The sequence below is a fragment of the Zonotrichia leucophrys genome, chromosome 1 (assembly GCF_028769735.1).
Source record: "Zonotrichia leucophrys gambelii isolate GWCS_2022_RI chromosome 1, RI_Zleu_2.0, whole genome shotgun sequence".
In the NCBI taxonomy this organism is placed as follows: domain Eukaryota; kingdom Metazoa; phylum Chordata; class Aves; order Passeriformes; family Passerellidae; genus Zonotrichia; species Zonotrichia leucophrys.
Window position 1 is genome coordinate 5,532,282 of NC_088169.1, and position 70,735 is coordinate 5,603,016.

A 70,735-nucleotide genomic window follows, 5' to 3' on the forward strand; every position below is an offset into this window, starting at 1 on the left:
AGGAAGGAGGAAGGTTGTGCACAGAGTTTATGGCTTTGAAATGTGAAAATATTTTTAAAATTTAAAAAAATCATGTTTTTCCTACAAATATGAAGGAGTCAATAATTGAATCACTGTCTGTATTATTAGGTAATTTCTTCTCTTTTTTTTTAATGGGCCTTGTTCTGTTATTACTTCAACTAAAGCAGAAGGGCAAAATTTAATCTTACTTTAGTGACAGCACTGTCCCCTGCTTTAAAAACTCATCTAAGAATTCCCAGCTGAACTAAGGAAATACACATTACTCTGGATACTCCCATGAATCTGATACTTAATTTGAGGATCTCTTGCTTTCAGCCAGAAAAAAAGCAAAACAGTCTCCAAGCTTTGCAAATCTCTATCACAATTGATAGGATTTTGATAATTATTATTTTATCCCTCAGAATGATTGCTGCATCACAAGAGTTTTCAGAGTGTGTAACAGGAACTAATGTGTCAGACAACAGAGGTAGCAAACTCTAAGCTAAACTGTGGCAATTTTTTAAAAAATCAGTTATGTTAAAATATATTTCCTACTTCTGTAGCTATTTTTGCACCATATCAAACAGATATGTTTCAAAACATTCATGAATAAAGAAGGGAAAACAGACTTTGATCCCAACCACTTCCTACAATTATTAGAAGCTGTGGATATTAAGTTCCCAACATGACCAGAACAACAATAGGACATATTTCCCAAACATGATCCTGCTGGAAATTACCATTTGTAGGCAAAGCACCAAGCAGTTCGGAAACACAAAAAATATTGCTCATTGTTTTCTGGTGTTGAGAAGAAAATGCAATAGAGGCTAAATGTGTATACAAAAATATCTATATTCCTCTGTGATTTGAAGCTTCAAATGTTTTGAAAATGTCCTGATTCTTTTTAAGCAGAAAGGATTCATGTCTGCAAGCAGTGCAAAATCACACCTTGTACTTTTCAAAGCTTACACAGTAGGAAACATTAAAAAAAAGCAAAATGAAACCTCATTTAGCTCTTAAGAATGCATGAGTTTCCACCCTTTTTGACCCAAATGATCTACTTTCACATCACTGTCTGAAAGGCATTTTATATATTCCTCAACAACAGATGTGATTTACTGAGTGCTCTTGCACTGTTTCTTTTACCTGCACTGGTTGTATGTATTCACCATGCTGCTCACATCCAATATCAAAGATGAATTTGCCACGACCTAAAGGCTGCATAAAAACACAAAAACATCAGGAGAACCGAACAGCTAATCCATTCTAAGCACAGAAATGTAAAATATCCTTTACTACAAATTCTATACAATAGTCAGTAACACTACAGTTGGAAAGCAATGTTGCAAAGAAACTTGGCATTGTGTTTATAGAATAATTCAGTTTCATGTGTTACACTAATGGTACATGAAATACTACAAAAGATCAGAAGCCTAACTTCTTATTTTAAGTGGAAATAGGTCATTTTAAGGCAATTCCATGCTAACTGTTCAGAATAGAAAGCATACTTACCTTTCCATTGAGAAACCTGCCCTTAAATCTGTGGTTTAGGTGGATAAGTTCAGCTGGTCCATTCTGGATTCCATTTACCCAACAACCAACATACTTAGATCCTGTCTCTTTATAGACATATGTGCCTTGCCCATGCCTAGGGAGAAAATAATAATTTTGTTTTATACCAGTGAATATTAAGAATTTAGGCTGTTGTTATAATTAAGGCATTAAAACTGTATTCATTAAGCAGCTGAAACTACTTGAGCTGGACTAAATTGCCAAGGTCACCCCTGGACCTCATCTGCTGCAGTCAAGCATGCTCTGAAAATGATGCTGGTATTTTAATGCCATTGGGTGACCTGAAACATCCTTGTGAGAAGGAAACAAACCTCTTGTTGTTCGCCCATTCTCCAGTATAGGTGTCTCCATTTGCATACAGATATTCTCCATAGCCCTGTCTCTGGTCATGCACCCAGTCTCCTTCAAGGACAAAAGGATAAAAGCAGTGTGAGAGCTGGTTTATTTCACTATGGCCAGTTTGTAACATTATTATATAAGTATTAGAGAAGGAAAAGAAAGCTATGGCACTCCTGGGATCCCTCACTATTCCTTGCACCACTCCTTACTCTAGAGTCCCCTGCTATTTTTTCATCAGTCTGTTCCTCTCCACATGTATTTATGCTGCTGCCTGACCTCTCTTTCCATTTTCCCATAATTACCTGCCTTCATTATCACTCTCTATTACCATTATGAACACATAACAACCCAATCCTATTTTTGAATTGGGAAATGTATTACAGTTGCATTAGATAATGTGACATTTCCACATGAATTTAAAGAGGAGAGACTTTAATTTGTCTCATTTATTGAAGTTGTCCTGTCAGTATTGGGGCACATCTATTCAGAAGAATGGTTTCTATCTTAATTATTCTTCTAATCAAACTTAAAATAAATTTTTAAAAAATGAAAAAACCAAACAACTCAGAGTATATGTTCCTGCAAGGCAAGACTGGGCTGCTCTTTTTGCTCTCAGCTTTGAGTCCTCACAATGTGAATGTCTTTTCTTCCCTAGCTTAGAAATTAGGAGGGAAATATTGTCCTTTGAAACTTAACTGATAAATTCTGATTGTTTCAGGTACCCTCCAGCAAGCAGGGGAACTCTAACTTGCATTACTTAGTCAAACTTGAGGCGTCCCAATCCCTAAATAAGGGCTCTATTAAGAACCTATTAAACCTATTCATCTCTATTAAACCTATTCTTTTAATGATAGACCTAATAAATGTCCTAACATAAATCCCCATAAATAAACCCCAAGCTTCTCAGAACTGTTACTAAAAAGGTAATAATAAGAAAATATTTTGTAGCAATATATCTTGGAAAATATCTTGTATCTACTTAAAATAAGATATTCTCAAATTCACTCTTTCTTTTTATTTGTGGGGGGAGGAGGAGTGAGGGGGGAATGTGTCCTTTTGGCTACAGAATTCCTTCCAATTGTGTTCATTGCTTTACCTGCATATTTCGATCCATCTGGATAAAAAAAGACACCTTTACCATGCTTTTTGTTCTCAAGGTAGTCCCCAGTGTAGAGAGCACCGTTTTTAAACCTGTATGTCCCCTGAAACACATTTGGCACAGATGAAACAGCCATCATTTCTCCCCCTTGTTTCAATACAGAACCCAGCTGCAGGAGCAGAGCCACAGCCAGGCTCGGTGCCTTACATGCCCACTCCTCAGACCGTGCTCGTACTGCCCCTCGTAGGTGTCACCATTGGGCAGCCGCGCCTTGCCGAGCCCGTGCCGCCGCCCTTCGCCATCGCGATCGCCCTCGTACTCCTGCCAAACGGGAGGGAAAGGGTTAAAGGGCTGGGGCCGCCACAATCCAACCCATCAGAGGGACACAGGTGTCTGAGGAAAGCTGCTCCAGCCCGGCTCCAGACCCCGGCACCCCCAGGCTTCTCGGCACAGAGCTGCAGAGCGCGGGCGCGCTGTTCCAGACCCGCGTTAGAAGCCGGGAGGTGGCACAGCCATGCGCGGGGCTGCCCTCGGCAACGCTGCCCGGCCCGGCGGGCACTGAGCGGGGCTGTTCCTTTCCCTTCCCTTTCATTTCCCTTTCCTTTCCCTTTCCCCTTCCCTTCCCCGCTCCCCCCGGGCCCCGCGGACCCCGATGTCTTTCTCGGCCTCCCCGGACTCGGCGTCCTCGGAGCCCAGGTCCGACATGGCCGCGGCGTCGCCGTCGCTGTGACAACGGAGCGAGCGCGGCCCCTCAGCGGGGCCTGCCCGGGCACCCCGACCCGAGCGCCGGGAAATACAAATAAACCCTCCGATCTGCTTCCTGGAAAGGCGGCATTCGCTGTGGAAAATGCATGTATTTTATGACTGGCTTTTCGCAAATATTAAAATGGATATTGTATGTGTTGTGTTAGAAAGTAATGCTGTATTAGTTCTCTTAAGTAGTGTGTTAAATATAGTTTTAGGCTATAAAAAATGTTAAAATAGGAACTATGCTATGTAGGATACTTTTCTTTAAAGAAAGGACTCGCAGCGAGATAGCAGCCACAGGACACCTGAATCTTTCACAGAAAAAGAATTTATTGCTCCATTATCAGAAGAAACAAACTGCTTCCCGCCTCGAAGGCACTGTCAGGACTCAGAGGAAGAAGTTGATGACCAGGCAGAATCCTGTGTTTGAATGGAATTTATGCATCATGTATGAAGAGTATGAATATGCAACAGGCTATTGCTTTTAAGGGTTAATCCTTTGTTAATGTGTGTCCTTTTTCGGGCTCATGCTGCCCAGAAAAAGGTACCCGGATGTCCATAACTCTTTGTCTTTATTGTCTCATATTGTCCTAATTCAATTTGTCCAAATTGTTATTACTCTAATCGTATTACTATTTTTATAACCATTTTGTTACTATTAAACCTTTAAAATTTAAAAAACAAGTGATTGGCATTTTTCACATTTGTGATTCGGCGTTGAAGGAACATAAGGATGGCTCCCCGCAACATGCATGTCAGCCATCAAAAAAGCTTATCTATTTATACATTTCAGCAAAGAGATTAATTTAATTAGCTTACAATTCACAGAGTTTTCTTCATTAATTAGCATTCTGTCTTCTATTTGTTATTGATTTCTCGCTTCTCATGCTAATTAGTCTGTGTTTTTCAGTTTTTTTATTATCCTTTTCCCAGATAGGGCATTTCTGCTTTATGTAATGTGGTTTATAAACTCTATTCAGTTGTCAACAATAAATTTCCCTGTCAGGCTCTGCTAACTTCCTCCTCCAGGTCTGCGAGCAAAAACTATGTCAAGCCCTAAACTCTGAATTGGATTTTCTAACACATGGACATCACCCAGAGTTTGCCCATCAACTTCATTTGTTTCACAAATTAAAGATCTCAATATTTCCCCCCACTGCTGCCCAGACTCCTTTTAAAACAGTGTCAGACTTTGTTCAGTTCCCAGCATCAGGATGAGGAGCAGCTGCCATGAAATAAAACACAAGAAATTCTACCTCAACATGGGGAAGAATTTATTTACATGGAGGGTGACATAGCTCTGGAACAGCTGCCCAGGGAGGATAGAGTTCCCTCTCTGGAGACATTCCAGACCCCCCTGGATGTGCTTTGTGTCACTGCTCTGGGTGACCCTGCCTCGGCAGGAATGGACTGGGTGATCTCCTGAGGTCACTCCAACCCTCTGCCCCTTCCCCTCAGCTTTTTCCAGCCAGTGCCTTCTGTGTGTTTAAACTGGTGACATCTGGGATGTGACCTGAGACCTCCTCAGCCTTCTGAGACCTCCCAGTAGTTCAGCTGGTCTGGCCTGAAAAAACATTTTAGATTTTAAACCCATTCCTCCATGTAGATTCTTTCATTTTTGGGCGGGTTTATTGATGTTCAGAAATACCAGTCTACTTTTTGTTTTCTATCGCACAGGAGTCAGGCAAATCACCTCACCATCACTTTGCAAAGTAATTTAATGATTCAGAAGAGGAGCCAGGCAAGGATATGCTCGGTGAAAAGCAGTGAGCTAGAGAGGCCCTGGGCAGAGCAGGTGATGATTCTGAGGTAGACAGGGTTGGCAAGTGGCTGGAAAATGGGTGGAGGTCACCTTATGCCCTAAATCAAAGCTCCACCACCCAAACCAGAAGAAAAACAGGGTCATCATTATACAAAGATACACCATAATCAGGTGAGTTTCTTCCTTCCATAGGCAGGAATCTAAATAGCCAATATTTAAATAATATATTAATAGTAATAAGGTATCACTTCTGTGGCAAGTCTCTTTTTACTTCATTTGGGTAAAGACGAAAAAGGAAGAAACTATTGCTAAATACCTCTGTGTTCACAGGAACCCTTCCAGCTTCTGAGCTAACATCAGTTACTCATTTGAGAGCACTTTGCCTTTGAAGCAGTTAAGAATGCTGAAATGAAATTTTGTTAGCTGGCAGAGCATTATACATTTATTGACTCCAAACTGTATGCTTATTTCTCTTTCCTGCACACTCCCAGCATTTGACTAGGGAAGCCTAATTTGCATAATGTACTGTTAATAAGCAATTGCAGAATATGCTCTGCTCACCTCCTGCAGAGCTGACACGAGTGCACACCTTGGTGATGCCTCTGTTTCTCCCTTGCACCTAAGATTGGCTTAAATTCTTTTGGCTATGCTAAGGTAATGTCTCTAATTATAAAAGTGCTGGCTTGGTGTGTCATGGCAAATTAATTCTAAGCAGACACTGAGGCTCAGAGTGACAAGGGAATTAATGTTTGGAATGCATAGGGAGGTGCTGCCTGCTAAACTCGAGGACAAAAATAACCAGACGTGTCTTTTGCCCTGGAAGGTGACGTGGCTCAGGGAACAGCTGTGACACAAACAGGAAGCAGTGACAAGACACCAGTGACAAGACATCAGAGCCACTCCCCTGGATGACCACTAATAATGATCATTAACTGCTCTTGCTTATTGTTTCAGAGCTCTGAAGAAGGAAAAGGGTTCTGAAGCAGCTCAGTTTTCTTGAGAAGCAGCTAAGAACTCTTTCTTTATAGAAGTTAAGCTGCTCAGCACCCAGAAGTGACAGATAGAATAAATACTTTTACAACAGGATCATTTTACTTAAATGAGGGAGGCATAATTTAAAGTTTTCTATACCTAGAAACTGTCTTGTGAGGACAGCTACAGCTTATATATAATTAATGTCAAGAAGGATTTATTTTGTAGTTTCTTGTCTTCTAGTTGAATTTGGATGCATTTCAATGTCAGATTAAAGTTGAGCTCCAGGTATGTCACTGTTGGAAGGAGGTCTGCTGTCATCCTTCCTGTTCTTTTCCCTTTTCTCTCAAAGGACCAGTATTCCTAAGGTCCTGCTGGTCTTGTATACAAATTTCATTTGTCCCAAGTCCCGAGAGGGTAATTTGTGCTGATCACCTGCTCTGCCCTTGCTGCTGGCTGAGCTGCCAGCACTGCCAGGCACCCTGGCAGGGACAGCAGAAGCTGCCACAGCTCTGAGTGACCCTGAGGAAGCTCCTGGCTTGAGTTTGACAGGAGCCCCACAGGGAGCCAGAGCTGCACTAGAACCCAAAGGCATTGATGCCAGAGGTGCTTAAAAACAGAGAAAGACAACAACAGAGGGAAGGAAAAGGCTGCTGGAATGAAGATGTCAGAAGGTGTTTCCTGTGGGTGAGGACAGCCCTGGATGTCCTTTTATCCTGCCTTGCAGGTCCTCACTTTGATTTTAAGCTCCTCTTTTGATTTTTCAGTTCTTCTGCAGAGAGAAATGGCCAAAAAACACTTTTAAGGCCAGTTATGTTCTTGTTTCTCCTTGGACTTTACTCTCTCTTAGGAGGGGGACACTTTTGCAGTTCAGGGATTTTGCAGGGAAAATGCTGCTGTGCCAGGCCTGTGAAACAACCTGAACACTTCCCTCCAGCACTGACCAAGCTCTGAAAACACACAATGAACATTCACAACCACAGGACTATTTGTTGACCTCTGTGTTTCAATCAGTGTCCTGCTTCAAAGGGGTGATAAAAATACAGCAGGGTGCACACACACATGTGCTAAAGGCAGGATGCTAAAGGCAGGATGCTGCTTCATTCCCACTCAGTGCACTTGGGAATTCCTGCCCTCAGAAATTCCCACTCAGTGCATTTAGGAATTCCTGCCTTCAGGAGCTCACTGATCTCTGTCCCTGTCCGACCATGCATCCTCCTTCCAGGGGCAGTGCCTCCTGAGCCAGCTCTTCTCCACCCTGCCAGCAGTGGGGCTCTGGGAGCTGCCTTTTCATCCTCTGCCACCAAAATTAACAGGATGAGTGGAGATAATTTGCCTGATTCACAGGTTGATTTCCTCACTTCTCACATCACTCAGCCATTCCTGACAGAGTTGGTGACTCTGGGAGGGCCCAGTCCTTGGCACTGAACTCAGTTCGAGTTTTGTTCTGGGCTCAGTTAGAGATGCAGGTGATCCTTCATTGCTTTTGGTAGAGCAGACCTGAGCAGGATTATGTCTTTTGACAAGACTTTAAAGAACAAAAATCTGCAAGGAAATATTTTTTCCCCTCTTAGAAGACAGTAATTTCCACCTTTCTTGTTGCAGACATCCTTTATGAAAAATCCCTTCTTTAGGGTATTTCCTCCTGAGAAGCTGAGGCCTCAGGAACAAAATGTAAACATTGATTATCTGCTGCTGTGGAATGCAACAGGTGAATCTTTGATTGGCCCATATTAGATATTTCTAATTAATGGCCAATCATAGCCCAGCTGGCTCAGACAGAGAGTCCGAGACAGAGCCTTTGTTATCATTCTTTCCTATTCTATTCTTAGCTAGCTGTCTGATGATATCCTTTCTTCTATTTTTTTAGTATAGTTTTAATATAATGTATATAATAAAATAATAAATCAGCCTTCTGAAACATGGAGTCAGGTCCTTGTCTCTTCCCTCATCCTCGGACCCCTGTGAACACTGTCACACTTTCTCCTTATAAAAGTGTTTATGGCTGGTAACAGATATTAGCAAAGTGTCAACAGGAGCTGTCAGGAAAAACTTAATGAAATGAGATCTATTCTTCCTGACATTTAAATATAAACCAGATTGTTTTCAACAGCCTTTTTGGAGGAAAAATGTGGGATTAGGGAATTGAAATAATATCCTAAGGGGAGTTCTTTTTTGAGAATATACATTTCAGGTATTTTTAATATTCTGCAATATCATCAGGCACACTTTCAATATTTTCTGAGATAATGGGAATAAACAGTGGACAAATTGGAATTTACTGTCACCAAGTTCCATATACTGGCTTTTGTTATCCAATTGAGAATTAAGCAAGATTCTGAAATGTCAAAATCTTTGCAAAATGGGAACTTCTCTCCACACAACCCTTTGTAAGCTCTTTACAGGCAAAATGAAATCTGCTTACTCTGTGTGTATGCCAAGTAAAGATAGCCTCTTTCTGTGCTCATAACTAAGTCAGAAGAACAAGCAAATGACCTTTCTAGCCACTCAGTTTACAAATGCCTACTCCAAGTACAATTAACATTGCATATCCTGAAGGCAGGACAATTCAAAAACCTAAGTTTGTGTGAAAGCCATTCTTGAAATACAGATAATACTTTTTTTGTCTCTTGGCTAAATATGACCTTTTATTTCCCTCCTGCAGATTATCCAAGGGAAAGTGTTCTGTTGTATTTACATCCTGCCTCCCATTTCTCTGACCTCACTGTTCAATTTGTAGCACAGCCTGCATTCCATTCTTCAGACATCTAGGAAAATTGTCAGGTTTTTCCTTTTACCTAAGGGGTCTCCCTTTTCTCTAAAGTGCAGTGGGGACATACAGAGGTCCCTGTGGTTCCATTTAGGAAATTGTGGCTGATGTCTTTTGTCATGACTTTGACAACAGTCAACATTATTAGTGATACCAAGAAAGCAGTTGGCACTCATGAGATAAAAAAAAAAAAAATCTTATGGTCAGTATAGGAATAAAGCAGTACCACTATTACAATATTACAATTTTCTCTATTTTTCTGTGGAAGTGTTTTTAGTTGTTGGTTTGGTTTTTCTTTTTCATTAAATAAAACCCCAAGCCTAAGCTTCTTTATTCAGGCAGACCTTGTAATGACATAAAGCTCAAGCAGCCCAATCCTTTTGTCTATACCCCCGAAGTCCTAATCTGATAATTCAGAATTAATTCAATAGACAATAATGAAATGATTGAGGTAGATGGGACTAATTTGCTGCCTCCTCATTCCTGTCAGCTCAAATACCTTCCAACATCCTCTTCTTATTCATGACTTGCAAGACAATTGCTTTAGTGCAAGCTCTGTTCTGGTTTGCTTTCTATTTTACCATGGTTCTGGTATTTGATTTCTGCTATAATATGCCTCAGTGCTCCCTTCTTATCTAACTACCAAGTCTGCAAGCAAGGAGAAAGGAAATCTGCAGAAGCCTACCTGCTTAATTCACTCTGTTCACTCCTCAGCAATTGTTTCTGTAGCCATATCTTGCACTTCCACCCAGTTCTCCAGGAAATCTAAGAGTAGAAATAAGGGCAAAGTAACAAGAAAAATGATCCAATTTCCTGCAGGAAGCAGAGTTAAATTCCTCAAGATAAGTTCCACAAAATAGGTTTGCGTTTTTTCATGGACCATGGTCTACATGGTGTTTGTCACAGATTCCATCTATAATAATATAGCTTGGTTGTGATTTTTTTTAAATTCTGCATTCTCAGAACACTTTTGTTCATTTTTCTGTGAGCAGGTGGCTAAAGGTGTGAGAGCTGCTCGGGGAACCTCCATCCCTGCTCCAGCAGCCAGTGATCCCAGGCCACATGCAGCAGCCCTGCCCCTTCAGCAGATCCCAAATAAACCCCACTGCTGCTACAGCCACTTTTTAAACAGATCCTTCCTTAGACAGCATGAGATGGTTTAACCATCCCATTCTCCAGCCCTCTGGAAAGTCTTGGGCAGAGTCAGAGCAGGCAGAGTCCAACAGACAACTCACAGGTTTCAAATAAATGCTGATATTTCTAATTTTCTCCTCCAGGCTGACCAGCATCTATCTTTATGTAGGCATCTTCACACAGTTTTACTGCCTCTCCCTGCCTGTGTTCCACATGTTACAGGGTGTTTTCCTCATAAATCATCTTTAGTACTCAGGTACTGCCCTGTTCTGCTGGGAAAAAGCCTCTGCTGGCCCAGTGGTTGTCTCTGCTGATGTCTTTTCCTAAAGCTACCAGCTGGTGATTCCCCCTGGATTTCTGGCAAGATACAAGCAATGAAAGTACCAGTGTGGAAATTCTGCGGTCATGTTAGTGTGGCACTGAGCCAGCACTAGAATTTCTCAGGCAGGACATAGTGTGCTAATTCAGCTTGACAGCTTCCAGCCCCTCCAGGTGCCCATCCACTCCCAAACACACAGACACAGCCTTCAAAGCCTCTCTTTTTTATGGCTCCTTTGGATATTTTTTTTTTTTTGTCTGCCAAAGCTCGATGGCAGGTTATATCTGGATTGCACCCAGTGCTGATGTCAATTGCTTATACAATATTCCAGCTGCTCTGTTGGGAAAACAGAGCATATAAAACTAATAAAGGCAACCAAAAAACCATGATAATATCAGCCCTCAGAATTCTGTTACTTGTCAGGAATAAAGTTTAAGTAAATACCAATTTTTAGATAGTCAAATACCATTTAAAAACCTATTATTATGTAAATAAGTTATGAACTTTTTTATTCCCCTAAGACAAAGCGATCACTCTGTGGGCAAACAGATTAGTCTTTTCCAACTGTGCAATTATGAATCATAAAAGATATTTTTATGCAATATACTGGAAAGAAAATAAGTAGTTTAATCAGCTAAGGGACGCAATAGTTGGCATCCAGACCTCTGCTCAGCCAGCATCACCTATTCAGTGAAGCAAAGATGACACTGACATCCACTGACTTCAAAGTCTTTTGCTTTGTCTGGACATGAAGAGTTAAGAGCACCCCTTGTGAAAATTTAACTGTCAAATGTCAACTGGGAAATTAGATTATCTCTTCTGAGAGAAGCACCATCCCAAGCAAATGAAAGCATCTGCCAACTCATACACCTTCACTTCTGTTTGCTTTTCTAGACAAGAACTCATCCTTTTCTATTTCCTCTGGCACAAACACTGCCAGGGCTTAAAAAGCCAAACCACTGGCACACTTTTTACCCAATACAACAATTTCCTGGCCCAAACCCTTCATTTGTGTATCCTTCTGGAAAACAACTTGCAAAGTGTGATTTGTTTGTTTTTCCAGCGAGGCTCTAGATTAAACAAGTTATTTAAAAGTTGTAGTAACAAAATTTCTTTTTTCTCCTGCAATTGCAGTAACTTTTATGGTATCTCCATTCCAGAGCGTTTGTAAATCCTTCTTTTCTGTTTTGGCCTTCAGCGGGGATCAGTTTGGGCAAGCTTTGGTGCATGTCCCTGCACTTGATGGCATATGGCCAGCCTTTTTATCGGTTTGACTCTGGGAAATTTTTGAAATGAAATGACATGAAATGAAATGAATTTCCTTTTGGGAAAGGAAGCGGAATCTTGCGATTTCAATGGGGACCAATAGGGGAATCTTTGGTGCATGTCCCTGCACTTGATGGCATGCCATGCCTTTGCATGGCTTTGACTTTGCGAAAATGTTTTTTTCTTTTTTTGACTATCCATAGCATGTCCCTCATATCATCCCCTCCAAGCTGAGTCTTCCTCCTTGACTTTTTCCCCTGCTTTTGCAGCATATGCGTGCTTAGTTTTGGCCTGTTTTGGTCCTTTGCACTGGGTTGCATTGAATCCCGGTCCATTTCCTTGTAGTCACAAAATTTCCAAAATTTTTTTTTTTTCTCCTCCAATTGCAGTTCCTTGGATGGTATCTCCTTTCCAGAGCGTTTGTAAGTCCTCCTTTTGTGTTTTGGCCTTCAGCGGGGATCATTTTGGGCAAGCTTTGGCGCATGTCCCTGCAATGGATGGCATATGGACTGCCTTTTTATGGGCTTCACTCTGGGAAATTTTTTTTTTTTTTTTTTTTTTAAGTATCCATGCCATGTCCCTCATATCTTCCCTTCCAAGTTGTGTCTTCCTCCTCGACATTTTCCCCTGCTTTTGCAACTTCTGTGAGCTTCCTTTGGGCATGTTTTGGTCCTTTGCACTGCAACTCACTTCCTGACAGACCATTTGTTGAAGACACTAAATCTGCCGATTTTCTGGGTTTTTTTCAACTGCATTTCATTTGATCCTATCTCCTTTGCAGTGTTTGCAAGACTTTCTTTTCGGGGTTGCAAGATTCCGTTTCCCTTCCCAAAAGGAAATTTCGGGAAGGGAAACGGAATCTTGCGATTTCAATGGGGACCAATAGGGGAATCTTTGGTGCATGTCCCCGCACTTGATGGCATGCCATGGCTTTGAGGTTGCGAAAACGTTTTTTTTCTTTTTTTGACTATCCATAGCATGTCCCTCATATCTTCCCCTCCAGGCTGAGTCTTCCTCCTTGACTTTTTCCCCTGCTTTTGCAGCATCTGCAAACTTAGTTTTGGCCCGTTTTGGTCCTTTGCACTGGCTTGCATTGAATCCCGGTCCATTTCCTTGTAGTCACAAAATTTCCAAAATTTTTTTTTTTTCTCCTCCAATTGCAGTTCCTTGGATGGTGTCCAGGTTTAGAGGAAATTTGGGGAAGAATCCCCCCAAAGGAGCTCCGGTGGGAAAAGCAGATCCAATCGGCCCCTCCCCCCAACTGGTCCGGGAGGAAAGAAAAATACCTCCTTGGAGAAAGGTGGAAAAAAACCCCTGTTTATTAAACAATAAGACCAAAACAGTATCAAAACAATGAGACCCCTTGCCACTCTAAAAGAGATGACAAACTGAGAAAACCCCGGGTTCAAGCAGCAGCTCACTCAGTCTCTGATCAGTCTCTCAGTGCTGGAATTGTCGCAGGCCAGGGCCGGCCCAGTGGGCCACAGCTGCAGCTGCCGGTGCTCTCCTGGGTGTTCAGTCCAGAGCAGTTCCAAGAGGTCCAAAGAAAAGGGAAAAAAAACAGTCCAGGGAACTTCTTTGCCCCAGCTAGCTAACACTAACTAAAAAGCAAAAGAAGAGCTCTCTGTCCCGCTGTCTGTCCGCAGACAACACAGTCCGGAGCAGGAATGTGGAGGAGTGAGTGCAGTGTCTGAAAACAAACTGCACGCTTCTTCTCTCTCCCCCTTCACTCTCTGTAACACTCTTAAAGGTACAAAACTTATTATTATTCAACATAAACAGAGGATTAAGAGAGGATTGGGGATAAAAGCATCATATAGTCAACCCAGGAGAGATGGTATCTCCATTCCAGAGCATTTGTAAGTCCTTCTTTTCTGTTTTGGCTTTCAGCCCGGATCAATTTGGGCAAGCTTTGGTGCATGTCCCTGCAATGGATGGCATATGGCCTGCCTTTTTATGACCTTCACTTTGGAAAGTATGGGTTCTTTTAGTTTTTTTTTAAGTATCCTTGCCATTTCCCTCATATCTTCCCCTCCAAGTTGTGTCTTCCTCCTCGACTTTTTCCCCTTCTTTTACAGCTTCTGTCAGCTTCGTTTTGGCACGTGTTGGTCTTTTGCACTGCAACATAATTCCTAACAGACCACCCCTGGAAGAGACCAAATCTGCCCATTTTGCCCGATTTTTTCGATTGCAGTTCATTTCATCCTATCTCCTTTCCAGAGTGTTTGTAAGGCTTTCTTTTCGGGGTCGCAAGATTCCGTTTCCCTTCCCAAAAGGAAATTTCGGGAAGGGAAACGGAATCTTGCGATTTCAATGGGGACCAATAGGGGAATCTTTGGTGCATGTCCCTGCACTTGATGGCATGCCATGCCTTTGCATGGCTTTGAGGTTGCGAAAATTTTTTTTTTCTTTTTTTGACTATCCATAGCATGTCCCTCATATCTTCCCCTCCAGGCTGAGTCTTCCTCCTTGACTTTTTCCCCTGCTTTTGCAGCATCTGCAAACTTAGTTTTGGCCCGTTTTGGTCCTTTGCACTGGCTTGCATTGAATCCCGGTCCATTTCCTTGTAGTCACAAAATTTCCAAAATTTTTTTTTTTCTCCTCCAATTGCAGTTCCTTGGATGGTATCTCCATTCCAGAGCGTTTGTAAGTCCTTCTTTTCTGTTTCGGCCTTTCAGTGGGGATCAATTTGGGCAAGCTTTGGTGCATGTCCCTGCAATGGATGGCATATGGCCTGCCTTTTTATGGGCTTCACTATGGGAAATTTTTTTTATTTTTTTTATTTAAGTATCCTTGCCATGTCCCTCATATCTTCCCCTCCAAGTTGTGTCTTCCTCCTCGACTTTTTCCCCTTCTTTTACAGCTTCTGTCAGCTTCGTTTTGGCATGTGTTGGTCTTTTGCACTGCAACTTAATTCCTAACAGACCATCTCTGGAAGAGACCAAATCTGCCCATTTTGCCTGATTTTTTCAATTGCAGTTCACTTGATCCTATCTCCTTTCCAGAGTGTTTGTAAGGCTTTCTTTTCGGGATCGCAAGATTCCGTTTCCCTTCCCAAAAGGAAATTTCGGGAAGGGAAACGGAATCTTGCGATTTCAATGGGGACCAATAGGGGAATCTTTGGTGCATGTCCCCGCACTTGATGGCATGCCATGGCTTTGCATGGCTTTGAGGTTGAGAAAATTTTTTTTTCTTTTTTTGACTATCCATAGCATGTCCCTCATATCTTCCCCTCCAGGCTGAGTCTTCCTCCTTGACTTTTTCCCCTGCTTTTGCAGCATCTGCAACTTCGTTTTGGTCCTTTGCACTGGGTTGCATTGAATCCCAGTCCATTTCCTTGTAGTCACAAAATTTCCAAAATTTTTTTTTTTCTCCTCCAATTGCAGTTCCTTGGATGGTATCTCCATTCCAGAGCGTTTGTAAGTCCTTCTTTTCTGTTTTGGCCTTCAGCCCGGATCAATTTAGGCAAGCTTTGGTGCATGTCCCTGCAATGGATGGCATATGGCCTGCCTTTTTATGGGCTTCACTTTGGGGAAGTTTGTTTGTTTGTTTTTTTATTTAAGTATCCTTGCCATTTCCCTCATATCTTCCCCTCCAAGTTGTGTCTTCCTCCTCGACTTTTTCCCCTTCTTTTACAGCTTCTGTCAGCTTCGTTTTGGCATGTACTGGTCTTTTGCACTGCAACATAATTCCTAACAGACCACCCCTGGAAGAGACCAAATCTGCCCATTTTGCTGGATTTTTTCGATTGCAGTTCACTTGATCCTATCTCCTTTCCAGAGTGTTTGTAAGCCTTTCTTTTCGGGGTCGCCAGATTCCGTTTCCCTTCCCGAAAGGAAATTTCATTTCCTTTTGGGAAGGGAAACGGAATCTTGTGATTTCAATGGGGACCAATAGGGGAATCTTTGTTGCATATCCCTGCACTTGATGGCATGCCATGCCTTTGCATGGTTTTGACATTGTGAAAAATTTTTTTTTTCTTCTTTTGACTATCCATAGCATGTCCCTCATATCTTCCCCTCCAAGCTGAATCTTCCTCCTTGACTTTTTCCCCTGCTTTTGCAGCATCTGCAAACTTAGTTTTGGCCCGTTTTGGTCCTTTGCACTGGGTTGCATTGAATCCCAGTCCATTTCCTTGTAGTCACAAAATTTCCAAAATTTTTTTTTTTCCCCTCCAATTGCAGTTCCTTGGATGGTATCTCCATTCCAGAGCGTTTGTAAGTCCTTCTTTTCTGTTTTGGCCTTCACCGGGGATCAATTTAGGTAAGCTTTGGTGCATGTCCCTGCAATGGATGGCATATGGCCTGCCTTTTTATGGGCTTCACGATGGGAAAGTTTTTTTATTTTTTTTTATTTAAGTATCCTTGCCATGTCCCTCATATCTTCCCCTCCAAGTTGTGTCTTCCTCCTCGACTTTTTCCCCTTCTTTTACAGCTTCTGTCAGCTTCGTTTTGGCATGTGTTGGTCTTTTGCACTGCAACTTAATTCCTAACAGACCATCTCTGGAAGAGACCAAATCTGCCCATTTTGCCTGATTTTTTCAATTGCATTTCATTTGATCCTATCTCCTTTCCAGAGTGTTTGTAAGGCTTTCTTTTCGGGGTCGCAAGATTCCGTTTCCCTTCCCAAAAGGAAATGAAATTTCCTTTCGGGAAGGGAAACGGAATCTTGCGATTTCAATGGGGACCAATAGGGGAATCTTTGGTGCATGTCCCTGCACTCGATGGCATGCCATGGCTTTGCATGGCTTTGAGGTTGCGAAAATGTTTTTTTCTTTTTTTGACTATCCATAGCATGTCCCTCATATCTTCCCCTCCAGGCTGAGTCTTCCTCCTTGACTTTTTCCCCTGCTTTTGCAGCATCTGCAAACTTGGTTTTGGTCCTTTGCACTGGGTTGCATTGAATCCCAGTCCATTTCCTTGTAGTCACAAAATTTCCAAAATTTTTTTTTTTCTCCTCCAATTGCAGTTCCTTGGATGGTATCTCCATTCCAGAGCGTTTGTAAGTCCTTCTTTTCTGTTTTGGCCTTCAGCCCGGATCAATTTAGGCAAGCTTTGGTGCATGTCCCTGCAATGGATGGCATATGGCCTGCCTTTTTATGGGCTTCACTTTGGGGAAGTTTGTTTGTTTGTTTTTTTATTTAAGTATCCTTGCCATTTCCCTCATATCTTCCCCTCCAAGTTGTGTCTTCCTCCTCGACTTTTTCCCCTTCTTTTACAGCTTCTGTCAGCTTCGTTTTGGCACGTGTTGGTCTTTTGCACTGCAACATAATTCCTAACAGACCATCCTGGAAGAGACCAAATCTGCCATTTTGCTGGATTTTTTCGATTGCATTCATTGATCCTATCTCGTTTCCAGAGTTTTTGTAAGGCTTTCTTTCGGGGTCGCAAGATTCCGTTTCCCTTCCTGAAAGGAAAATTTCATTCTTCGGGAAGGGAAACGGAATCTTGTGATTTCAATGGGGACCAATAGGGGAACCCTTTGGTGCATGTCCCTGCACTTGATGGCATGCCATGGCTTTGCATGGCCTTTGAGGTTGCGAAAATTTTTTTTTCTTTTTTGACTATCCATAGCATGTCCCTCATATCTTCCCCTCCAGGCTGAGTCTTCCTCTTGACTTTTTCCCCTGCTTTTGCAGCATCTGCAAACTTAGTTTTGGCCCATTTTGGTTCTTTGCACTGGGTTGCATTGAATCCCGGTCCATTTCCTTGTAGTCACAAAATTTCCAAAATTTTTTTTTTTCTCCTCCAATTGCAGTTCCTTGGATGGTATCTCCATTCCAGAGCGTTTGTAAGTCCTTCTTTTCTGTTTTGGCCTTCAGCGGGGATCAATTTGGGCAAGCTTTGGTGCATGTCCCTGCAATGGATGGCATATGGCCTGCCTTTTTATGGGCTTGACTTTGGGATTTTTTTTTTTTTTTTTTTAATATCCTTGCCATGTCCCTCATATCTTCCCCTCCAAGTTGTGTCTTCCTCCTCGACTTTTTCCCCTTCTTTTACAGCTTCTGTCAGCTTCGTTTTGGCATGTGTTGGTCTTTTGCACTGCAACTTAATTCCTAACAGACCATCTCTGGAAGAGACCAAATCTGCCCATTTTGCCAGATTTTTTCGATTGCATTCATTGATCCTATCTCCTTTCCAGAGTGTTTGTAAGGCTTTCTTTTCAGGGTCGCAAGATTCCGTTTCCCTTCCCAAAGGAAATGAAATTTCCATAGATGTATCATACTCCTCAATATCTTCGATTTTCACATGCTTGCAATCTGCGAGCAATTTTGGCTGCTTGGTTTGCACTTGATGGATGCCATCCCCTTTATTTCCTTGTGGAGGTTGTCAAATTTTTTTCTTCTTTGTTTGATCTTGCCAAGTCTGTCCTCTAGTGTTCACCACTCCAGGCTTGTCTTCCTCCTTGATTTTTCCCCTGCTTTTGCAGCATCTGCAAACTTAGTTTTGGCCCGTTTTGGTCTTTTGCACTGGCTTGCATTGAATCCCGGTCCATTTCCTTGTAGTCACAAAATTTCCAAAATTTTTTTTTTTCTCCTCCAATTGCAGTTCCTTGGATGGTATCTCCATTCCAGAGCGTTTGTAAGTCTTTCTTTTCAGAGTCGCAAGATTCCGTTTCCCTTCCCGAAAGGAAATGAAATTTCCATAGCATGTCACTCATATCTTCCCCTCCAAGCTGAGTGTTTCTCTTTGACTTTTTCCCATGCTTTTGCAGCATCTGCGAGCTTAGTTTTGGCCTGTTTTGGTCCTTTGCACTTCGCTGGATAGAATCCCCGGTTATTTCCTTGTATGTGAGTGTGTGTACTGTTTTTTTTAAGCATTTTGATTTGCTTTTATCTTTGCCCAACGTCTGGCCCCTCTGTGAGGTTGTTGTGCAACCAGCATCACCAGCTCCTGCTTCCGCCTCTCTCTGTATTTCGTTTATTTCATGGCTTCTGGCAGTTGTGATGCAGGCTGGCATAACAAAGACAGCAGCTATGCCAAGTGTGGCAGCCAGCAGGTTTCACTGATGCCAGGGGAATGGATTACAGGAAACATTTATTTGAATGGGAGATGCAGTTTCTACTTTAAGTATGAAAAATATCACGGTTTTCTAAGGCTGTTTGGTTCATGCTTTTTGCAAGCTGCTTGTTACAGAATAAGGTACTCAAGCAAGGTTAAATTCTTTAAGGAGTTAAAAAAGGGCCAAGGCAACAGCAATTTTTTTAAAATGAGGTTTTCACATGATGATTAATAGTTTTTGTGATAATTTGGCATGGCTAACGATGTATACAGATGCACTGTGACAGGTCTGACCTTTTCTGCTGTAGGAAGACAAATCTTTTTTCTTGTGTCTTATTTTCCTTTTTTTTAATTTGTTTTTGTGTCTGTGCGCCAGTCTGAATAGGCAGTGCCTGGGTTCCTTCTGGTGCTGGTGCAGAAATGCAGCCACACCATTCCTGAAAATCATCTCCTCAGAAGGTAAGATTGTGATAATTAAGAGCAGTGCATTAACTTTCCAAGTAGGACATTTGTAGCACTTGGAGAAACAGGTTTTTTTTTAAAATCTCTGATTCACATGTTAAAAATCTCAGCAAGAAAGATGGAATCAATACTTGCCAGCAACAAGCTTTAAAGCAGCAGATTTTACAGCACCCATGGGTGTTTGCAATGGTTCAGGTAACACTCTGAGACCCTGATTCTGCAAATGTGAAAATAAGGGTGAAAAGTTCCTTTACTGCCTGGGAGGAGGTGAAGGAAAGGTACCCTGGGATCATGGAGCAAAGCTGAGCACATGTCTAAGTGTTTGATGTTTGGAGCCTAAGGAACATCACACAGGGAGTCAGAGTTTCTTTTCTTGGTACTCCCAGCACAGGCAGTGCAAGATGAGAGGGAAAAGGAAACAACATCAGACACTTCAGTGAGGGCCTTAAGGGGTCATCTGTCAGGGACATGGTGCTCTGCAAGGGACAGACTTACACAGATAAATTTAAACCTGCATGAGGTAACTTTAGCAGCTATTCAGTCTTGGATGAAGGAAATAGCACAGGGTTTTTTGCTGTGGTGAGGTGGTCATGATGAAGAAATACACCTGCAGCAGAAAGTGTGTGTTTATATACATAAATTGACCTTTGATATAGGGTTTCTGAAACACTGCAGGATGAGGAAACTAGGACATAACTAAAGTAAATGTATTCTTTCTTCTTTAATGTAGTCCTGCTGAATGTTTCCCTCAGCTTTCAGATGATCTGTGACTGCTTGGCACCAGGAATACCTTCCCGTGTGTCTGACAGTGCTGCAGGGAAGCACCTGTGTCAGAACTCAGGACACCCCTCTGGCTGTCCAGAGCAGCCAAGACCCCTGCCAGGGGGCTCAGAGACCCTGGCACAGAGCCCAAGGTGCCTGTGGGTTTGATTATGACCCATGGAGCAAGTTACCGACCTTATATGAAGATCTGCAAGCCACGACAAATTAAGTAGAATGATAGTGAATTTATCACGGAGTGGAAAAGTAGATTTTGGGGTTTTTTAGAATGGGGATTCAGGAGGCAAGATGGAGGGATCTGGGCATGTCCAGCCTTTCTCCTTCTTCTTCTTGGCCTTCATCTTCTGCTGTGATGTTGGCACTTTTAGATTGGTTTAGAGTAGAAGCTCACTGTCTAACATTGGTGATAGGTATTGGAAAGTAATTATAAACATTGTATATATAGTTTTTAGTATAAAGACATAACACTGCCCCAGGGCAGGCAGAGTGCCTGGAACTGTCCTGGTGGATGGACCTTGGCAGGACAGGAGAAAGAATTAAAGAATTTTACAGATAAGAAACAATAAACAACCTTGAGACTGAGAAATGAAGAGCCCTGACTCCTTCTTCAAGCGCCAGGCTGGGAAAAGAGACTTTTGAACATTTCTCGGGGTCACTCTGACAAGCTAGAGGCCCCGAGACATCTGTGCACACTGCCCAGGCTGGGGCTGCAGAGGGGTCCAGCCACCTCTCTGGAGCACCTGGAGTAGAAGAGGCTGCTGGGGTGACAGATGAGGACAGCAGGTACAAGGGAGCATCTTTCCCCTCTCTGGCAGGACAAGGGAGAGCTGGGGCCCTGCCAGAGGCCGGGGACAGCAGCTCACAATCACAGAATGGTCAGGCTGGAAGGGAACACAGTGAGTCACAGGTCCAACCTGCCTGGTGGACATGGCACAGGAATGTGTCCAGATGGTTCTGGAGTATCTCCAGTAAGGAGACAGATATTCAGATATCCAGATATTCATCCACACCCTCTCTGGACAATCTGTCCCAGTGCTCAGTCACTGTTCAGGTGGAACTTCCTGGGCATCAGTTCCTGCCCATTCCTCTTGTTCTGTTGCTCAGCATCAACAGAGCCTAGATCCATCCTCTTTATACACTTCTTTCAATATGTATACACATTAATGAGGTCCCCTTAGAGTTATCTCCTTAGAGGCTGAACATCCCCTGCTTCCACAGCCTTTCCTCATTGCAGAGATGCTCCAGTCCCTTCATCTTCTTGGCTGAACACCCCCAGCTCCCACAGCCTTTCCTTATCACAGAGAAGCTCCAGTCCCTTCATCTTCGAGGCTGAACATCCCCAGCTCTCAGAGCCTTTCCTCAACACAGAGATGCTCCAGTCCCTTCATCTTCGCCTCCGCTAGAGCCGCTACAGGAGCTCCACATCTCTCTTGTCTTTCAGAGCCCAGACCTGGACACAGCACCCCAGAGGCGCCTCACCTGGTGTAATCATAGGGGCAGGATCACCTCCCTGACCTGCGGGCACGGCTCTCCCCACAGCCGAGGCTTCGCTCCGCAGGCTCCTCCTCCATGGCGGGAGGGGCCGAGGCCGCCGGGTCCCGGCGCGCAGCTCCGGCGGCGGGCGGCGATCCGCAGCCGCGCCCGGCCCGGCAGGCTGGCAGCCGGAGGAGGAGGAAGACGGGAGGAGGAGGCAGCGGCGGTGCCGGGAGCAGCGGCCCGGGGTAGGTAGTGCGGGCGGCCGCGCACCTGCCGAGCCCGCGGCGGGGGCGGAGCGGGGGCGGCTCCAGGGCCGCGGGGCCGCTCGGGAACGGCGGCCGGGCCGGGCCGGGCTGAGGAGCGGCGGCCGCGGGCTCGGGAGTTCTGTCACTCCGCCGCCTTTTGTCTGCTTTTCTCCCGTTTGTTTTTCCCCGGAGCCCCCATCCTGCTGGACGGGAAGGCGCTGCTCGGTTGGGGGGTGGCACCGCGGGGCTGCGGTGGGACAGGGACAGAGCCCGGCCGTGCCCTGCCCGTGGGTCCCGGGGGAAGGCGGTGCCTGTCCCTTCCCCGACTCCGCTGCCCTTGACCTTTGGGATGGTTGGAGCCGCCCTGATCGCTCTGCGGGTCCCTAAGCACAGTGAACCTTTCCCTCCCTCTATTAAATAGAAGGAATTTATTCCTTCTCCGCTATTTAAGGTGCCGGGGTGATGGATTTGGCAGCTTCTGGCTCAGGTGCAGAACTGCCGGGTATTAAGCGCAATTTGCATCCGCGTGTGTGCGAGGGCGTTGTGAGCCCTTAAGGGCACCCCGGGGAGGTGGTAACCCGGTGTCTGCACAGACATTGACAGAATTCATCTCAGCCCCGGCAGGACCTTCCCCTGCCTGCCCAGCACAGCTGAGCCCGCCTGTGCCGTGTTTGCAGGGGGAAAAAGCCGCTCCTGCTTTCCTGAAATAGGGAGGAAGGAATGCTTCAGCCGCTGCAGAGAAGGAGCAATAGCAAGTTTGAAAGGTAAATGTGGTTTTAAAGTAAATACGGGAATGGCTTTGTGCACTGAAGTACAGCAAGGAGGAAGTGGAGGGTTGGTTTCGCTGTTGGCAGAAATAGTTGCTGAAAATGAAAGAATGTAAAACAAGTTTGAGTAATCTAAAGGGACGTTGTCCTTGGGCTTCATCAGTAAAACTGAAATATAAAAAATTGTATTGATGAACTACTGGTTGTATGCTGTAGCTTATTAGTGTAATTTCTGAAGTATAGCTTGGTTTTTAAAATCTGCTTTAATCCCCAATAAAAGGTGAAATTTGCAACCTGCTATCACATATTTTTATTGCCACAAATTTCTTTGCTTATGTGTGATGCCTTGAGAGGCTACCTAGAACAGAGGCTAGACAGTGTTAAAGGAATAAAGTAGGGATTTATAAAAAAGGCCTTCAAAGGATACACCTTGGGCAGTACAAGAGCCTGGCTAAGACTACACCCAAGATGGCCACGAGTTTTCACACTTTTGTAAGTTTTGGTCCATTTCCATATTGGGGTTAATTGTTACAATTACAGCTTCAGGTTATGCAGTCCCATCCTCCCAGATCGATCTCTTCAATTTGCTATATACTTTTTGATATACAATTTTCTATATACTTTTCGATTTACAATTTACTTTGTACTTTTTGGACCTGAAGCTGCAATGGTTCTTGGGTTGGAGGAGAATATTTTTCTCTCAAATCACTTGCTAACACTTTATATAAAATTCTGTACTAGTGCAGTTGAAAGTTAAACCTTAAGGCATCATCTGGAGGATATATTTTATGTTTATTAAAATGCACATGAATGTCAGAGGAACTTAGAAATATGCAGAGACAGAAACAAGTTATTGAGATGTGAATGAGAACTCAGGTGTTGATGCCTGCAGTACATAAAATGAAATCAACCCCTGTCAAATAGAGTTAGGCTGCAGTTCTCACTGTGCTGCTGATAGTCCAGTCATCTTTGCTGGGAATTACGGGGATGCTTGTGATGGGATTTATCCTGAGGATACACTGCTGGGAGCTGTGTGAGTGCAGTCTGTGCAGCAGGTGCACAGCTGTGCAGCCTGCTGTGACCACTGAGCCCTGAAACCTTCTGTAAGAGGTGTGAAGTCTTTTCCTGCTTGCACTAGAGCTGTTAAATAGTAACCTGCCAAACAATTGCTTTGCTATAATGATGATTGCCCTGTCCTGTTATAATTTCAGAGAACTGTTTAAGGAAGTGTTTGACCTCAGGTGTTTGTTCTTTGCTGGCTTCTTGGGTTTTTTTCCTACTCGGTATTTCTGTCAGCTCACTTGGTGTGGTTGGGGAAATAATTTTGGTGTTTGGAGAGGACTGTGAGAGAGGAGAAATGGGGTTTGGGATCACCCTGAAATGAATCTGTTACTGCTGGAGGAAAACTTCACTCCTGCTGTGAGCTACTTTTGCCAACCTCTTTTCTCCTTACCTTTTTTCTCCCACTCAGAGCTATCTGTGTCTCATTTCAACCAAACACAGATTACTGATGAGAAATAGCTGTTTTGAAATTGGAATTTTGAAATCTGACCTGACTAGCCAGCTGTGGCTGTAAGGGGCAATCCCACTTTTTAATCCTTGTATTTATGCCCCTGCTGCCTTGGATTTATTCTGTGTGGCAGTTTTATGGCTACAGAATGAGTTAATATTCTCTATTGGATCAGCTGCATTTCAGGGCAGGATTTCTGGTGGATCAGGCACCTGAGCCATGGTTGTAGGATGACAAATCTGACACAAGGAGGGAGGCAGGGATCTTTATCTGGAGTTGGGAGAGGGGAGGAGGAGGTAGGGTTGCACTTTCTCTAACCTCAGCAACCTCAGAGAGCAGATAGGAAACTCGTGTAGGGCGGGAATGATTATGGGGTTTGATTAATTGCACAATCTGATTCAGGGCCAGGGAGGGGGTGGAACATGCCAAACGAGATTAGCAAGTCAATTCACTTTTAGGGTAGGAAGGTGGCAAGCTGAACCCGGACACTGTAGAAAAAAATAGAGGTATGACAAGAATGTGTTAGCATCAAGGAGCAGAGCCTTGATCTTTTGGTGGGATAGTCAGTTATGTAAAGAGGGGGTTGTGTTCATCTGTTCCTGGGGAGGAAGCCTGGGTGGGTGCTGAAGCTTTCAAGTTGCCAACTTGGACCTGGCAGATCCTGTTTGCTGTCACTTACCTGGCTGAGGACGAGCAGCTTTGTAGTAAGATGGGGCAGTGAAGATGAGAGTCTCACACCTTCACCTGCCCTGTGGCAGCCTCTGAAATTCCCAGGTGAACACCAGCTGTGGGTTTGGCAGTTGTGCTTTCATTCTTTCACTCACCTCCTGTTGTTTACCAGGAGAGCTCATGCTGAATCCTACCAGCTTTCCATCAGGAGCATGGCAGTGGCTTGGGCTGGCATTAAAGAGGGCTGTCAGGAGGGTTGTGGGGTCCTGGGGGCTGCCAGGGGGGTTGTGGGGTCCTAGAGGGCTATCAAAGGGGTTGTGGGGTCCTGGAGTGTCCCTGGATCCTGCAGGGTTTGCTGTGTGAGTTGTGGTCACGCCTTTTGCCTACAGCTCCTTTGGCCACTTGACTCTGCACCTGAGCTGCAGCCAGTTCTGTTGCAGCACCTGGAATAAAATCTGTGAGTTTTATTGTCCAGGGGCTTCAGCCCCTGTTGGAACAAACAGGAGGGACTTTTGTGAGAGTTTAAACCAAACCACCACAGTCTCGCTGTTCTCTGTATTCTGAGGACACAAGTGGTCCTGCCTTTTGCTGGTGTAGGGAGCTCAGGTGGTGAAAAAACTTGTTTTTTCCTTTTCCAAGGCTTTCTGATGATGTGGTGCTGATACTGGGTCAGGGAAATGGAAGAGGGAGTGCTGCTCAAGCCTTGCTGGCAGCATTGTTCAGCAGCACCCACTCTCAAGCTGGAGGAGTCTCTCATTCCAGGCTGGAAACACTACAGCCGTTCTTGAGTAAATTGCAAGCTCATAAATGTTCCTGATGTGCTCAAACAGATCTTTGTGAGCTGAGGAGTTGCCTGTTCATAGTCATTCTGGGACAGAAGCTGAGTGTTCTGATATAAGCTGGCTTTGGTTCAAGTTCTGAGTGCATCTTTCCTTTGTGTCTCCACTGCTTTGTACCATGCCAAGCTCTCAAAATAAATTTTAAATTAGAAAAATCAGAGAAGGCTGAAATTTATATAGGCTTAAAATTCTCCACTGCATTTTTAATGTGAAGTTTAGTGGTGTGAATTACTTATCTCTGAAATGGATAATTGCTGATTCAAATGTTATGATTAGAAAATATCCCAATAACTCAACCAGACTGTTTACTTATCAGCTTCTCTTGTTTGAAGATCAGCAGTAAACAAAGGCAGAGTGAAGAATTTGCCACGTCGTGACTGAAGGAAAAAAAAAACCTGCAAGGAGATCAGCTCAGCAGCAGATATTCCACATTTGTGGAACCCACAGGCTTTGGGGGATCTTTGTCACAATTCCAGAAGAACAAATAGCACTGCCACACATCCATAATTGTGTCCCCTGGAATCTGGCAGCAGCTGTGGTGTAGATGGCTCAGCTTCCTCCTGGGATCCGTTTCATCACTTCATTCTCACGAGATCAGTGGTGAGTCTGCAGTGCTGGTGTGATCCTTGCTGTGCACACTGTGAGCTTGTGTCTGTTGCCTTGCTCAGGATTTTTGCTTTCTCATTGTTTAATACATCCAGGAAGAACACACAGTCATTTGTATGATAATTAAATATTGCTGGCTTAAAAAAAGTGAGGTATTTTGCTGGGAAACCCAGACAAACCCTTACTAGTCAAGCATGCTAGAGAATAAAGCCTTTTGTCCTTTTCTGTGCAAGGTATGTGTTTGAGAGAATAAATTGCATTTTCAGGATCCTGGGTGGGAGGAGTGCTGAAGATTAGCTTTCTTTTCTTAGCCAGAAGTGTCTTTTCTCCCCAATAATTTGAAGTGTGATACAGACTTATACAATTACAGTTTTAGTTCTTGCTACTGCAATAGTAAAAAAAATAAAAAAAACCAGCAAATCCCCCCAGCAAAACCAAACAAAAATCCTCCTTGCATTAGGAAAACTAATCCTGGAAGTTTTATGGCATCAGTTCATGTGGTTCCTGAGATAGAATACTGAGTCAATTGTGTGTGAATAACAAAAAAATAGCAAATGAAAGAAAAAGCATTTTCCATCTGAGCCATTTTATGACATTTTCACTAGCTGAGCAGCAGGAACAAAATGATTGCAGTTTTATCCCTTGTGAGGATGTTTTCAGTCATGAGGGTGAATAACTCTGCTTGTGGGATGACTCTTTTTTTTTCCTGTGAATATGCCAGAATTATAAAACAAGACCCTGGTTATGTAGAAGTTCATAAGGCAAAAAATTATTGAAAAGAGTTAATTAAAGATCAGAGACTATAGTAGGCAGTGTGATAATCAGATATTTGTATGGATATATGTACTTACCTTTACAGATGTTAATTTTAACATCAAGGCTAGAAGGAGCCTGGAGACACATTTTGAGTATTTTTAAAAGCACAAATCCTCTCCTTAAACAACTGAAACTATAGATAGGGAATAGAATAGATCAGATTATTATCTTTATTTAATTCTTGCAGTGACAGTGAAATTAAGATGCACTTTTAATTCAGCTGAACTGTAGAGAAGACCCAAGGATCCAGTGAGGCACAAAGGAGAATTCCTTCCCAATCCCAGAGCTGCTCAATTCTGTTCTTGTGCTCCAGTGTCAGACCCATTGTCCATCTCTGGAAATTATTCCTCTGATTTCTATTAGAGAAAGGTAAAATTAAATCCTAAAAGCAGTAAGAACAGAAGGAATTTCCAAACTGACAATTAAGAGAGCCATCACTTATTTCCTAGCAATGCCACCAAACCCAAGGAGACAGGGAGGTGTGGAGTCTGACTCTCAGTGGGTTGAGCTGATGTTTAATAACTTTGAGCTGATATTTAACAGCCCCCAAAGGAGGGGTGCACACCACACAGGTCAGCTCTGTGGGCTCAGGGCACTGTCCCCAAGTGCCACCAGGCTCCTCCCAAGGCCACAACAGAGCAGATGGGAAGCAGCATAACTGAGAGGGTTGTTCTTCAGGCTGCTGGAGGGCTCAAAATAGTTGTTTTCCACTATTCCAATATTATCAGTGACTTGTGTAATGATTCCGTGTGACTTGGTGCTAAAAGAAAATCTAAATAAAATAATTTTCAATTTTTTTTCTTTTCTCTTGTAGGTATAGAGCTTTCATTTTCTCTCTCACCTTCCTGCTGTATGCCAGCTTCCATCTTTCAAGGAAACCTATCAGTATAGTGAAGGTAAGAGAGGTGTTGTCCTTGTTCAAACATCCTCCTGCTCCTGTCAGACAAGGATGTTGTTGTCTTTCTCAGTGTTTCCTGTTGTGAAAGGCAGGGTTAACCTTTAACTTGAAATGCCTTCAAGATGAGAGACTGATAAAGCTGGCACACAGTGATATTTGCTTGATAAACTTTAGTGAGACCACACCTAGAATATTGCATGTAAGTCTGGGTTTGGGGCTGGAAGCAGCTGTGCCTGCACTCCATTCATGTGAATGAATCCAATTAGAGATATTTGAGAGGTTTGCATTCTTATGGTTGAGAAAAGTTGCTCATAACTGATGAGTTGAACATTCCACTGGCATTTTCAAGTGTTCCCAGTACTCTTGAGCATCATGGTCATCATTTTCTTTACCCCTGTGGCTGTTCCCAGTGAAGCTGATGACACAAGTTCTCTAATTCTGGGTTTGTTATTTTAATCTTGGGTGTTTATAACTTGCCAGACACCAACCAAATTCCCCAGTGCTGTATTGCATAACACTGAGGAGTAACAGTGGGCAAAGTATTTGATGTTACTGCAGAATTTCAAAGATTTTTCACTGTCAGAAACAACAATTTACTGTAGATTTTTTTTTTCCTAACCATGTAATGGTGGCTTCCCTCAGTAGAATACCAAGCAATTAATAATGGCCAACAGTTTTACAGATTTTGGTAGATTTGACACAGGTACACATAAATCTATAATTGTTAAATTTCTTGCTGTAGGAGAGTTTTCACTCCCCACTTTACAAGTGAATTTTTCATTTTCAAATGTGCTTTCTGTTTCAGGGAGAGCTGCATAAGCATTGTGCAAGCCAAGTTGAACTTGACTCCTACAAAGAATATGCAGCCCAGATCCAGCCTGTCAAAAAGCCATTTAATGCCTCTCAGTGTGGATGGGAGCCATTTGGTAAGGCTTGTTTTTCTTTTTTTTTTTTTGGTTTTGTGTCTTTCTTTCCTAATAATGAGCTGATATTCATGATTAGATTATTAATTATTACATATTCATAATTAGCTATTTCCTAAAGTGTGAGGGACGTGCATGGAAGGGGTGTTTTGTTTTCCATGTTCTCACTGATTTTTCCTAACAATGAGCTGATATTCATAATTAGATTATTAATTATTACATATTCATAATTAGCTATTTCTTAAAGTGTGAGGGACGTGCATGGAAGGGGTGTTTTGTTTTCCATGTTCTCTCTGGTTTCTCCACAGAAAGTGAAGTTGTGACTTACATTATGATTTTTTGCTACTTAAAGTCACTTAAATAAGTGATATTATTTTAATTGTTATATCTAAGAGATGATTTCAGTAGATCAGTTTTCAGTCAGAAAATGGGTTTTGTCTTTAACATGTCTGCTTAGGAAAAATGGTGAAGAATAAAATCAATCATTATTATTTTTTGCTTGTTTAATTCAAGCAATCTTTTAAGTGAAATTACTTGGCTCTTATCTAAATTGGAACTTTGCAGAGTCCTTATCTGCCTGAAGGAATAAATTCCTCTCCATTTTAATGAAGAAAAAGGGGGGACTTCATTGCAGGAGAGACTTGACAACTTACTGGATAGTTTATGAACCTGGCCTTTCACTTGAATAGAAAAAAAATATTTGTCTACTGGACGATTAAACTTTAATTTAATCGTATTTGACTTTAAATGAGACTTTGAATCATTCCTTGACACTTTTATTGCTCCCAGAAACCTCAGTGAAGCAGATTAGTCCATTCTGTCAATGTGCCAGTCCACCCCAGTCTGTGTAGCCATACATTCTAATTAGTCTTTAATTAGCAATTAAAAAAAAGTCCAGCTCTCTTTAAAGATAATTAAAGATCTGAGCTCTGGGGTTTCTGGGGACAAAATCCAGTGTATTAACTCCTGCTGCAGGGGCTGCTGGAAAAATTCAATCCCCCAGGTGGGATGCACTTAAAGCTGGACAGTGTTTCTTGTCCCTTGACCAAGGGGGGATTGAGTTTGTTTGTCTGAAATATTGATTGACTCTTTTAAATGGAGATTTCTTAGTCCAAATATCCTCCTTTTTCCATGGGCATTATTGCCAAGCTGCCCCTTTGGAATGTCACTTAGACTTGTTCTTTCAGGTGTTTTTCTGGCAAAGCTGGGAGTTTTGCCAGAAAAACACTGGAGGAAGGAATTTGTTTTAATATCTGTGGCTCTGTGCTTAAAGCCAATAGCAATTGTGGCAATTTATTGCAAATAAATGCACAAAACTGTCTGGGTATGAGCTCAGGGCCCTTGAGAGTTGGCTTGGTGTTTCCATCAGGGTGGAGCCCCTTTGCTGCCTCTGCCCTGTCTGCAGTTCCCATCTAGGTGTGATTATGGTTGTTTGCTCTGCAGGGCAGAACTCTGGGGTTTTTTTCAGCAGAACTTCTCTGTGCTTTGTGAATAGCTGGAAAATGAAATACAAAAGGCTTTACCCATTTAAAAAAATAATATTAAAAATATTTAAATAACTTAATATATTTTAAAATATTAAGCTGATTGTTTAAAAGCCTCTATCATGATGGATTTATTTTTTTAGACATTCTGACTGTTAGGACCTCATGCTTTTGCAGCTCATCTCACCACTTTTAATCAAGTCTGTTAAATTGGATTTGGATTGTCTTTTGCCTAAGGCCTCTAAGAAAAGGGCACCTTGCTAAGAACTGATGTTTCTTCTATTCCAAAATGGTGTTTTAAATAAGGTAGAGTTTAGCATGGGCCTGCCAATATTTTAGAGGCAGAAGGTATTTTTTTGTTAAATAAAACATTGGCAATATGTTTGCTGAAGTCTGAATGTGCCTATTGGAAATTGAATGTCAATGCACATTCACTGACATTTTTGTTATATGTAAAAATGGTTGGGAAGTAGTTAATACATTTAAAGTGACAATTTGTTTTGAAAATTATTCTTAGATAAGAGCAACTACAAACAGCTACTGGGAGCTCTGGATTACTCATTTTTGTGTGCATATGCAGTTGGGATGTATTTAAGGTAAAACCCCATTCTCTTTACTGTTATTTGACTTCTGTGATATTGTGCTTTCCTACTGCAGTGTGGTTCTGATGGAGAGTGAGAAATTGATTGCTGAGGGGGAAAAAAAACCAGCATGATTCTGAGCCCCAGTGGTATCAATCTCTGATACATAGAAAGCTTTTTAGCTGCACCAATCTTGGCTGAATATTTTCCATGTTGAAGTCTAGCCTGTCTTTTTTTTTTCATCTAGAATGTAAATCAGTCAGTCAGTCAATCTCCACTCAGTCTCCAAATTGCACTGATTGGGTTTAAATTATTGTCCTGGCTTACTTTAGTCAAAGAATGGGAGCAACACCTCCTAGAATAATACCAAACCCATCCTCAAGTGTGCAGTCTTAGCTGCTGTGTGGAGATGATTCTTTTTATTGACTAAAGCCAGAACCTTCATGACTTGAATCGTTAGCAAGGGAGACAAGTCTCACTTTCAATGGCTGGAGACACATAATTGGGAAATGACTCTGTAAGTAAATGACTCTGAATATGCTCCAGATGAGTGTCTCCCTGAAAGATGCTTGTGCAGATGTCAGAACTTAGCAATTAATGAACTTTTGTTGGGGCTTTTTTCCCCTGTCAAGTGCTAAAATTGCTCTTTTGCTGCTGTGAAGGCAAGCAGCAATTACCAGCCAAGCTTCTCCTCAACCAGAATTTTAAACAACACAAAATATCTTTCATTTATGAAGGCTTTTGGGGTGTGATCTCATTTTTAATGATGCCTTTTCTCTTTATTTCCTCCCCAATTCCAAGTGGCCTCATCGGAGAGCGGCTGCCCATCCGCTACTACCTGACAGGGGGGATGCTGGCCAGTGGACTCTTCACTGCAATGTTTGGATTGGGTTATTTCTATAATGTGCACAATCTCTGGTTTTACATCATGGCCCAGGTAGGCACATTGTGAATTTAGGCACTGACTTCCTCCCATGGTGCTGTTTAGGGTAATACTGGGGTTTTTTCACTTGCACACAGTGATGGTTGGGTGGGAGGATGTAAATGCTGGAATGTCTTGTTGGTGACAGGCAGAAGTGATAGAGTGGGTACCCCCAGGCTTTATTTTTGAAAAATGGTGGGTTTTTTTTTTAGTTGAAAGCAAATTAATGTGTTTCACTCTTTGTCAAATCAGCAATCAGATCTTTGCAAGCTTAAGTGAGTGTGAGTTTTGAAACAAGTGTGTTTACTTCTGTCAGTCTGCCAAGACCTGAGTGACACATCCTGGCTTTCTCTGCAGGAAAATTCCATTTACACTGCTAATGATGAGCAGCCTCCCACACTGGTGTGGCTGGGAACAGGCATCTTATGTAACCAGGTTCACTGTGGGAGATTTTTCTGAGCTCTGATCAGGTGTCAGGAATTTTTACCATTGGCTAAAACGGAATTTAAGTCAGGACCAGGCTAGGGTTGGCCCTGGGGCCATTTTGGACAGGTCTGCACCTTGCACTGCTGCTTTCTGTGTGGTTGCAGTAACACTCTCCCCTCTGGCACATCTGCATAGCAGTGAGCAAGGAGGCATGGAGAGATACTAACCTGGCACAGCACTTCTGTAACCTTGTCACCAATTAATCTGTGATTAATTAATAACCCCAACCCTCTGGCATCAGGGGTTTTCCACAGGAAATGCCTCCTTTAGGGTTGAGCTGACTGTCTCTGCCCTGTGGGATGTGCTCAGTGAGCCCTATAACTCCAGGGGATCTCACACCACCAGCTCCATTGGGTTTTGTTGGGTGGAGTGAGCTTGGTTTTTGTTGGGTAGACTGAGTTTGGTTTCTGTTGCATGTTCAAATGCTCATTGTGCATGTGAGGTTTTGTATTGTGATGTTTGTGTTATGGTGCAATTGTAGACAGGGAGCTTTTTAGGAGTTGTGATGAGTTAATGTTCTGTGCAATGTGGAGACTGAAATAGTTCTTACTTCACCCTGAATATATTAAATTAAATTCCTCCTCTCAGTTTATTTACAGATGTCTGCTAAGCATTTTAAAGTTATCCAGTCTCCCCTAAAGTTGTCTTTTTTTCTGCTTTATTTGATTGCAAACATGCTTTGCCATATGCTCAAGTTGAGATAAGTGTTATGCTGCTGCTTGACTGCGGGGAATTCACTTCTTTTTGCAGCTCAGAGCAGTGTGATTTTTGGTAAATATGTGACTGAATTACAGTATTCTGTGATTTAAATTATAAACTAATTATAGAGATGGAGGTAGAGGGAAGAATCTCTGCAAAACTTTGTAACTTGTTTCTTCTTGGTTGGGGGGGAAGAAATGCTTTCAAAACCCCCCAGTAAATTTCTAAATTCAGTTTATTTGTGTAGATTTCCTTTTACCAATACAAAACTCAGGAGGAATTGTGTAGGAACCTGGTTTATGACAGAAGATGTTTGTTTATTATTTTTTAATATACTTTCAGATAGCCAATGGCTTGGTGCAAACCACTGGCTGGCCAAGTGTCGTTACATGTATTGGCAACTGGTTTGGAAAAGGAAGGTAAATGATACAAAATCCACAGCTTTGGAAGACAGATCAATACATTCTGCCTGTGATATTGTAATATCTATTTAAATATCTTTCGTAGGCTTCTGTGGTTTTTTTGGTTTTTTGGTTTTTGTTTTTTTTGTTTAATGAAACAAAGCAGTTAGAATTTTGACAGGAGCTTCCTTTGTTATGCTGCTTAATTTATATATTGGTTTGGAACTGTCTCCCTCCTGTCAAAACAGTGTTCTGTGGTAGCTCTTCTTCAGATGAATTATTTCAGAATTGTATTAGAATAATTCTTGTAAATATAAACAGTCTAAAACTACTCTCAGTAAAGGCTGTTATTATGCCATTTTAATGTGAAATTTCCTGTGTTTTCCTCTGTGTTGCAAAACAGTTGTCAGGGCATAACTGTAAAAAATACCTTTGTGTAATGTCTTTTTTTCTAACACACATAAACTTGAAAATTTAATTTAGAAGACAAAATACATATGGCAGCTGATTTAACCTTTCTTTATCACCTTCTTTAAATCATCAGCTTGGTTTGTTGTTTTTTTAATATTAATCCTGCACAGTGATCACTCATGATACTTGTTTTGTCACACCATACAGTAATTTTCCATAAATTTTGCAAGAGCTGCATGCCAAACCCACTGCCTTTGATAATGGTTGATGCATGTAGCATATAATAATGCTACTGTGGTACCATCCTTTGTATATGTAGAGCATTGTTGTTAATCAATTCCAGAGAAGGATGTGCTGAAATTCAGTATTTGATTTTTATATAAACCACAGGATAGTTAGAAAGATGTAGCCTCAAACTAATTTTCCATTAGGAAATGCAGGAAATGGTGTCTGTCATATAATATTGAACAAGATTGGGTCTCCGTGCAGAATAAATACATTTATTCAGGCTTTGCTTTGTGCACAAGCAGCATCCTTTACTTTTAGGATATTGGGCTGGTGAGTAGGGCTCTGGTTTAAATGTCAGTGACCTGGTCCTTGTTTTCATTCTGCTCTAATTCCATGAAACATGAGCAGAACTCTTAAATTTTGTCTTCAGGCCATGAAAAAGATTCTGTTTAGGTTAGGCTGCTCCAGGTAAAATCCTGCTGAGGGCAAGGCAGTTTTCCTACGACTTAAGAGGGGAAAAAAAATCCCTGTTTTCATGACTTCAGTGGGATTTTTGTGCTTTACCTTAGCTCAGATGGAGCTGATGTGCAGCAGCTCTAATGTGGGATTTCCAGGCAGACAGGAATGTGATGTGTGCAGGTGTCACCTTCTGCCAGAGCCCAGCAAGTCCAGAATGGGATCAGAAAATACTGAATTTGCTCCCCATATCCTCTACAGTTTGTTTTCTTCTCCATGACAAGTCTGACACATTCTGCAAGCATCAGATTATCAGTGCATTGTGTTTGCAGGAGGATTTTTATTCCCAAAAGCATCAGACTTGGTGTCCACATGCTACACAACATCAATGTTTGTTTTAATTAGAGAAACTGTCCAGAAATATGCAAGCCCAAGTGTGGTGTTTTTAAATGCCAGGAAGTGCAGGATAAATTCTGTCATGCACAGAATATTTACAACAGTTTTATTCATATTTAGGTGCCTTGAAATTGCCAGGTGGAGATTATAGCATGAATAAATGATCAGTTAAAGAACCATGAGATATATTGTGACACCACAGCTGCACAGCTATTTTGATACACTTTTATCAAGAGATTAATGCTTATAATGAATGTTTGTGTGGTTTTTGTTGTTTTTTTTTTAATGCAGGAGAGGTTTGATCATGGGAGTAGCATGTAGCATGAATAAATGATTAGTTAAAGAATCATATGGCATATGCATTGACACCACAGCTTCACAGCCATTTTGTTACACTTTTCTCAAGAGATTAATGCTTATAATTAATATTTTTGTGGGTTTTTTTGATTTTTTAATGCAGGAGAGGTTTGATCATGGGAGTCTGGAATTCCCACACCTCAGTGGGGAATATCTTGGGATCCTTGATTGCTGCTTACTGGGTGTCCTCGTGCTGGGGTCTCTCCTTTGTGGTGCCTGGGCTCATCGTGGCTCTCATGGGGGTTCTTTGTTTCCTGTTCCTCATTGAACGTGAGTGCTCACTGGGACACAGCCATGGGGGGCTCAGCTTAGGGAGCTCCTTCCCAGGACACTTGGTGGGGAAGAAGGCACTTGGTGTGCCTTCAGAGAGCTTTATCCTGCAGAATCACTGAGGGTGGAAAAGCTCCCCAAGGTCATCCAACTTTGATGCCCACCCTGACCCCAGCCCAGAGCACCTCCAGGGATGGGGACTCCAAACCTGCCTGGGCAGCCCCTGTCAGTATTTAACAGCCCTTTCAGTGCAGAAATTCCTGCTCCTGTCCACCCTGAGCCTGCCCTGAGGCCGTTCCCTCTCCTCCTGTCCCTGTTCCCTGGGAGCACAGACTGATCCCCTGGCTGTCCCCTGCTGGCAGGGAATTACAGACAGCAATAAATACAGCAATAAAACACCCCCTGAGCCCCTTTTCTCCAGGTGAGCTGTTCCTCATCTGGTTTGTGCCCCAGACCCCTCCCTAGCTCCCCTGACAGAGTGACAATTCAGAGTTCAGCCCCCTGTGTTGGTAAATGCCTTCAGTGTCCTTGGCTGAAGGTCCCACCTGGCTGCAGGGCATGTTCTGTGCTGCCATTCAGCTCCCACCATCATCATCCTCAGTGCCATCAATTACTGGAGGCAGCTGAGGGAGCAGCTTTTGACACTTTAAATTAGAAATTAAAGAGGGATGCCCCATCCTGTCCCTATGCAGACTCTGAGATGTGAGTATTTGTTTTACTGTAACTGTCCTGTGTCAGGAGATGAATTTTGGCAGATCTAACAAGAATTCTGTAACTAGATGGACTGCCAGAGTAGCACTTTTTATCTCTACTGTCCGTTTATTGTCAGTAAGTTACACTATTTAAAAATATTTTAAGAGATTTTTTAGGCTTGTTTTCACCATTACCTCTGTGTGGTATTTTATTTCAGATCCTAAAGATGTCAGTTGCTCCTGCACGCCATCCAGTGTAAGTAAAGGCATTTTCTTTTCTGATTTTTGCCTCCTAATAGACACATTTAATAAGGTGGTTCTGTGAATCAGATGGTGTGTGTGGTTCTTTGTGCCAGGCTCTTGTAACTGATGCTGTGCTTGAGGCAATGATTGGTCTTTTGTGCTTCACTGGGAAACCAGGAGCTTATTTTCTCTCAAAGTAAATGAATCAAGAGGTGAATTAATTTGTTTTGAAACAGCTGATCTTACAGTAAACCAAGGAAAAACTGTCCATCTCTTTTTTTTCTTCTTTTTCTTGAGTTTTCTTGCTTCAGTCTTCTGAGCATCTTTAAAGGGTGTTTTGTTTAAGTATTTAGTACTAAGGTAGGTAAATAAGTAATAAATATTATTTATTTATTAAGTATTTTAGAATGATGTGTCAGAGGTAGAAAGATTTCCCTAGGAAATCCTGAGTTACTGAGTGAGATGATTCCTTTTCTGCCTCATGAACCCAAGAGGAGGAAAGCAATCCAGATGGAATTGGAGAATAGTAAAAAAGCAAGGAAAGGTGACAAAAAGGGCATTAGAAAAACCAGCTGTGTGTAACTTCTCATGACAGAAATGTCATTCCTGGCTCAGTTTTGCTCAGGATTGTGCTCACAGGTTGATCATGGTTCATGTTCCTTGAGTCTCTGCTCTGGGTTTGTCTCTACTGCAGCCAAAGTCTGGAGCAGTTCATGCTCCAGGCTCCCAGGAACCCTTGGGCAATCAGGTCTGCCACATTTCCAGGTATTTTTTGGAATAGTAGAGGGGATTGGCAGGGCAGGCCATGAGGTTTCCCATGTCTGATGGCAATCAAGACTGTTGGTGAAAGTCCCGATATAATTCCACATGGAAATTATCTGTACATGTGGATTCATCTGTGCATTTTCTTTGCCAGTCTCACAGGTAGATTTTATAGGATTGATTGCTCTTTTTTACCACCTAATGTTTTCAGATCAATGGAGTTTTACATTTTAAATGCTTTGAATAGGAACTGAAGGCAGCTTTTCTAGTCTGTATTCTCTCTCCTTTTCCAGTTAATTTTTTTTAATCTTCATATGAAGCACTTCTGAATGCTTACATATAAAGCTTCTGAATGCTTTTGATGGTCTGTGGAACTCCTTATTTTATTCCTGTGAGACAAGGTGGGCTCACACTATGCTCTGTAGTTTCCCTTTTTTTCCTTTTTCATTTCTTAGAAGTAACTTCTGTCAAGTGTGAGAGTATTTGAAGTGACTCTCATTGCCTGCTGTTAAGAGTCTCATTTTCCTTAGATTTTATATAGTTCAGAGCATTGTTTTTACAGAATATCCTGTTAAGCTTTATGGAAATAAATATTTATTTGTTTCAAATACACTTCAGCTGGATAACTAAAGAGCTCTGCACAGTATAGTGCTCATATGTCTCAGTGAGCTGGTGTGGAAAATTCTGACACGGAATATCTACTTATCATGATACTTTTAACAAAAAATTTAGTAATTTAGGAGCAATTTCCCCAGCTGCAGAAAAGGAGGAGCATTTGACTCAGTCTTCACTGGTACAGCAGCAGGGTCACTGCCCCAGGCTCACTCTCACTGTGTGGGATGCATTTGACCTCCTGTTTCCCTGGAAACCTCACTCTGCAGAGCAAAAGGAATCGCTTCTTCCTTCCCTATTCCCATTTAACATCTGGAAATCTGGGAGGAGTTATCACAGGGCTTCCCCACCTGCCTTGGACCCTTCTCAAATTGAGGTTTGCTTTGTCCTGGGGAGCTTTATGTCATTGGAGCTGCCCAAATGCTTCACTCCTGAGTGGTCTGCAAGGATTCTAAACCCTTGTGGACGCTTCTGTTCACCACGGAGAGGTGGCGTTAGAAATGAAGGGATTTAATTAGGTAGGAGTTTGCGATGCCCAGATGTAGATGTGGTGATGACAGCTTCTGACTGTAAAGAAAAGTGAGTGCTAGTTGAAGGGAGGTTGATGTAGTAAAATAGGGTTAAAATATTTCATCTGTCTTGTAGAATTGATAGAATTTAGCAGGTGTAAAATACTCGCTGTCCTTTTTTGTTGTTGTTGTTCAGTCATTCTGTTCAACCTGCAAATAGTTAGAAATCTTTTTTTTTTTTTTTTGAGGTATTAAATGTACAGACTTGCTTTTCTCCTAAGGCTGTGGGAGGTAATTTTGGCCAGATGTCCTGGGTAGGTGCAGGCAGCTCTGCACTAAAAACCAAATCTCCTTGTGGAAGAATGAGGCCAGTTAAATTTAAGCAGCACTAAAATAAATGCTCAGCACGAGGGAAGGGTTTATATTAAGATTGAGAGATCACAGTCCTCTCTGTGTGATGCCAGTCTTGGATGAATTTGATCTAATGTTTATTTGCAGCATGGTCCTGAGCCCAATATTTCCACAGAGTTTGTAGTGGTGAGTAATCAGATTTCATTGAGCTGTCCAAAACCACAGATGGAGAGTCAGGCACAGAGCCCTGAGTGTGTGGTTCTTTCTCTTTATTCTCTGCTTTCCTGGGCTGGGCTTCATTTGCCTGAATTCATCTTGGCTCTGATTTACCCATCTGAAATTTGTTTCCAGATAAATACTTGAGGACAATAAAGTTCTTCTAAATGCTGGCGTTGGAGGCTTAATCTTGACTTTCTGGAGGGCTGTACCTATGACAAATGCAAGTGAGAAGTCAGTGGGTGTTATTCAGAATTGCTGCACTTCCTTTATGAAGGTTAAACAGGAGATTTAACTTTTTTTTTTCCCCTTTGGGAAATGTGATTTAGAACTGGTTTTATTACTTCTCATCTTTTCTCCCTGTGCCTTCTTTCCCCCCACAGTTACATCATGTTCGTACAAACTTGTCTTTGTACTCTAAGAACTTCCTTTGTCTCAACTTTGCATTCCCAGACAACTTCCCTCCCTTAAACTCCTGTTGCAAAGTGTTTGTGCATTTCAAAATTACCAGGCTGCAATTTTTATCTCCTGGAAAGGAGAAAGAAGCCGAAGTATTAAATGTGCAGCCTCTCAGTCCGGTCCTTTTCCCCAGACATTTTCTCCTTACTGTAGTAAATCTTATTTTTTGCAGTCAAATTAAAAAGTCATTCATTTTTCCTCTGCTGAACTGCTGATTAAAAATGTAGATGACTTGTCTCTAGGTGATGAATTTTCTTCCCTGTGGATTCTTGTAAATCACATTTTGACAAGAGCCGGATTTTCTGTAAGATAAAACTTAAAAATCTGTTTTATCAGACCCTGGGGGCTCGAGTATTGTTGGTTTATTTTGAGGAATGCATGTCCAAAACTGCTTGTGCCTCAGCTCTAAACTGAGCTGAAGAACTACCACAGTTTATCCTCAAAAGTATTTTTTCTTCTTAGAAGGATTTGATTGATGAAGGGCAATTTTTGTAAAAAAACACTGAAATACAAACTCTTTATTTTTTTTGGCAGGGGGGAAGAATTACCCAGGAGATGGAGAGTTCTAAATACACACAATTATTCACAAAAATCAGTGATTGATTTTGAGCTGAATTGTTCAGTGAGGATTTGCATTCCTTTTTTATTTGTGAGGTTGAGGAGGGGGTTATTTGGGACAGAGTTTGTAGGGCTTTTTATTGCTTTATCTTGATTTTTTTTTTTTTTCACTGTGGCATCCAGAGTGTGATTAGACACTTCAGCATCTCATCCCTGAGGAATTCACAGTGCTTCTTTTGGACTTAGCAATAGATTGTCCATACCTGACTGCAGACCTACTTTAGAGCTGTATATGTAATTCAGAAGAAAAATCTGAATGTCCCTGGTAAATCTTTTTGGACTCAAGATCTCAGAATGGTGTTTTCCAGTGAATGCAGTGAATTCCACTGGTGTTTTGCAGTGAATTTTGGTGTGAACTGACACAGGAATGCACTTGTTAATAAGTGAGGATAAAAAGCAACTCCATCTGGTGCCTAAAATGTAAATTTTTGTCTCATTTTTTCTTCTGGAACTTGCTGGAGGTCCTCAGACTCCTCAGTACTCCTGTCCACCAGAACACAAGAATTTATGGGCTAAAAGAATTTAGTCTTACAGAATATAAGCTAAAGGGATGAACTTTTCTCTTAAAGGGATTAGGAAAGTGAAAAATAAAGGTTTTTATGAAACAAATGAACTTCTGTAGTTGCTGCTGGAATCATCTGCTTAAAGCAAAAACTGAGTTTGCAATGTCAGTAAGTTCAGTAGAGGAAAAAGCAGCTAAAGATGTTGAGAGGGGCATGACTGTGCTCTGAATTTAACTCCTTCTGTATAAAACCAGTGTGAAATAAGCTTTCAGATCAGTTTGTGAGTGCATTTTATGTCCCTTGCCATAGGTCTGTGTAAGCACTTGAAAATCTCAAAACATTAGAGATTGTTTTATTTTAAAATAAAATAAATTCTTTTAATAATTAAAATTAAAGATGCTCCAGTTGGGGTTGTGTTTATGTTACAATGCACAAAAATTTGTGCCAGAGAGATGATTTACAATAATGTAATCCTAAAAAAAAAAAAAAAAAAAAAAGGAAAAAAAAGCAGAAAAAATAGGGGGTTTTTGTTTTGATTTTGTTTTCTTTTTTCAGAGTTCTAAAACCTTCCTGAATGGTGCCTCTCGGTGCAGGATCCAGATGCCAGCCTTAAATGCTAAAGAAAATGGCAAACCTCAGGTAAAATAGAAAATATTGCTGTAAAATAGCACAGAAAACTTCTTAAGGCTCACATGAAACTTTTACTGTTTGTAAAGATTATTCCTCTTTTTATGATGCTGAACTCTCTTTCCATCTTCAGACACAAATGTAACTTCAGAGGAGGGAGCTAAGCATTAGCTGCCATAAATAATGCAAACTGAGCTGTGTGAGATGGCACTGCTTGCTCAATTGGTCTTTTTTATTTTGTGATCTTGACGCAATTCCATCAAAAATAATGCGCTGCAAAATGCTTTAAAGGCAGCCCACTTGAAATATTTAAATTATGTATATTTGTCCCATCCTTGCAGTCTCACTTCTCTCTCTTTTCCTTTCAAAAACTGTCTGTACTTAACAAGATTATATGTGGAAATGGAGAGTTCTAAATATACACAATTATTCACAAAAATCTTGCTTAAAACTCATAACCATAAGGGCTGCTATTTCTCACTAGAAAATGAATTCTGGACTTGCCCATTTTGTGGGCAAAATAGCATTTTATCTTGTGATGGACATGAACTGAAAATTTCCATTTGAAATTTTGTGTCTGTATTCAGCACACTTGGCACATTGTATCCTGAGAGGATAACTTTTTTAAAACTTCTTTCACACTTTTCTAGGAAAATAGAAACTTCCTGTTCTCTTTATCCTTTGCCCATAGAATAATAATGAGCATTCACAGGGTGGAATAATCAGTGTTGGGAAAAAAGTTTTGAAATTTTTGCTGGGGAAACACTTCAGTACAGCTTAAATCCCCTCTGTACTGAGTTTATTATTTTAATTTTGAGCTGCCCAACAACAATCTCCACCCAGAAACCATTTGTGTTATTTCACAACCAGCTGGAAGGTAAGGGGAGATATGAGAATATCAGCCGGTGTCTTTAGACAGGATGGAATTTACTGAAGAAATTGTTTTAAATGTATGGAAGAAAGGGTGGTGAGGCACTGGAACAAGAGAAGCTGTGGCTGTCCCATCCCTGGAAGTGTCCAAAGCCAGGCTGGATAGGGCTTGGAGGAACCTGGGATTGTGGAAAGGGGTTGGAATTGGATGATCTTCAAATCCTTTCCAACCCCATCCAATCTGTGATTCTAAATCATGATGACAGAGCTAAAAACCCATAGAAATCAGCAGGCAGAGATTTCCTTTTTAACTCTGCCACCCTGTGAAGGGTCTGCCTAGCTAAGGGTGAGGAAAATGTACCTCTGTCCAGCTGTCCCTTGGGAGCCGGACAAAGGGACAACACAGACAATGAACTGAGGGAACAATCCTGGGAATATCCCCCCTTCTCTCTCCTCCCTGCCAGCTAGGGTATGTTTGTAATACAGAGTCTCGACAAGGTTTAAAAATAATAAAATCATTAAAACCCCTTCTTTGTTGCTCTTTGGGGCTTCCTGATTTTCTGCCAGTGACAGAAGAACAAGTTGTTCTGTCAGAGCCAAGCTGAACATCTTCCCCTTTTCACAGGGGTTATTTGGAGCTGATTTTCACAGGCAGCTTTTGAGCCTCTACAAACAGCAGATGTTTTGCATTTATGCCTTGGTCTCCAAGCACACTGGAATGGCAGCTTTTACTGGGTTTTCATTGACCTCTGCAATTACTGTAAAAAGGAAGCAAATACTCAGGATCTGCAGTGACTGAAAGCAGAATGTGGTTTTGGCTGCGTGACCTGAATAACTCTGTGCCTTCATTGCTGCTTGTGTCAGCTTGGCCTCTTAAAAATGACACAAAATTGGGGGATAATGAATCCTTCCCCAGGGATCAAGAGTGTGCCATATGCCTAATCATGCTCTAGACAAGCTGGCAAGGCTGCACAAGTCATCTCTGCCAAGCACAAACTGCTGGGTTTATTTATCCTTTAGCTCTGTGCAGCATAAAACCCCCCAAATCACTGACAAAAGTTTCCAGCATGAGTTTAAATAAGTTATTTGGACTTTGGTCACCTCTGCTGCAATATTTACTCACTCTTGTAAAGAAGATTGAGAGCTGCTTGTCTGAGAAATGAGCAGCATTGCCTCAGACAGTCCTGGCTGGGTTTGCTGTGCTGATTGTGCAGGAGATGCTCAGACACCATCTAGAATCCACTGGGGAGCTTCACTGCTTGAACCCTTCTTTTTTTCCTCTCTCTCATATTTTAATTTTTTTTAAATAACTTATGTTTTGAACTGGTACTGTTAAAGTACCAGTTCAAGTTTTGAAGTTGCTCCAGTAATTCAGAAGAGAAATATTTTTATGATGATGGAGTGACTTCTGGGCCATGAGACAGGTCTGCAGGGCCATATCAAAGGTCTCTAGATGTTTTTTCTGTCTTCTGGTTAATGCTTTATCACCTGAGCCCAGACACTGGACTGCTGTAAGTCCTGCATCCCATCTAACAATCAAATCTAAAATTTGGATGCTGCATGGCAGCTTCTAAAACTGTGCTGAGTGTCTGGACTCAGGTGTCCAAATGGTTCCCTGGTGCCCTCTCCTAAATGATGTTATTTAAAAACTGAATTTATTTAGAATCACTGAATGTAAAATAGCAGAATTGAATTTTTCCAGCACTTCTGGTTTTTTTTCTTCCCCCATCAGCTTAGCAAATATAAATCCAAATTTTCATCTTTGCAATAAGCACTGGAAATGGAACAGCCTGCTGTTATATCCTTTCTAGCCTGCAGTCAAATATATATTTGAGGCTTAATTCTTCACTGAGGCTTTGTTCAGATGCTGAAGAATTAGGAGAAGGAAGATAGTGTGTGGAATACATAAATAGGAGAAGTGCTCAGCTTGGTAAAGCCTCTCAGCAAGCAGGTGAAAGGGAGGATAGCTGCATCCCATCCCTTTTCCAAGTTGGAAAAGAAGTACTGAGGTGTATTTATACCTGATTTTTGGGTTTTTTTCTGTGTACAGCTGTAAGATGTAAATTTCCAGTTCTATTCTGAGAGTTCACTTCAGTCTGGTAGAGGATTAAAAATACCATAAACCCTCCTGGCTACACTGGGATGGCTTGTTCTTGTGCAGTGGTAACTTGCTCCACAAGTATTCTTAGCAGCCAGTGGAATTCTTGGAAAAAAACCCTAGCACTAGAAAAGATCTCAGAATTCACAACTTGGGCAATGCTGATGAACCCCAGGCTTTTATATTTTGAGGATTGCAATGCTCAAATGGAACAGATTTGAAAAAAAAAATGTGATTCCTTAACATAAAGCACTCTCTGTCCATAACTCATGTGGGAAGATGGCCTGTACTTAGATCAGTCAGTAAGATGATGTTACAGAACCTGAAAAACTGGCTTAGTATTCGTAGAGAAAGAAGATAAAACATGATTTTATACAGAAATGTATCCTTGCAGAAATTTATTGTACACAGTGTTGTAGGACTCAGTAGCTTGTCAGCTTTAATTAGACCATGTTTATTTGGTGGGGTAAAGGAAGGTTGGAAACTGTTTTATTCCATGGAATGTGTTCTTAATATGTGGGGGTTTTGCAACTTGAAATTGTTCTTCAATAGAACAGAAACTTGGTTCTGCTATGGACTGTATGCACACAGATACCACCAGATATTCTGAATATAGTCTCTACTCTCTCTGTACACTCTGGCTATCCACACCAAGACATTTTTAAAAGCTGTCACTTTCTGTGACAAATTAGGTACTTGTTTTTAAAAATTATTTTGGAGCTTTTTGATTTCTTGATACATACTTTGTTTTTTGTTCTCTTCTGTCTCTTACCTGTTGCTGGGGGACGTTGCAGGATGCAGAGATGCAGCATTTGCTCGGTGACAGTGAGAACTGCAGCGTGGCCACTGGGGAAGGAAGGCATGGGACATCAGCCATCAGCTTCCTTGGGGCCCTGAGGATACCTGTGAGTGCCTGTGCTGCTCCTCTTCACAGTGAAGTTTTGCCCATAATTAATATTTCCATGAAGTTTTGGGTGGGACAGTGTGGTGGTGTTTGAGAGTCCCCAGGATGAGGGAAGAGATGAGAATCTTGACTACATGTTTCAGAAAGCTGATTTATTATTTTATGATTTCTATTATTTTAAAATAAAATTATATATTAAAAATATGCTAAAGAAAGTAGACATCAGAAAGCTAGAAGGGATTGAGTAATAAAAACCTGTGACTGCTCACAGCCTCCACACAGCTAGCTGTCCTTGGTCATTAATTAAAAACAATTCACATGCTGGGCAAACAGTTCTCCAAATCACATTCCAAAGCAGCAAAATATGGAGAAGCAGAGGCTTCCCAGCTTCTCAGGAGAAAAGATCCTGGCAAAGGAATTTTTCAGAATATGTCAGTGATGGGACAGTAGTGGGTATTCACTTCATATCACACCCTTGAAATGTAGGGGCTTTTGGCATTATTAATTTGGAGGAAAGGAGGCTGAGAGGGAACCTCACTGTCCCTGCAGCTTCCTGAGGAGGGGAGGTGGAGGGAGAGCTGCTGATCTCTCTCTGATAATGTTCAAGAGGCATTTGGATAAGGACTTTATCAGTGTGCTTCAACTTGTGCCAGCCCTGAAGGGGTCCAGCAGTGGGACAGGGGGGTTGCTGTAGGTCCCTTCTGACTGAAATTGTTTATTCTGTCCTAAAGTGTGTTCTAAAAGTTGACTGAACCTAATGACATGCACTTATTAAGGGTGGAATAGCAAAGTGGAATAGCAAAAGAATGCTTATGGACTCACAGGAGTCCATAAGCACTTCTGTGTATCAGAACTTCCTTTTATGGCTTCCCTTTTTACATTCCTCAGCATTGTTTAAAAAAGCTTAAATCTTAAAACCTCTTGTCTGAGAAGTTTCAGGCAGCCCAGTCATTTGGCCTGCTGGTAAAGGAAAGGAAGTTTCCTCAAGGTCAGAATCTGTCATTTTTGATTTTCCTCTCAACCTGAATGCAGAATTAGGAATATTTGCACATTGATTTGGACCACATGTAGAGTAAAAAAAAATAATCCAGGACCCAACCACTGTATTCCTGCATCCTCCCATCATGTTCAGATCCTCTACTCTTTTTCCTGTAGCAGAGTGGAATAGTGGGTGACAAATTGCTGCTGCCACCCCCTGGAATCTCTGAAACCCTGTGGGATTTGTCCTGCCTGGTGTTGGGAAGGGTCACAGCTGCATGTGGAGTGTGTGTGCTGTCCCTCAGGGTAACTGCAGCCCTCCATACCAGGGATTTGAGAAATCTGCTTTCAAACAAGATGTTATCAGATGGCGAAGGGAATGGAGATGGGGTAATCTGGCAGTTTAGTGCAGCTCTGTGCAATAAATGCACTTTTATGTGCTCAGTAGGAATGAGGATGGAGCAAGTTAAAGCTTTACCAGGTCATTGCTCAGTCTGTGATGTGCTCTTACCACATTCTGCTCTGAACTCTGTCACACTGGTTTACTGGCTTTTTACAGAGCTGAACAATAAGGGAGGAATCTTGAACTCATCTGAAGGAAGGAGATAAAGAGCACAAAAATGTGCCAGTTTCTCTGGAACACACTCCAAACCTGCTCTAAAGTTGTATAACAATTTTACTTAAGGGAAATAAGTGATGCAGGTGTTCCCAAACTGTATAAAATCCTTCCCCTTCATTTCTGTTCTCTGCTCAGGTTATTCAGTACCATTTTAGTGTTCTCTCTTCAGGCAGTTCAGTACAATTGAAAGGAAGCATGTAAGTAAAATACCACAGTCTGCTCAGAGTGCAAGCTTTGTGCTCTCAGGGGAAAAATGCTTCTTGGGAATTCATGAGAGAAAAAGAAAAGCCTAAATGCTTCCTAGAAACCATTTTCATAATGGTCTGTGAAAGCAAATAGCTCTCAGATACTAACTCCCTGTTCTCATTGTGCTCTCAGGGAGTTGTGGAGTTCTCCCTTTGTCTCCTGTTTGCAAAGCTGGTGAGCTACACTTTCCTCTTCTGGCTTCCCCTCTACATCACAAATGTGGGTGAGTATTACAGGAAAGGGGTGCTGACTTATGGCTGCAGAGTCTCTGCAAATAGGAGCTTGGAATAAATAAGAAAATAAACATTACTGCTACTGAAAGGAGCTTTCTCTGCTGCAGTAGCAGGGGAGCTGTAAGTCACCAGGCAGGTTTATGAATTCAGTGCTGTGAGAGGGCATTTTCAAAACAAATGGAAGTGTCTGTAATTCAGTAATTCCAGGCATAAATGCTGTCTCTTTGGCTCCTGCAAACAAATCAAAAAGTTGTACTTTCTAACAATATTTAAGATTGAAGTGTCCTATTAAAACATACACAAAATAATGTAAATGAGTTGCTCTATCTTTTCAGTACTGCCGTTTTGATTTTTTTTATATACTTTTAGAGTTCAAGATGGACCAACTTTTTAGCAAGGTCTGTTGTGACAGGAGAAGGAGTAATGATTTTAGACTAAAAGGGGGTAGATTTAGACTAGATAGAAAGAAGAAATCTTTTGCAGTGAGGGTGGTGAAATGCTTCAACCGGCTGCCCATAGAACCTGTGGATGCCCATCCCTGGAACATTCCAGTCAAGCTAGATGGAGCTCTGCTCTCATTGAAGATGTCCCTGCTCATGGCAGAGGGGTTGGACTGGATGACCTTTGAAGATCCCTTTCAACTTAGAGCATTCTGTAATTCTGTGATTATAAAAGTGGTAAAATGTATTTTCCAGTGAGAGTAATTGCATTCTAAAGTCTGTATTGCTGAATACCTACTTTTGTTCTTATTTCTTTTATACAACATCACATTATTGTGGATTATCTGAATGAAGAACTCTGTTGTAATATGCCTTTGTCCTGGCATTACAACACTGCTGAGATTTCCATGTTTATAGTCCAGAAATGAGACAAATGTTTTGCTTCTCTCACCAGAGCATCTTGATGCCAAAAGAGCTGGGGACCTTTCCACGCTGTTTGATGTGGGTGGGATCTTTGGTAAGTTTTAATTTTATTTCACTCCTGATCACACCAGTTCAGGAAAGGCTCTGGTGTACGCAGCTTACCTATTTTATAGTTCTTATTCATTATTTCTACTGTAGAAGAGTAGCAGTAAAGGTAGTCTTTAAAGTAAAGCTTAGAGTTGTGTTGAAAAGTGTAAATCTAGTAAAATACCTTCACAGTCGGAGCTGCTGTCCAGAACAGATCAGAACAGACAAATTATGGAATCTTTTATTTCCATCAGCTCTGGCCCATGAGTCTTGGTCGCCACCCATCAAAATACTTCTTTTTCTCAATCTGACTTAAGATTAATGGCCACAGGTGTTTTGGTTTGGTTTTTTTTCTTGATGCCTTATATAACTGTATGTGATAAAATTGGGAGATCATAATAATAATAAGGACTAGGCTATTCCTGTATAATTTTCAGGGTGACCACTGAATAAATTTTAATGCCAGTGCAGACAATTTAGTTTGTTTCCCTGGCTGCAGAGAGCCAAGTTTTCTATTTAATGTGAAACCAGTGAGTGGATACCAGAACTCCAGCAGCAGGGCCATGTGGCACCTGGTAAAAGGCTTTTTGCTTTGGATATTTGGAATAAATAATGAGTTTGGAATAAACAAATAGCAAGTTCTGCTTCTGTTCTGTTTAGGTTAAAAATGGTTGGGTTCATGAGGATATTGCTGTGTGAATTGTGTAACTATGGAGTAAAAGCCATTTGGTTCTTTTTCATTAAATTGAACTGATGTCTTTTGTGCAAAGCACACCCTGAATGTTTTCCTCACACCTGTGTGTTCTTTCAGGTGGGATCTTGGCAGGTCTGATTTCAGACAGGCTGGAGAAGAGAGCATCAACCTGTGGAATGATGTTGCTGCTTGCAGCACCCACAGTAAGAGCCTGCCCCTGTCCCACAGCTGTGACACCATTCCTGGACAGTTCTGCAGGCAGCATCTCCCAGCCTGGACATAAAGAGTCCAGGCCAGATTAAAAACTGGCATGAAAAGTTGAGCAAGTATAGATATTTGGGCTAAACAAGCTAACAAGCTTGTTTACTAAACAAGTCTAATGTATTTTTTGTTACAGAATATATGGAAAGTTTCACTCTCTTGTAAAATCTGATGTTTAGTTGTTAGCCAGAATTTTAGGCTAAAATTTCTGAGCTGTCATTGTTTGAAAACCAGCAGATTGACATGAGAAACAGTTTTATTTGATGTTTTTCATGAGTTGTATTCTGTGCTGTGTTGAAGCTGCAGTTGGAGAGTTTAAAATTGAATGGTCCCATAACACAGCCCTTCCTTCTGAAAGGACATAGAGGAATGGGATCCTGCCCCTTATCTCCTTTCTGTGGCAAATCAAACAGTCATTCTACTGTGGCCTGAAAGGGATCAGTAAAACCTGGAACTTCCATGTAATGCCAATTAAGATACCTTGTAGTTAACATGGGGCACATGGGGAACCCAGGATTACTCCATATGTTGGTATTCTGAGTGCTTATTTATTCTCTCTACAGCTCTACATGTTCTCTGCAGTCAGTAAAATGGGCCTTGAGGCTACTATAGGTGAGTATTTTTAAATTATTATACCTACCTTTCCATAAACTTGGCATTTATGACCTTTGATGTTTTTTCCTTTGTTTTCTCTTTTATCTTTTCCTTAGAGGAGGAAGTATGGAATCAAATTCTTAAATTTGGTCTTGTAGGCTTTTTACAGGTTGAAGTAGGAAGACAAAAAATGAGTAAGAGGTGACAAGAGAACAGCTCTAATTAATATCATTAGTCTTCCTGGAGCTTGTTGTGTCAGCACAGGCTTTTTTATATCCCCTGTGCCAGATGTCAGAGATGTTTAAATATTGCCTGTAGTACTTTTGACAGCAACATTAACTTCACTTGAGTAGGCAGAATTCACCTGTGGCTTTGTGTGTGTTACCTCAAACCAGAAATGGGAACAGGAGTGAGGCAGTGCTGTCTCACCTGCCTGAAGGACTCCTTCACTTTCAGAGTCCTCTGCTGTTCTACAAGGAGAGAAGGGACTTGTGGGTGTATCTTGTGAGCACCCCCTGCTCTCGTGGCCAGTTTGGTCAAATATTCCCTTTTCTGTGACCTCCCAGGATCAGTAAAGACCCTGGGTAGTGGATTTTGTCTCAGCCCCATCTTCTGGTACATTTGAGAATTCACATTATGGAGTGAGCACTGAAAAGGGGAGGAATGGATGTTTTCTTCCTTTCTTCCCAGTTCTGTATTGGGTCAGGGAGCCAGGGAAGGATTAAACCACTTGGGAGTCATGGGGTGTGGTGTCTCCTGTTGTTATGGTGAACAGTTTCTCACACAACTCTGTGGCATTCACATTCTCTGAAAAATCCCTTTGCCCAGGATTTTTCTCAGGAAAGCTGAGAAGGGAACCTGGGAAGCTGAGAAGCCTCAGAGAAAAAGGAGAACAATTATTATGTCATTTGCTTCTCTTCTGTTTTGCTCATGTGGAATGTGTTTGGAGATTGTTTGCCCACAGGTGATTGTTTCATTGGTTTCTTGTGTGAGTTGTTTTCACTCTTTGGCCAACTGGGGCCAAGCTGTGTTGGGACTCTGGAAAGAGTCACAAGTTTTCATTATTATCTTGTTAGCATTCATAAGTATCCTTTCTGTATTCTTTAGTATAGTTTAGTATAGTATTCTACAATATAATGTAGTATAAAATAATAAATTAGCCTTCTGAGAACATGGAGTCAGATTCATCATTCCTGCCCTGGGGCACCCTGCAAATACAATATGACTCATGTTTTCTTTTTTTTTCTTTTTTTTTTTTAATTGGAACAGTGATGCTGCTTATCAGTGGTGCCCTGGTGAATGGCCCCTATGCCCTGATCACCACTGCTGTGTCTGCTGACTTGGTGAGTTTGGCTTTCCCTGTGACATTTGGCCTCCAGAGAGCCCTTTGACTTCTGCAGGGTCACCAGGGAAGGGGCATTGGCCCAAAGTAAAGGAGTATGGAGCTGGAAAAAGGAAATGCTGAACTCAGCCACTGAGATTTGTTTTAGTGTGAGTGCCATGCTTTCGAGAGGCTTCTAAATTATTCTTGACCACTCACAAGACTGTGGGTGACAGCCCAGATTGAGTCTGAAGGTTTCATGCAAAGCCAGGCCTCTGTGCAGGTGCCTTGCTTTATATTTTGCATTTTTAAATGATTGGAGGAGCTGTAGCTGTGTGAGACATGAGCTGGTGATTTAATTCCCATCAGAAAGTTGTATCTGGCACAGACCTTAACACAAGTAAAGGTGTGTGAAAATAAAAAGTCCAGATACTTAAGCTGCCAGCACTTCCAGCAGGATCAGGTCAGCCAAGTCACAAATGCCATGTGAAAACACCAACATTGCTCAGCAGGGAGACTTTGGAACTTTGTTTTGTAATGTGTTGGTGCTTTAGCAAGGAGGCAAAAGTCTTCTTATTGTCTTAAATGCAGGAATGTTTTAAATACAGGACAAGGAGCAGGGCAGAAATCTCCAAGCATCCTCTGGAGCCCTTGTCCTTGGCAAGACCGAGGTGACCCCAGGCAATGCCCACTCACTTCATCCTTGGCCTTGAGGCATGTCCCCAGCACAGAGCCCATGTGGGGGGTGGGAGAGGGGTGCTGTTCTCAGAGCTCAGCTCAGGGTGGCTCTGAGCCATCTCTGTCCCCCCAGGGTACCCACAAGAGCCTGAAGGGGAACGCGCGGGCCTTGTCCACGGTGACGGCCATCATCGACGGGACTGGATCTGTGGGTAAGCCTGGGCCCCTGCCCCAGCTCTGACAGGTTACAGCAAAGCATTTCCAAAAAACTGGGCTCTTCAGGTCCCATTTTGCCAGGACTCAGTTTTGGAAATGGGGAATAGCACAAACTTCACCTGAAACATCCGGTGGTTCCACAGCTGAGGGTGGGAGGAAGGGGGGTGGCACTGACATATTTTCTGAAAAATACCTTTGCCAGAATGTTCTCCTGAGAAGCTGAGAGGCCTCAGAAATGAAATGTAAACAATGATTATCTGATTGCTTGGAATGTGGTTTGGAGGTTGCTTACCAACAGGTGCATCTTTGATTGGTTCCATGTGGAATGTTTTTAATTAATGACCAGTCCCAGTCCGGCTGTGTCGGGCTCTCTGGTCAGTCACAAGATTTTATTATCATTTCTTGCTAGCCTTCTGATGTCTCCTTTCTCTTTTTTAGTGTAGTTTTAGTATATAATTTTAATATAATATAATATGATATGATATGATATAATATAATATAATATAATATAATATAATATAATATAATATAATATAATATAATATAATATAATATAATATAATATAATAACAAATCAGCCTTCTGAAACATGGAGTCAAGATTCTCATCTCTTCCCTCGTCCTGGGGACCCTCAAACACCACCACAGGGGGGGATCACTGTGATGCCTTAAGTTTTAGCTTTCATATTTTCCAGATTCTGCACTGCATTAGTACAGAACTCTGAACTTCATGTAAAGTGTCAGCAAGTTCTCCTCACAGTTCAGTCAGACAAAACAATCCTTTTCCAGCCTGAGAACCAAGGACACTGTTGCAGCTTTGGGCCCAAAAGTGCAAACAACAAAAAGGCCCAAAAGGCCCAAAAAGTATAACAATAGCAAATTGAGGAGAGCAGTCTGGGAGGATGGGACTGCATAACCTGAAGCTGTAATTGGACAATTAACCCCAATATGGAAATGGACCAAAACTTACAAAAGTGTGAAAACTCGTGGCCATCTTGGGTGTAGCCTCAGCCAGGCTCTTGTACAGCCCAAGGTGCATCCTTTGAAGGCCTTTTAATAAATCCCTACTTTATTCTTTTAACTCTGTCCAGCCTCTGTTCTAGGTAACCTCTCAAGGCATCAACTGGCACTGGGCAAAAGGAGATGGCTCTGGGCTGTCCTGGGGTCAGGGATATTTTATTTATGCCCTCCATGTGTAAGAGAAAATGGAGTAAAATTCAGCTTAGTACAGGATGAGCATTTTGTTGAGCTGAAGGCAGATGTTCATCACAATCTAAGTCTTCCAGCTTCCCATCTGTACCAGTAATGTTTTTGCACTTATTGGGACTTTTTAATACATCAGGTTTAATACTGAGTTAACTAAGTGGGAAAATGGATACTCTAATTCAGAATAACTACATTTCAGTACAGTGAATCTTACAGTTCTGACAGTATGTAATATAAAATACCAAAATATAATGCCAATATTGTATTTCAGGTGCAGCTTTGGGGCCTCTCCTGGCTGGCCTTATTTCCCCTTCTGGTTGGAACAACGTGTTCTACATGCTCATGGTGGCAGATGCATGTGCCTTGCTAGTAAGTCTAAAAATTTAGATTATGTGTATTTCCTCTGTGTTAAACTGTCCCAAAATGCAAATTGTCCTTTTGCCATTTCAATATCCTGTATTGTATTAGACTTCCAGTGGTGTAGGAGATTTTCAGTCTGACAGCAAATTTGCTTGTTTTGAAATTCTCATCTAATTTTAATCAAAAGTGCAGATCAGTGCTGACGAACTTCAATTCCTGAACAAATATCCAGCTGTTAATTGCTGGCTGAGCAGCTTAGAGCAGGCATAATTGCAAGTAAACCTTCACATTCAGACCTAGAAATTGCCTCAGATTCCACTCACAGAAAAATCACTTCTGTTGTCTTTAAAGCCAATTTCTCAAAGCCATAAAAACCATTTCCTACATCACTGTATCACCAAAATCACCCTGAAAATGAAGCTGTTGAAAGTTAATACATCACATTTTCCAGATGGGCCCTGAGACAGCTGCACTAAATTAGATGAAGAAGTGGCACTCCTGGCTTTTGACAGGAACCAGGAGCAGATGTTTGGGGAAGGAAGAGAAGAGCACACAGGTGCTGGCTTGGTCCAAAGCACTGAGCTCTGGGCTCCTGCAGAGGAGCTGAGAGTGTCAGACCATTCCCTTCCTGACACTAGAACATCAGGAAGCCTTTGAGTTACAGCTGAGGCTTTTTTCTTCTAAATTCAAATTAAACCCCAATTTTGAAACTAATTTTTTCATGTTTAGGAGTATATATTAAATATACATTATATATATAATAAATATGTATTTTACATGTTTAGGAGTATAAATTAAATAAATAAATTAGGTAAGTTAATAGCTGAAGTCTGTTGCCACTTGTAGTCAGCAGCTTGTTTCAATATTTGGTATTTCATGCTGCAGAGTGAGGCTTGGGAGGTTGTCATATTTTTCCTAGATAAAGTTCTCATTGTTTTTCTCTTGCAGTTATTGATTAAAGTGAAAAAAATGTCACATTTCTTTGAGGAATCAATTAAAACACCTTTGCAAAGCTCTGGTTTTGAGAGATTTGGCTCTGCAGTTGCAGTAAATCCTTTTTTGCATAACTGTTCTGCTTTTCCTGGTTTTTGCAGTGCAGCAGCACATGGATACCTGTGTTCAAATGTTATTTTTCCAGGGGTGCCTGGAGGGGGCTCTATCCTCTTATGTGCCATTCTGTTCTGTCGTTCTTGGCCACTTCTGTGCCTCTGAAAATATTTAACTTCTTAAAACATTCATCCTTAAAACAGTGAGCAAACTGAATTTACAATAGTGAAATTCTGAGGATGACATAACCTGAAATAGTGAAGAACCCTGAAAGCTCCAATTCTGTCTGTAATGTACATGAGAACCATCAAATTGTATTTGTAAAATCACTTTCCTGCTATTATCTGAATAATCCTTTTAAAGTGCATTGAAATCCCTGATGCTGCACAGACAAGAAAACGTGACTGTACCCACCTTGACTAATTGTGGGATTAAAGCTTTTCACACACAGTTGTTTTTGCAAATAGCCGCTAAAACTTCTTTCTGACACGTTTTCTTGAAGCCTCGGGGTCCCTCTGCTGGTTTCTTTACACATTTGCTGGTAAAGTAACCAGAAAACCGTTGTGGCTTTTATGAAGAAATTGATCTCTCAGATGCAAAAAGGAAATTATTTTCCTCTTGCCTGCTTATTGTGAAAGCTCCTTTTGCAAACATTACTGAGAATCTGTAAATCTTTATTTTTTTTAAACCCAGTTCAGCATTACAGGGTAATGTTTCAAATGAGAAACTCTCCAAATAATTAATAATTCTCCTTCTTGTTTATCTGGATGATACTAAAGAAGATTTTGTGATTGTTTTTGCAGCTCTTACTCCGTCTTATCCAGAAGGAACTTCAGTGTCATGCAGATCACACCCTGTAAGTGTTTTTTATGTCTGTTGCTCTTTAATAACACCTTGAAAACACATTTCTAAACCTTCCATGTGTAGCCATAAATTATCAATAAGGGTGGAAAAGACCTCCAAGATCAATTCTAACCTTTGTCCCATAATACCTAAATGTAGACTGGACTGGACACATTAAGGTTTGTGTAGATCCATTTCTGTCTGGTTTAATTCTGCTTCAAAACTCAGTTTGATGTTTCAAACCATGGACATTTTCATTTATAACATCTTTCAAAAATATTTGTAAACACACCTCTGTCACAGTCTCTTGTTTGTGGGGGGGGGGGGGGTTCTCAAATATTTAATCCTCCATGGGTTTCATTGTGCAGGTGGGGAATTGCCTGCCCTGTGTTTAATAATAGTTTAGAATGTAACCTTTTCCAAAAGTTCTCCTTAAAGAAAGGGTGACTTTGAATTTACAGTATTTTGAATTAAGAAAAAAAAAATCCACTGAATCCAGACACAAAAACTGAATTGAGCCCCTTGATTGTAGAATTTTGGAGAAGTAAAATGGAGAGAATAGAAAAATGCACAGTAGGGGCTGGATGCTCCCTTTTGGTGCCTGTTCTGCCTCACAGCTCAGCTTTTCCTGCCTGGTTGCTTTTCTCCCCCAGGTTCAAAGAGCACTGAGCTAGCAGAGCTGGGATGAGGAGTGTGCCAGTGGATGGAGCTGCTCCCTGAGAACCCCACCCCATGGGACACCTGGTGGTGTGTTTGAAGGGTCTCTGTGTGGTGAAGAGCCTTGCAGGATTCCTGGGAGCAGTGTGAGACATGAAAAACCCCTGGAGCTCTGATTTTTGCACATGAACCAGTACCTCAGGATGGCCACTGCTCATCAGAGGGGAGATGGGGACTTGGGGAAGGCTTCAACCACATGCCTCAACTGAGCCAAAGAGAAATACCAAGTGCCTTTTTTATTTCTTTTGATAGGATGTTTTTAATTGAAACTATGAACTGTGTAATTGCCAACAATCGAGGCAAAGCTAGAGCAGGAGGAAGTGGAAATTTTAACAGTGTGTGAGTGACTGTCCCAGGGTCAGTGAGCAATGTGTCTCTGATGTCATCTGTGTACACTGAGAGCATCACTTCATAGAGGAAAATATCAGCTGGTTATTAAGATGTGCTGCTGTTAGGGTTTGAAGCTGCTCACACAATAATCACCTGGCTGTGTTATGAGTGTTTAGCTCCAGTTCTGCTTCCCAAGGACAGCATCCAGCCTTTTGGTAGGTTATAAAATAGAATTTACCCTTGCTGTATACTGCAGTTAGCAGTTTTCACAGATCCTCTGGATGGATGTTAGTCCTCCATTAGGATTATGCAAAAAAAATTTTATAAAAGACTCCTAAGCAACAAAAATCAGTTTATGAGTCAGAATTTCCAGTGGGGGCTCTAATGATTTTTCAGAGCATTATAAAATTGTGCATTTTACCTTCCCTGCCAGGCTGGGCTGATGTGAGAGGGGTTTCTTTGGGGTGGCAGGGAGCTGAGAGCTGTGTGAGCAGCTCAGGGCTGAGCAGGGGGAGCTGCTCTGGTGCCCCCTGGCACAGGGTCCCTGTTGGGTTCCAGTGCTGGGTGTGCACGTGGAAATCATCATCAGATCTGGGCCTTCATATCCAGAAATCTCTCTCAAGTGGCTCTGGGTTTCAGATTTGGAGCCAAAATATCAGAGAAGAAAAATTACCTGTGTGGGTGGTAGTTTGTAAGAGAACATTTGAGTACCTAGTGCTACCCAGAAAATAGATGGTGTAATGTCTTGAGAACATATCATTTCTTTGTACAGCTGTCAGCTTGGCTAACAGAATGTTTCTGTGATTATATTTTGCTTTTTTTAAGATGTACAAAGTGAAAAGAAATCTTTTTTTTGTATGGGGTATTTATACTTAGATCACAAAGATTAGGTAATTTAAACTGTGTGTTATCCTTAACTGTATTTATTAAAGCTCTAGGCCTTTGTCTTGCTCTATGCTCTTAAGTTTTGTGAGACAGTGCAAGAGTCTTTACACTTGATTAGCAAAACACTTTAAAAGCCCTGCAAAATATTCAGGAATGTCCCATCAGCTGCTGCTAACATTTAATTTCTAGGGCCATTTTTTACCTGCTCAGTCTTTCAGTTGCTTCTGCTGGTTTGAGCCAGCACTGTGCTCCATGCTTGGCCTGGGCAGTGTCAGGATGGGCTCATTTTTATCTGTTTAGCTGATAAAAATGGTGCAGGGATGACCCCACAGGGACTTAGGGAAGGTGCCAGGTCCTTGCAGGGAGCTCTGGGAGGGTCCTGTCCCTGCACTTAAAGGATGGAAGTTTGACTTCACACATTTTGAGTAAACCAGGGGAGATTCTCAACACCTGAGCTCAAAAATCTGTGCTGTGTTTGTGGTTAAATGTCTCGGAATTGAGCAGCAATATTACTTGGAAGGGTTTCCATCCTCCTGGAATATCCAACTGCTCCTCACTCAGCCAGGCTGAACCTGGGGCACTGCTGAAACAGCCTCTCATGGGGCAAAAATAACATTGCAACCCCAAAAGAGCTGTCCTGGCACAATTCAGTGCCTGTGTGGGGAGGGAGAGATGGAGGGAGGACAACTTCAGCTGGGAATTCCAGTCCCCTTCCCCAAAAACATGTGTAGAGCTTTATCCTAGTTTATTGAAACAGTTCAAGCTCTGCTGCACTCAGATTTTGAGAAGCTGTTCCCTATGGGCTGAAGTCTGATGTTTAAAAGCTTTTGGTTGTATTTCTGAAGATATTTAAATGTGTTTTAGGTTTTATTTGTTGGGGCTGCTGCTGTTATTTATTTATTTATTTTAATAGCTTTTGCACTGCAATGACTCTGGTATGGGGTAATGACAGATTACATTTCAGATACAAATTTGTTGGACAAAAAGATTTGATTTTCTATTTAAGAAAACCCTAAAAGTCCCCCAAATAGTGAATAAACTGTGTGTTTTGTTAGTATCAGGTGTTTATATCTGGAAACGGGCAAGACTGACAAAATGTTGTATGTCAAAATGTGAGTGACCAGTAGGTACAGCCAAATTTAAATGAGACCGCAGGGTTGATTTGTTGGGGTTTTTTTATGCTGATTATTGTGAATTTTATCCATTCACCATCCTGTGTTGAATAAAAATAGATTCTGTTCTAAACAGAGAAGTGTTGAGTACTTTATCTTTTACCATCTCCATGAAGAAATGCTCCATTTATTGGTTGGAAGGACAGACATCCCCTCTGGGACATTTGCCTAAGTCAAATTTGGGCTAAGTGTGGCTCCTCTGGTGACTTTTAAGGTGACTTTTTTGTGTTGTCTGCTTTGCTTGCTCTTCAGTGAATATAGAATTGACATGGAAAAGCTTCATTCTTTCTCTCTAGCACTGATCATCTACAACATTTGTTTTGATTCTGTAATAATGTTTGAGGGGTTTTTGTGCTTCTGCCTGACATAAAATGTCCAAACCACAGATGCACTGGGGAAAAATTATTGGAAAGGAAACCAACTTCTGGTTACAAAAATTCTGATCAAAATGTGCCCAAGGTTAATCCTAGGAATAGGCAAATAACAGCTGGGGTGCCTTATAAAAGGAGGGAGACTCAAATCCCAATTTCTGTTCTGCCTGATGAGGAGCAGGAGTCTCCCTTGTGGAAATCTTCATCAGAGCCCTGGCTGTTGCTGGACAGGCTCAGGGGGTTTGTCTCTGCGTGTAGAAGGGTTTGTAGGGTGGGAAGAAGGTAAATAAGAAAGGACAGAAGTGTTGGGTTCATAAATTGCTTTGTGACTCCTTTTGCCTGTAAGTTCTACAAACCCACTCTGTGCACCAAGCCTTAATCCTGTGTGTTTTGCTAGTAAGGGGAATTCCAGAAGGGATTCTGCCATTCCTTTAAGGATATCATTGCATGTGCTTCTGGCACAGCTCCTTAGAATGGGATGGGAATGCTCCACGTGTGCTGTGCCAAGGCTGTGCTGCCTCACACTCTGGCTGAACTCGTGTTTGGGCTCAGTTCTTTGGTTGCTGCAGCAGCTGATGCCTGGGGTGCTTTGTGCTGCTCAGGATTAGGTGTAAGAGGGTGTAAATTAAACCAGAGGGTGTTTAGAGCTGTTGGAGGCTGGTGGATTTCATACAGAATTAATTTGGGGGAGATTTATCAGAATTCCAATCAAATGACAGGGCCCGGGATGGGTAATGCTGGCAATCTCTGCTCTGAACTAAATTTATGGTGTGTGTATTATGTAAATGTTAGATTAGATTATGTCATGGTTTGTCCCAAGCTCTGACAGGATGCTCTGATTGCTGACTTGTGCCCTTTTCACCTTGGAACAAAGCTGGTTTGGCTTTGTTTTGCTCTCTGCTGAGCCAGCCAGGGGATGTGATGGTGTTTGCAGGGGTCTCAGGATGAGGGAAGAGACGAGGATCTGACTCCATGTTTCAGAAGGCTGATTTATTATTTTATGATATATATTATATTAAAACTATACTAAAAGAATTGAAGAAAGGATTTCATCAGAAGGCTAGCTAGGAATAGAAAAAAGAAAGAATGATAACAAAGGTTTGTGACTGACCAAAACAGTCTGGACAGCTGGGCTGTGATTGGCCATTAATTAGAAACAACCAACATGGGCCAATCACAGATGCACCTGTTGCATTCCACAGCAGCAGATAATCATTGTTTACATTTTGTTCCTGAGGCCTTTCAGCTTCTCAGGAGAAAAAATCCTAAGGAAAGGATTTTTCAGAAAATATCATGGCTACAAGGGGATGGTGGGGACATGTCCTACCCTGTTGTCACAGCCTGCAGGGACTGCAGACCCTCCTGGGGGTTGTGTCTGCTGCTCTGCTGCTCTGGGACCTTGAACTACATTTGCTGCCAGGCTGAGTTAAAAATGTGACTGTCATCCTTATGGCTGGGAGAGGGAAGGGAGGGTTTAGCTGCTGGTAGAATTCAGCCTCACGTCCAGTGTCCTTAAATGCTGGATTATGTCTCACTGCCCCAGAGTTTCATAAACTGGGTTGTTATAAAGTGTTAGTTGTTTCCTCCTTTGTCTCCCCTCTTTTGTTAATTTCCAGTTTGGAATAAGGAGATAATTAGTTGGTGCTTGGGGTGGTTTTTTGGGTTTTTTTTCTCCTCTGTAATTCCTTTGTCTACCAGTTCCCCTTTGGCTGCAGTGAAACATTGACAGCTCTGAAACTGGGAATGCAAGAGCCAGACTTTCTCCAGCGTATTTCAGGATCCTGCTCCTCTCCTGCATCAGGATATCAGGTATGAAAATGTGTGCCAAGTCCCTTGGTGCTGTACTTAACATTGAGGATTTTAAGGATGTTTTCTTCACCTCATGCTGATACTGGGGTAGGGTTTCTCTCCCTCCTTCTCTCACAAAGCAGCTGACAAATACCCACATTTCCACAGTATTCCCTTTGGTCCAGCTGTTTGTTTCAGCAGAGGAGGACACTAAACCAACTTCACATGTGCTGCCATGCAGGAATGAACTTTGGAATGCTGTTACAAGGCTGGAGTTATTCTCAGTTTATCTGGTGCCTAAACCCTGAGCAGGTGGTCAGAATTTCGTGGGTTATTCAGAAACCAGCAGCTGCTTCTAGCCTTGGGGCCAGAACTGGAAGCAGCAGCCTGAGTTTTTGTGTTAAAACAAAGTGATCAATAATAATTTCTGAGTTCTCAGCTTTCCTCCCTGTGATGTGAAGGGTGCTTGGTGTGGGCAGCCCCTCACAGCTGAATGAAACAGGAAAAACCTTTGGAAGGGTGGGTGAGTTCCCCCTGAATCTTCCACCAAACCTGCTGTTGTTATTTGTGCTGCAAGGACAGAGTATTATACTCCACTCTGAGTCACCCAATTTCACCACAGGCCACATGAGGCTTCAGCTTAGTAAGTACAGCAGGTTCTGAATTTAATTCTTAAATTGCTCAGATCATCTGGTTGGTCTGATGCTGTGTCCTTCTGTGGCAGAATCTGCAGGTTTAGTTTTGTACTGAGAGGTAACAATGGGATTCAATTTAGCCATTGCTGTTAAAAGTCTTTATAAAAATCTCCCTCCCCCTCTCCCTCTGCCTGCAGCTTTTCAGTTACATGAAAGGAAAAAAATATGGTAACAAAAGAAGTAAAAAAATATCTTAAAAGCATAATCTTTCTTCTAAATTTTGGTCACTTCCTTGGCACCAAGGGAGATCCACTATCACAGCTGGTTTGTGTGTCTGCCTGTAAATCTGAAAGCAGAGAAAAATAGAAACCTTTGGGTTTCCTTGCTCTGATTTTCACAGTGGCAGCTCTCAAAATAGATGTCCCCAGCCCAAAAAGGCAGAGCCAGGGTGACTGACAAATCTGGGCTGCAGGCAGAGAAGCCCAAGGATGTTTGGTTAAGGACAGATACCTGTGTTACAGCTACATTAGATGGATTAAATTCCCATACAAATCCCTGCCAGGCATATCATGAAGCTCTAAACTTACCCCAGGTGTCAGCAAATAATCTTCTGAAGAGGGTGAAATCCAGCAAAAGCACCTAGAAATGGAGCTGGAATGGATGAAATCCCATGAACATCTGAAGCAGAGCTAACACAGGCATTTCTCACAACAATATTCATTGTCATTTGAAATGAGACCTCCTGGTAGAAAGGTTGCAGATGATGTAATCCTTACAGTAACAGGGAAAACAAAGCTCCCTGTTTGCCTGCTTGAAATGCTCTGATGAAATAATGCATCTGTCAGAGCAGCATCTAAATGTCATCCCTCTGTGTCACCAAAGGGGAAATGTTATTCCAAAATGCAGGCTGGCTCCCATACACAGGGTTTTTTCAGGTTTCCCAGACCCATAAAAGCAGGCAGAAGGTTTGATTAGCAGCCCTGATACATTCACCTTATGCATCTCTGTACACACCAGGAGCTGCATTGTTTTTGCTGTCTCTGTTTTTCAGGCACAATTGGAATTGTCCACTTAAATGGGTTCTGCTTGGAACAGCAGCCAAAAACCACCCCCATGATAAACTGCCTTGCTGGTCTTATTTTTGAGGCAAAAAAAAAAAAAGGGAAAAAAAAGAAAAGATGTAGTGCTGTGTGCCTTCCATGCAAGTTTAGTATTCTGTGGCATGAGTCTGCTTTCAAGCAAGTTTGCCCAAGCAATTACTTTGTGAATTACAGTTTGATTCACCCAGAATCAAATCCTGGGCTGTTTTGGAGCAGCCTTTGCTGGGCTGTGCCCTTGCAGATCTCTGAGCTGCCTTGCAGCAGCTCCTGCCTGTGCTGGAGGCTGGGCTGGGCTGCCAAGGGCAGGATGCTCTCACAGAGTGATCCTGAGTGATGGTTCAGGGGGATTTGATGGAGTTTAAACCTCCTCAGCTTTGGAGTGGGAGGCAGAGCTGGTTTCTGAGGCCAGCAGGCTCCCAAGGGATCACAGAGTGGGTGCACCCAGGGAGAAACTGGATCCCAAAAACACAAGGAGAGTGTGGGGATCCTCGTGGGATATATTAATCTTGTTAGAGGTTTGTGTATCCTTGCAGAGGACTCAGTGGGAATTCTTAAAATTGACATTCAGCAATGCTAATGGTGATGTTTGTTGCAATGTGATGCTGTAACACGCAGGCAATATTTAATTCATGGAGCCAGCAGCAGTCTCAGTGTGTGTGTGTGTGTGTTTGAGGGGGAGGAAGCCTGTTCATGGCGCAGGTTATGCCTTCAAACTCTGCAGAGACTCTCCCAGACACGGCTGTGCTCACAGAATATTGTATTTGCAGGGTCCTCCCACAAGGGAAGGAATGATGGATCTGATTCCATGTTCTCAGAAGGCTAATGTATTGTTTTATGATACTATATTATACTAAAGAATACAGAAAAGATTCAGTAAGAATGCTAAAAAGATAATAATGAAAACTCGTGACTCTTTCCAGTCTCAACACAGCTTGGCCCTGATTTGCCAATGAGTCAAAACAGCTCACACCAGAATCCAACCAGAAGGCTAATTTATTACTTTATAATACTATATTATATTAAAGAATACTATACTATACTAAAGAATACAGAAAAGATACTTACAGAAGGCTAAAATGATAATAACGAAAACTTGTGACTCTCTCCAGAGTCCTGACACAGCTTGGCCCTGATTGGCCAAAGAGTAAAAACAATTCACAGCAGAATCCAATGAAACAATCACCTGTGGGTAAACAATCTCCAAACACATTCCACATGAGCACAACACAGGAGAAGCAAATGAGATAAGAATTATTTTCGTTTTCTCTGAGGCTTCTCAGCTTCCTAGGAGAAAAATCCTGGGCAAAGGGATTTTTCCAGAAAATGTGAATGCAACAAGAGACCTGCACACAGCCCAGGCACTCCACTGAACACAGCCCCAGCCTCAGCCACTCACCCTGGGAATGTGATGTGCTCAGGGGGGAGGAGGAGGAGAGCAGTGGGGAGAAATAAAACAGACCAAAAGCACCATTTTAGCAAGAGAAACAAGTGGGGTGTTGCCTTTGGCTTTCTCCCCAGCGTGGCAGGCTCCAAGGGAAGCAGGGCTGGGTTCCTCTGCATGAATCCTGCTTGGCTGCTGAGGGATTCTGGGCTTTGCTGCTGCCCCTGGGCACCATTCCTGGGGCAGAGGGAGGCAGGGAGCTGGTGGCTCTGCTGGCAGAAGGGCTGGATGGCAAACTGAAGGGAGATTGCACCCCTGGGATGTTGGGAAGGATGAAAGTTTGACAAGAAAGTCTCACAGATATGGGTGCTTGGCAGAAAGACTTTTAAATGTAGAGTCTGATGAAGGAATAGAGATGGAAGCAAGTTTTGATATAGAAGAAAAGAATTGCCGAGCCAGTCTTACTGGATAACCAAGGAGGCAAAGGGTGTGTTAGTTAGAAGGGGTTTTATGGCTTAAAGCAAAGGATAAACCCACCCCAAACAAGATGTTTTTACCGAGCAGAAAGATAGCACAGGCAAACAAGTCAGCAAAGCTGCAAACAGAAAAAAGGTCTCAGAATTTTCCACTGCAAGAAAACTGAAAAACAACTTCTGGCTTAAACTGTAATGTGCTAACTTTTAGTGATTGGAGAACAGTAACATGAATATGGTAATTACAGTAGTTATGATAGGCCATAGATAAAAGTTAAGGTATAGATTGGTTCTACTGTATTAAGATGCTCAGTAAAGAAAAGTAAATAATGCATTGTAACCAAACCCAAAGGGTCTCCAGGCCTGCCTGCAGTTGGAGCTGACAGCTGTGGGCACAGCTCTGTCACCCACCACCCCGGGCTGCTGTAACCTCTTGGATGGAATAAACTGCATTTTGGAGAGCTGCCTGTAGTCCCCCATCCCTCATTTCAGCTCTTACACTGGGATGAAGAGGGGCAGAGGAAGAGTGTGAAGCCCCTTGAGCCAGGCAGGGGTGGGGAGCAGAGCACTGACCAGAGGAGATGATGAAACAGCAGCAGGGAAAAACAAATAAGTAAAAGTGCAGGAAAAAAGGTGTGGTGTTGGATAAAAGAGCAGGCACAACGTTGTGCCCTGTTTAGTGGAGGGCTCCTGGGTTTTCAATTTATTTCTGTGTGTTTATTTCTGTACGTCCTTGATCTCAGTTCCTTGATCTCAGTTTCTTGTCTGGAAACCTCCTTCCTGTCCATTAGAATCTTTTAGGCAGAGGCTGAGGTCCAAGCAGAGGAAAGCCCTCACACCCAGTGTCCAGCTTGTGTGGGAGCAGCTGAAGGTGAGAGGATAAAATTTAGGGGCGGAAAAAAGAATTTGTGTGAATCCAGTGAAATCCATTCCAAGATGAAGGAAAAGGAGAAAGAGGAGGATGAAGGAGCAGGAAGGAGTCATGGCTTCAGCTGTGTTGTGACTGGAGAGGGTCCAGCCTCTAACAAAGCCCCTCTGGAAGAGGCTTCTCACTAAAAGGTTTGCCTGGGGCCGCCTCTCAGAAAAGGAGGTGCAGGAGGGAAGGGGAGGCGTGGGCTGAAACCCAGCACTGGGGTGAAAACCTGGGCTGTGTCCAATGAAATGGAGGCTGCAGAAAGCAGAGTGAACAGTAATCCAAAAATAAAATAAAATAAAATTCAAGCTCTGTATGAGGCACTACCTCCCCCCATAAACTACTTCCCTTTCATTTTCTGCATTACTTCAGCACTGCCCTCTCTCCTGACCATACCATTAATCCATGATGTTTGCTGTTTCCTCAGGAAATTGGATTGTCTTATTGCATGAAAGTCTCAGTTCAATTTTCCTCAGTGAGAGTTTCTGGCTCTCAAAGTTTCAGAGGGAATCTGATGTACCTGACATGGATGAACAGTCAGGCTCAGTAAAGAGGAGCCAACCAAAAGGAAGAGCCACAAATGTGTTATTTGAAGGCAGACAGTCATGATTTGTCATCCAGTCTTTTGAGTTCCTTTGGTGGTGACCTCTGATTTTTGGAGGTGGTAGAAATGCTCTGGAGAGTTGTGAGACTCCCAGGAAAAGTCACACTCAAGTGCTCATAATTTTGGGAATTAGTTAAAAACGTCCCCATTTCATGTTGGCTTCAAATGTTCTGGCAGAGCAGATCAGACAGTTTCAGTGCTGCTGGAGGCTTTTGTCATCTTTTTCACATGGATTCTGTGACGGTTTTTTGGCCTCCCTCCCTAAAAGCTGAGAGACTCTTTCATCTCTTCTACTGAGAAAATGTTCTGGCCCTTAATGGAAACAGTCCTGCACAAAGGAACAAAAATGAGAAAACACCTACATCACAGAAAAAAAATCTCATACATCAGAGAGATTATCTAGCTATTTATGAAGACTGGTACTTTGAAAATGTTAACATGAAAAGTCTAATTTTCAATGCACTGCAAAGAATTGTGCAAAGTCTGCTTGACCCTGCAGGAATTCCACACGGCTGGCTCTGAAGTGACGCAGCTGAGGCACAATCTCCCATCCCAAAAAAGCAGCCCTGTCTTGGTTTGGAAAGAGAGGAGTCTGCTAAGGAAGGCAGGAGCCTCCCCTGAAATGGAGAATGTAAACCCTCCCCACCCCCATGAATTGCTATAAATTTTAAATTAAGGGGCTCTTAGGCAAAAATATGGGAGCAGGAAATAACAGTTCTTTAATAGGGAAAAGAAAAAATATAAAAGGATAAAATAAACAATGCAGTACACTAGAACAACACTGACAGAGTTAGAAGCCAACCTGACACCCTGTGGGTCAGGGTGTTGGTGGCAGTCCCATTGGAATTGTGGCTGCAGCCCTCCTGCAGTGTCAGGGGTGGTTCTGTTGGAGCAGAGGGGATCTGTAGAGAAGGATGTGTTCTTCCTCTGAGGATCCAGTGGGAGAAGAGGCAGCTGCTGTTCCTCTGGGGAATCCTGTGGAGAAGCGGTGCTGGTGTCTCAAAACCTCTGGATTATATCTGGGTAGCAATGCTTGGCTCCTCCCTCTGGGCTCACATCTCCCAATGGGATGGTATCGTTCTTATCAGCCATGCAGTGACATTCAGTAGTCTGTTATCAGCAATGTCCCCTCCCAAGGGAGGTGTGAATGTGGTCACTGAAAGAGAGATAAGGCAAACTGCCCACTTGACAAAGGTAATCTGCCATACAGATGGTAATGGAAAACAACTTGCATTGCAATCTTCAACACAGCCCCAAGCAGTGAAACCCTTTGCAGACATTCCTGCTGCTGTGGGATGTTGTTGCAGGGGGTGATCAGCAGAGCAGGAGGCTCCAGGGATGAGTCAGGAATGATCCCCTCGTGCTGTGCCCATGCCAGGTCTGTGGCACTGTCACTGTCACCCTGTCCCCAGCTCTGTGACCTAAGGGACAGATGGCACCAGGCTGGCAGCAGGATCAGCAGCCCTCAGCCTCTGGGTTAATCTTTGCCTTGCCAAGATTTGGGCATGTCTGAGCTCTGCTTGTCAGGGAGATGGAGGAGCTGATTTGCAGTGAGTCACTGCACAGCTCCTTTGAGCTGCTCACATGGCAGCCTCCCAAACCAGGCATCTGAGGGAACTTCACTTTCCTGCACCACAGAAAATGCCAGGCAGCTTCCTTCAAGTGGAGCCATCTATCCCTTCTGTCACAGACATCTTTTATGAAAAATCCTTTCCTTAGGATTTTTCCTCCTGAGAAGCTGGGAGGCCTCAGGAACAAAATGTAAACAATGATTATCTGCTGCTGTGGAATGCAACAGGTGCATCTGTGATTGGCCCATGTTGGTTGTTTCTAATTAATGGCCAATCACAGCCCAGCTGGGTTGGACAGAGAGTCCAAGCCACAAGCCTTTGTTATCATTCTTTGCTATTCTATTCTTAGCTAGCCTTCTGAGAAAATCCTTTCTTCTATTCTTTTAGTATAGTTTTAATATAATGTATATCAAAAAATAATAAATCAGCCTTCTGAAACATGGAGTCAGATCCTCATCTCTTCCCTCATCCTCAGACCCCTGTGAACACCATCACACCCTTCCCTCCAGTCTGGGACCGTGGGCTGCAGCCCCTGCTCAGACCTTGCTGCCAGGAGCATGAGCCAGCCTTGCCCAGTGGAGGGAATTGATTTTTCCACTTCTTGGCCATCACCCCTCTAAATGATCTACTGGGTGACTCCAGGCACACTTCATTTCATTTATTTTTTTTTTTTCTCATCAGCTCTTGAAAGTTCCAGTTGGGTCTCTTTAATGTCTTCCATAACCTTGTGAAAACACAGCTCTGGGAGCTGGGCTTTCCCAGCAGCTCTGCTCCAGGGATGCAGCAGGGCCATTCCAGCCAACTGTGTGTGTGTTTGTGTGCTTTGCCCTGCAAGCTCCAAGACCTGCAGAGATGCCTGGGACAGGATTCTTGGCTCTCTAATACCTGAAATGAAAGCCCAGGAGCAGAGAGCTGGATTGAGGAGATGGCAGTGGGACACAGAGGTAGGAAATGGAAAGCAGAGAGGGAAGGGAGGCTGGAAATTAAGCAGAGAGGCTGTAATGGAAAGGAGGGCAGCCAAGGCTCTCTGCAGGCACAGCATGGCACAGGGATGGAGATTCCTGGGGTCCTGTGGCTCCTGGAGGTGAAATTGGAATTGAATTCCACTGGAAATGAATCAGGATGGAGGTTGGGCTGTGCCATGTCTCAATAGTGAAAGGAAATGCTTGTGGAGAGTGTGACGGTGTTCACAGGGGTCTGAGGATGAGGGAAGAGACGAGGATCTGACTCCATGTTTCGGAAGGCTAATTTATTATATTATACATATTACATTAAAACTATACTAAAAGAATAGAAGAAAGGATTTCATCAGAAGGCTATCTAAGAATAGAAAAAGAAAGAATGAATAACAAAGGCTTGTGTCTGGGACAGAGAGTCTGAGCCAGCTGACTGTGATTGGCCATTAATTAGAAACAACCAACATGAGACCAATCACAGATGCACCTGTTGCATTCTACAGCAGCAGATAATCATTGTTTACATTTGTTCCTGAGGCCTTTCAGCTTCTCAGGAGGAAAAATCCTAAGGAAAGGATTTTCCATAAAAGATGTCTGTGACAGGAGAGTGAGCTCCTTCCACAGCCAGCAGGGAAAGGCAGTGGGTCTGTCCCACTGGGAAACCTTCAGGAAAACGGCCTGGAGAGGTAAAGGAACAGGTCAGGGCCCTGTGGGGACATGGAGACAGACAGACACAAGGGACCTGCAGCAGGAGGGATTAATGGGCAGAGAAAGCACTTGAAGATATGGAACTGGTAAGGAAGAAAGTTGATTTCATGTTTTTAATTCTGTTTTCTTGTTGCAGACATCTTTCATGAAAAATCCTTTCCTTAGGATTTTTCCTCCTGAGAAGCTGAAAGGCCTCAGGAACAAAATGTAAACAATGATTATCTGCTGCTGTAGAATGCAACAGGTGCATCTGTGATTGGTCTCATGTTGGTTGTTTCTAATTAATGGCCAATCACAGTCAGCTGGCTCAGATAGGGAGTCCGAGCCACAAACCTTTGTTATCATTCTTTCCTATTCTATTCTTAGCTAGCCTTCTGATAAAGCCTTTTCTTCTATTCTTTTAGTATAGTTTTAATATAATACATATCATAAAATAATAAATCAGCCTTCTGAAACATGGAGTCAGATCTCCATCTCTTCCCCAATCCCAAAACCCCTGTGAACACTGTCACATTTTCTATTCCCTGTTTTTAATTCTAGGCAAACTTCTTTCAAAGTACAAAATCTTTCACTGTAAGTTTTGCATTTTCTGGCTCTTTTCCCCTCATTTCAGTCCCTCTGAAGACCCTTGATGTGCAGTGCCCAGGTCTGGATGTGCACACAGTGGGTTGCAAGGGGCGCTGAATTTCTTGACTGCAGCAAGAAAATCAGGTTTGAGAGAGGCTGAGGGCTGTGTCAGTGACCCTAGGGCTGGGGAAAGACACAGATGGGAGGGGGCAGGAATGGTGCCACCCCAGGCCTGCATGGAGAGTGATTTGAGCAGCCCCATCATCCTTACAGCTTCTCCCTCTTCCTCTGAGCAGGGTTTGCAGCAGGGGGAGATCTCAGCCCGTGCAAAGCCAGCCTGGCTGATCTGTGCCTCAATCAGCACAATCCCAGGGCAATGTGGGATCTGAGCATCCTCTGGTTACACCTTGGAAACCCTAAAAATCTGCCTCTACACCACCCACAGGGAGCTGACACCAAGGCTGGGAGACGGAATTGCTTTTGTCACCCATTGGGAACATCCTAGGGTAAGGGACACCTGGATGGGACGCTGCCACATCCCTGGGATTGACCCTGAGCTCTCCAAAAGGAACATTCCAGGCTTGGGGTGTACAGAGCATTGGCCCCAGTTTGGGGAGGCAAAGCAGAGCTGTGAAACACCTGATGGGGTCAGGGGCACAGGAGCCTGGCACTGCCCTGAGCTGGGCAGAACATTCCTCCAAGGCAGATGATGGAAAATCATTGTCTGGCACTGCGCTGCTTGAATTTGGCCTTGGATTTGAAGGATTTGATGAGACAGGATAACGCTTCCCAATAATTTTTGCCCCACATTGCCCAGTGTATACTGAAATAAGGAGACTCTGGAAGGTCAAACCAGCTGAAGGCAGTGATCTGCTGGAGCTGCACACTCTCTTTGATTAATTTTATCTTTTGTCTTCTTTCAGGCTTGGTCTTAAACTGGGCCTTTGATTGCATCAGGCTTTTGTCATCATTTCTGAGTGCTCAGCTTTTGAAGATTCACTCCTGCATGAAGTTCTTGAAAAGAGCAATAGTCAGCAGCTGTACAGCAAAGCAGTTTTTCCAACAAGCATTACTGTAATTAGGGGGAGGGGGATGGAGCTTAAGAAACACAATTTTAAATACACAGGGAGAATAGATAGGACAAGGACAGTGCAGAGGCAAACTGGGATCATCACCTGGATTTCAGAGCTTG

General features: G+C 42.4%; 2 protein-coding genes across 8 annotated transcripts in view; one reads left to right on the forward strand and one right to left on the reverse strand.

Annotated features, from left to right (window-relative positions):
* Positions 1-3,732, reverse strand: part of RSPH1 (radial spoke head component 1) — a 6,700-nt gene extending 2,968 nt beyond the window's left edge. Inside the window, exons 1-6 of the mRNA XM_064702920.1 lie at positions 3,659-3,732; positions 3,218-3,331; positions 3,008-3,113; positions 1,884-1,974; positions 1,513-1,648; positions 1,147-1,218 (exon numbers count right to left, since the gene is read on the reverse strand). Coding sequence (XP_064558990.1) covers positions 1,147-1,218; positions 1,513-1,648; positions 1,884-1,974; positions 3,008-3,113; positions 3,218-3,331; positions 3,659-3,715 — 576 coding nt within the window. The 5' untranslated portion in view covers positions 3,716-3,732. The remainder of the gene's footprint in view (positions 1-1,146; positions 1,219-1,512; positions 1,649-1,883; positions 1,975-3,007; positions 3,114-3,217; positions 3,332-3,658) is intronic.
* Positions 3,733-21,810: 18,078 nt separating this feature from the next.
* Positions 21,811-58,536, forward strand: SLC37A1 (solute carrier family 37 member 1). 7 transcript variants are annotated; one of them, XM_064705777.1, is made up of 21 exons: positions 21,811-21,944; positions 22,560-22,708; positions 26,062-26,329; positions 27,966-28,047; positions 28,855-28,975; positions 30,974-31,052; positions 31,839-31,974; positions 33,487-33,563; positions 35,497-35,663; positions 36,574-36,611; positions 41,184-41,267; positions 45,018-45,128; positions 47,103-47,193; positions 48,098-48,160; positions 48,965-49,050; positions 49,672-49,720; positions 50,972-51,045; positions 51,835-51,913; positions 53,394-53,491; positions 55,333-55,385; positions 56,026-58,536. In XM_064705777.1, the coding sequence occupies exons 3-21, from the start codon at positions 26,274-26,276 to the stop codon at positions 56,039-56,041; spliced, it is 1,560 nt and encodes a 519-aa protein (XP_064561847.1). In that variant the 5' UTR covers positions 21,811-21,944; positions 22,560-22,708; positions 26,062-26,273; the 3' UTR covers positions 56,042-58,536. The 7 variants fall into 7 exon arrangements, with proteins under 7 accessions (XP_064561847.1, XP_064561885.1, XP_064561893.1 ...); XM_064705815.1 differs by having other exon boundaries at positions 22,622-22,708; XM_064705806.1 differs by lacking the exon at positions 21,811-21,944 and adding an exon at positions 22,069-22,431.
* The last annotated feature ends 12,199 nt before the right edge of the window (positions 58,537-70,735 follow it).

Excerpts from the sequence above, each read along its gene's own strand:
- SLC37A1 (XM_064705777.1), top strand. The coding sequence starts at position 26,274 with ATGGCTCAGCTTCCTCCTGGGATCCGTTTCATCACTTCATTCTCACGA. Across the intron at positions 35,664-36,573 it reads TTTCCTGTTCCTCATTGAAC|ATCCTAAAGATGTCAGTTGC; the intron begins GTGAGTGCTCAC and ends ATTTTATTTCAG. Across the intron at positions 51,046-51,834 it reads CTGCTGTGTCTGCTGACTTG|GGTACCCACAAGAGCCTGAA; the intron begins GTGAGTTTGGCT and ends CTGTCCCCCCAG.